General features: G+C 37.6%; 5 protein-coding genes and 1 long non-coding RNA gene across 16 annotated transcripts in view; 1 reads left to right on the top strand and 5 right to left on the bottom strand.

Annotated features, from left to right (window-relative positions):
• Positions 1 to 9,455, bottom strand: part of plaub (plasminogen activator, urokinase b) — a 10,676-nt gene extending 1,221 nt beyond the window's left edge. The window contains exons 1-10 of the mRNA XM_079851198.1: positions 9,437 to 9,455; positions 8,105 to 8,182; positions 7,953 to 7,998; positions 7,741 to 7,842; positions 6,595 to 6,703; positions 5,324 to 5,421; positions 3,174 to 3,215; positions 2,788 to 2,974; positions 1,350 to 1,501; positions 813 to 953 (exon numbers count right to left, since the gene is read on the bottom strand). Coding sequence (XP_079707324.1) covers positions 813 to 953; positions 1,350 to 1,501; positions 2,788 to 2,974; positions 3,174 to 3,215; positions 5,324 to 5,421; positions 6,595 to 6,703; positions 7,741 to 7,842; positions 7,953 to 7,998; positions 8,105 to 8,161 — 934 coding nt within the window. The 5' untranslated portion in view covers positions 8,162 to 8,182; positions 9,437 to 9,455. The remainder of the gene's footprint in view (positions 1 to 812; positions 954 to 1,349; positions 1,502 to 2,787; positions 2,975 to 3,173; positions 3,216 to 5,323; positions 5,422 to 6,594; positions 6,704 to 7,740; positions 7,843 to 7,952; positions 7,999 to 8,104; positions 8,183 to 9,436) is intronic.
• Positions 9,456 to 13,463: 4,008 nt separating this feature from the next.
• On the bottom strand, positions 13,464 to 35,456 carry exoc7 (exocyst complex component 7). 11 transcript variants are annotated; one of them, XM_079851182.1, is made up of 22 exons: positions 35,259 to 35,456; positions 34,958 to 35,023; positions 34,247 to 34,431; positions 33,212 to 33,317; positions 32,908 to 33,130; positions 32,611 to 32,775; positions 32,409 to 32,420; positions 28,127 to 28,216; positions 26,656 to 26,718; positions 25,493 to 25,638; positions 22,280 to 22,432; positions 22,097 to 22,195; positions 20,858 to 20,920; positions 20,684 to 20,750; positions 19,396 to 19,434; positions 18,453 to 18,518; positions 16,575 to 16,695; positions 15,591 to 15,686; positions 15,447 to 15,510; positions 14,721 to 14,762; positions 13,867 to 14,000; positions 13,464 to 13,772 (listed from the first exon to the last, which is right to left on the bottom strand). In XM_079851182.1, exons 1-22 carry the CDS (start codon positions 35,316 to 35,318, stop codon positions 13,670 to 13,672), a joined length of 2,163 nt encoding a protein of 720 aa, XP_079707308.1. In that variant the 5' UTR covers positions 35,319 to 35,456; the 3' UTR covers positions 13,464 to 13,669. The 11 variants fall into 11 exon arrangements, with proteins under 11 accessions (XP_079707308.1, XP_079707312.1, XP_079707313.1 ...); XM_079851186.1 differs by lacking the exon at positions 19,396 to 19,434; XM_079851187.1 differs by lacking the exon at positions 26,656 to 26,718.
• Positions 35,457 to 36,064: 608 nt separating this feature from the next.
• On the bottom strand, positions 36,065 to 43,330 carry tvp23b (trans-golgi network vesicle protein 23 homolog B). The gene is made up of 7 exons (XM_079851214.1): positions 43,251 to 43,330; positions 42,911 to 42,984; positions 42,366 to 42,510; positions 37,934 to 38,023; positions 37,005 to 37,142; positions 36,791 to 36,919; positions 36,065 to 36,410 (listed from the first exon to the last, which is right to left on the bottom strand). The coding sequence occupies exons 1-7, from the start codon at positions 43,257 to 43,259 to the stop codon at positions 36,384 to 36,386; spliced, it is 612 nt and encodes a 203-aa protein (XP_079707340.1). The 5' UTR covers positions 43,260 to 43,330; the 3' UTR covers positions 36,065 to 36,383.
• A 2,763-nt stretch (positions 43,331 to 46,093) lies between these two features.
• On the bottom strand, positions 46,094 to 58,400 carry trim16 (tripartite motif containing 16). Its single transcript, XM_079851193.1, has 6 exons — positions 57,791 to 58,400; positions 51,064 to 51,159; positions 50,221 to 50,454; positions 48,587 to 48,758; positions 48,372 to 48,467; positions 46,094 to 46,836 (listed from the first exon to the last, which is right to left on the bottom strand). Exons 1-6 carry the CDS (start codon positions 58,328 to 58,330, stop codon positions 46,256 to 46,258), a joined length of 1,719 nt encoding a protein of 572 aa, XP_079707319.1. The 5' UTR covers positions 58,331 to 58,400; the 3' UTR covers positions 46,094 to 46,255.
• A 1,638-nt stretch (positions 58,401 to 60,038) lies between these two features.
• Positions 60,039 to 61,191, top strand: LOC307146940. The gene is made up of 3 exons (XR_013819191.1): positions 60,039 to 60,649; positions 60,754 to 61,097; positions 61,131 to 61,191. It is a non-coding gene; the product is annotated as an uncharacterized lncRNA (long non-coding RNA).
• Positions 61,192 to 61,694: 503 nt separating this feature from the next.
• Positions 61,695 to 71,170, bottom strand: fads6 (fatty acid desaturase 6). The gene is made up of 6 exons (XM_079851309.1): positions 70,707 to 71,170; positions 68,747 to 68,913; positions 67,172 to 67,352; positions 66,088 to 66,272; positions 62,841 to 63,020; positions 61,695 to 61,859 (listed from the first exon to the last, which is right to left on the bottom strand). Exons 1-6 carry the CDS (start codon positions 70,912 to 70,914, stop codon positions 61,710 to 61,712), a joined length of 1,071 nt encoding a protein of 356 aa, XP_079707435.1. The 5' UTR covers positions 70,915 to 71,170; the 3' UTR covers positions 61,695 to 61,709.
• Positions 71,171 to 72,089: the final 919 nt, after the last annotated feature.

Here is a 72,089-nt window from a genome sequence, read left to right as displayed (position 1 = left end):
CCCACACACACGCACTCCCACATACACACACTCCCACACACTCCCCCCCCCCCCCACACACACACACATTATTGTACATCTATCTTTATGAGGACAATCATTGACACAATGCAATCTCTAGCCGCTTACCCTAACCTTACCCATCACAACTAAGTGCCTAACCCGACCCCTGACCCTAAACCGACCCTTAACCTCATTATAACCTTATCCCTAAAACCAAGTCTTGACCCTCAAACAGGCCTTTAAATGATGTTTTATAAACAAAGTTCGGGAGGAGCACGTTCAAATAAGCAATCCAATCTACTCGTCATCAAACAATTATGTCTACCCTAATCAGCATGACAAGAAGTATATATATATCCACACTGTCAACTCACCTAATATTCCTTGACAGTTTTTCAGCATCCCTCCACCACCCCGACTCCTCACTCTTGGCTTAATCTTTACAGCCAGGAATACGGGGGGAGTACTCTGGGTTCGGGCCGAATACCGAGCCCGGAGCCCTCTCCTCGGACAGCACGCCAAATACGCATTTATTCTATCTAACTTATTTGTAAGTGTGAACTAGTGAAAGGCTCTCAGAAACTGAGGACAGGCCAAAATGTCCTCACTCCAATGGTCTAAAACTCAAACTGGTCCTCACAAAGATAGTTGTACAAGTACACACAAACACTCACATACACTCACACTCACACTCACACACACACACACACACACACACACACACACACACACACACACACACACACACACACACACACACACACACACACACACACACACACACACACACACACACTCAGCTGTTGTACCTTCTTGCTCTTTGCCGTATCCAGTGACCTGACAGGACGTCCCGCTACGTATTGAATGATGTGGTTCTGGGATGCAGACCGTCTTCACTGAACGGGACTCTTTTGCACAGCGACCTTCAGGACTGCGAATCTTCAACAACGCTGGACACACACACACACACACGTATCAATCAGATTGTTATGATGGTCTGATATATAATGCATTTTACTGCACCAACTAAACTTGTGTAGTCTGACCTCGCTGAAAAGAAAAGGTGTTTAGTTCGGGATTCTGGATGTTTTTTTTACTAGCTTAACCAGACAGACTTTACAGGACAGCCAGTTTCACTAGAAACACTCGTTATAGACTCAGCAGCAGCAACCCTAGACTAGTGTAGTAATTCAAGCTGGTCTTAGAAGGTTGATGGTCACAAATGTTCACATTTATTAATTTAACTAAAAACTTTTATCCGCAGTGAATGATGTAGATGTGTTGTTGTTGTTGTTGTTGTTGTTGTTAGCATGTCTGGGTGTGAGTTAGTTCTCGGTCAGGATTACCGATGTCGTTTTTGAAGTTTCCGTCAGTGTTGTCGAAGTGTTCATGGATGAAGAGCTCAGAGACGTTGAACTCCTGCTCTTTCTCAATGTCCGTCTCATTGATGGCGTTTTTCCCCAGAACTACTGACAGTTTATGGACATCAGTCTGAGCGCTGAAAACATGAAGAGACCAATGTGAGTGAACATTTCTAAATCAATCCAACCATCTATCCATCTATCCATTCATCCATCCATCCATCCATCCATCCATCCATCCATCCATCCATCCATTCATCTAACCATCAATCCATCCATCCATTCATTCATTTATTCATCCACCCATCCATTTATTCATCCATCCATCCATTTATTCATCCAACCAACCATCCATCCATCCATCTATTAATTTATTCATCCATCCATCCATTCATCTAACCATCAATCCATCCATCCATTCATTCATCCACCCATCCATTTATTCATCCATCCATCAATTTATTCATCCAACCAACCATCCATCCATCCATCCATCCATCTATTAATTTATTCATCCATCAATCCATCCATCCATTCATTTATTCATCCATCCATTTATTCATCCATCCATCCATTTATTCATCCAACCATCCATCCATCCATCCATCCATCCATCCATCCATCCATCCATCCATCCATTTATTCATCCAACCATCCATCCATCAATTTATTAATCTATCCATCCATCCATTCATTTATTCATCCAACCATCCATTCATTTATTCATCCAACCATCCATTCATTTATTCATCCATCCATCCATTCAATTATTCATCTAACCATCCATCCATCCATTCATTTATTCATCTAACCATCCATCCATCCATTCAATTATTCATCTAACCATCCATCCATCCATCCATCCATCCATCCATCCATCCATCCATCCATCCATCCATCCATCCATCCATCCATCCATCCATTCAATTATTCATCTAACCATCCATCCATCCATTCATTTATTCATCTAACCATCCATCCATCCATCCATCCATTCATCCATTCATTTATTCATCCATCCATCCATCCATCCATCCATTGATTTTGGCTTCCCATTTATTCATTTCATCCATCTGTCACATCTGTTACAAAGCGCCTAAAGGGAAGATGATGTAAAAATATGAAATGAGAGGGAAAATTACATTTGAAGGCTTTTGCGTTTGCTCGTAAAAATGCAAAGTTTCTCCGGGAATGCAAATGTTTTGCATATAAATGCAAATGCACTGAAATATAACACAAAAAATATAATTTTCCCTCCCAAGAAGTTCTGCTGATGGAAAATATATGAGATGGGAAATATAATTTTTCCTCCCATCCCGTAATTTTTCCATCACAAGAATGTTGCAAAGTTTCTCAGGGGAATGCAAAAGCTTGTTCGTGTTCAGCCTCTCTGCCCATGTATCGGCTCTGCTAGTGAACTGACCCGTCTGGGAAGCAGTGAGCGGCTGTGAGGATCCAGCAGGGAGAGATGAGACTCCCACCACAGGTGAACGCTCTTCCCCGAGTCCTCATGCTGAACACAGCCGCCATCCAGGGGTGGAGCTCCACCGCACTCAAAGCCCCGCCCACAACCTTCATGCTCCGCCCCTCCCTCTGGCCACACCTCCAGCCTGGACACATGAGAGACGCTCAAACAGATTTACTGGGAAAATACACTGGGATCTCCTTCATTGTATTAACTCAGTTTTTTTATTTCAATGACCTTAACATTTTAAGCCAACCATGTTACTTACTTGTTTAAGTTAAACCAACAATATATATATTTTTTTTACATCCACACATCTCCAAACACAATGATCTCATTCTCACCTGACTGAGCATCTGTCAGACTGTCATCAGTAATACCAGAACCTGCAGAGATCAGATGCACCAAACTATTCAATGTCATACCGTGCAACATTAATACAGATCCTGAGCAGGGATGGGCAGTATTTCAGATATTATTCACATGCTATTTTGTATTTTTAAGCCTTTGAAAAAAAGAGCAAGAGGAAAAATAGCGTTAGTCAGTCAGTCAGTCTTCTTGATAGTGAAAGTCCCCCTGAAGTCAATCACTTTATTCCTTAAAACTCATCTTTAGTCACCAAAATGACACATTTAAAAAAAATTCCTTGAAAAAAGAATTCTTCATGCCTTAAACCATCTTGAATGTAACTCGACACCCTTGCCTCATTTAGTATGCGCGGTTCTACGAATATGCAAATGAGCCCCGCCTCCACTCACTCACTCACTCAGAGATCCACTGGTTGACGATCACACGTTGATCTGATTGGTTACAAGGTAGTTTGTGACGTCAGAAACACCAGCGATTTCAAAGCGTGTTTTTGAGACTGTCTTTGGTTCACTGCAGTTTTAAGGAGGAAATACTCATCAATGGTGTCGACTTATGAATTTACACGATTTGTCATTAAGCGTATTAAAAACACCACATAGACACATAAACAACATTAAAAACTTGATTTTCAACACAGGGGGACTGTAATTGGTTGTTGGTTTTATCAACTAGCTTGACAAATGTGTTTAAGCATTACTCACATTAAAGCGATAGAGAAACACGAACGACTGAGTAATAAATAGTGGGACGTGCTTGATGTTAAAAAGAGTTATTAAAAGTGCAATATGCCGCAAAAGAGAACTCATATTCAGTCTTCGCACAACTTTCTGTTTTTAAATATATTTTATGTATCTACACTCACCTAAAGGATTATTAGGAACACCATACTAATACTGTGTTTGACCCCCTTTCGCCTTCAGAACTGCCTTAATTCTACGTGGCATTGATTCAACAAGGTGCTGAAAGCATTCTTTAGAAATGTTGGCCCATATTGATAGGATAGCATCTTGCAGTTTATGGAGATTTGTGGGATGCACATCCAGGGCACGAAGCTCCCGTTCCACCACATCCCAAAGATGCTCTATTGGGTTGAGATCTGGTGACTGTGGGGGCCATTTTAGTACAGTGAACTCATTGTCATGTTCAAGAAACCAATTTGAAATGATTCAAGCTTTGTGACATGGTGCATTATCCTGCTGGAAGTAGCCATCAGAGGATGGGTACATGGTGGTCATAAAGGGATGGACATGGTCAGAAACAATGCTCAGGTAGGCCGTGGCATTTAAACGATGCCCAATTGGCACTAAGGGGCCTAAAGTGTGCCAAGAAAACATCCCCCACACCATTACACCACCACCACCAGCCTGCACAGTGGTAACAAGGCATGATGGATCCATGTTCTCATTCTGTTTACGCCAAATTCTGACTCTACCATCTGAATGTCTCAACAGAAATCGAGACTCATCAGACCAGGCAACATTTTTCCAGTCTTCAACTGTCCAATTTTGGTGAGCTCGTGCAAATTGTAGCCTCTTTTTCCTATTTGTAGTGGAGATGAGTGGTACCCGGTGGGGTCTTCTGCTGTTGTAGCCCATCCGCCTCAAGGTTGTGCGTGTTGTGGCTTCACAAATGCTTTGCTGCATACCTCGGTTGTAACGAGTGTTTATTTCAGTGAAAGTTGCTCTTCTATCAGCTTGAATCAGTCGGCCCATTCTCCTCTGACCTCTAGCATCAACAAGGCATTTTCGCCCACAGGACTGCCGCATACTGGATGTTTTTCCCTTTTCACACCATTCTTTGTAAACCCTAGAAATGGTTGTGCGTGAAAATCCCAGTAACTGAGCAGATTGTGAAATACTCAGACCGGCCCGTCTGGCACCAACAACCATGCCACGCTCAAAATTGCTTAAATCACCTTTCTTTCCCATTCTGACATTCAGTTTGGAGTTCAGGAGATTGTCTTGACCAGGACCACACCCCTAAATGCATTGAAGCAACTGCCATGTGATTGGTTGATTAGATAATTGCATTAATGAGAAATTGAACAGGTGTTCCTAATAATCATTTAGGTGAGTGTATGCCCATCTCTGATACATTAATAGAGTGAAAAGGACAGAGTCAGTACTGAGATCTTCTGTGCATCGGGGAATATCACAGTCCTCTCTGATGATCCTAGACTCCTTCTGTACGAAACACCACGGTCTGCGGCTGAAGTCTGGGTTTCTGTTGGTGTTGGAACATGTACAGTGAGTTATGATGGATGTAACTGACACGATGAAGAGAAATGAACACAATAACCACATTTACATGAGCAGGAATACTCCAAACAACACAGGAATGTCAGGCAGTGTGAGCAGCACAGGCTCGGGCAGGTGTGTGTGTGTGTGTGTGTGTGTGTGTGTGAAGGTGTGTGAGGGAATATTTCTGCAGGAGATCTTCATGTCTGGACTTGAGAATATGGGGGAATATTGCAAATATGATCAAGAACATGTGCAGGTCATATTTCACACCAAAATGAAAAGTAAAAAATGAATTGTTTTGCACTGTGACCAAATTCTCACTGTAATGTAATGTAATTTTTATTTATTTATTATTTATACATACATAAAAATAATTGTATAAAAGTACTTTATACTCTAATACAGTAAAATATAAATAAATGTTAATGTGGCAAATGTGTTTAATTATAATGAAAATAATACAAAAATCTTTATCAGTTAATATATTATTAATTGTATGACAGTATTGATTTACTTTAAAACAGTAAAATATAAATAAATGTTAATGGGGCTTGTGTGTTTCATTGTGTTTAATAATATCAAAAAAAGAAATGAATTAATTGTCCAAAAAGATTAATTTTCTTTATGCAAAACTTAAAAAATAAAATAAAATTAAATTAAATTAAATTTTAATACAATTTTCATTGTATAAAAATTGGTTCATTTTAAAACAGTAAAATTTAAATGATTAATAATGGGGCAAATGTGTTTCATTGTGTTTAATGTAAAATATAAAAAAATATATAATGTCAAAATGCAAAAAGACTTAATTTTCTATATTCAAAACTTTATCAAATTAAATAAACTTAAAATAATTATTAAATTAACCATTATTATTATATCATTATTATAATTATTAAATTAAAAGGTATTTAAAACTTTAATTTTTTTTTTTTTTTTTTAAATGGGTTCAATTTAATTATATTTAATATTTAATTTTGGGGTGAATTTTGCCCAAGACATGTCGGTTCTTGGCATGTTTTGTGAGATTTGCTTATAAATTGAGCCCCATAAACTTGTTTTCTTGTTCTATGAATATTCCAGTCTTCAGGACTAAGGCATGTTGGTATGGTTATAGTTGTCAGGTCACTCACGGATCTGTTTGAGCTCAACTCGCCTGCAGTGTTTGTGTTGACCCAATTCCACACATTCCCTCCCACTCTTTGATTTGGACACAGGACCTCTGTAGTGGAGACCGATCCCGTCAGAGCAGGACATGGACTCGTCTACCAGAAAACATCATTAGCTGAAGAACTTAAAGGGATAGTTCATCCATAAATGAAAATTAGCCCATGATTTACTCACCCTGAAGCCATCCTAGGCGAATATGACATTCTTCTTTCAGATTAATACAATCAGAGTTATGATGGATAGATGCACTTTTATGATGCATAGATGCACTTTTATGATGCATAGATGCACTTTTATGATGGATAGATGCACTTTTATGATGGATAGATGCACTTTTATGATGGATAGATGCATTTTTATGATGCATAGATGCACTTTTATGATGGATAGATGCACTTGCACTTTTATGATGGATAGATGCACTTTTATGATGGATAAATGCACTTTTATGATGAATAAATGCACTTTTATGATGGATAGATGCATTTTTATGATGGATAGATGCATGTTTATGATGCATAAATGCACTTTTATGATGGATAGATGCACTTTTATGATGAATAAATGCACTTTTATGATGGATAGATGCACTTTTATGATGCATAGATGCACTTTTATGATGGATAGATGCACTTTTATGATGAATAGATGCACTTTTATGATGCATAGATGCACTTTTATCATGGATAGATGCACTTTTATGATGAATAAATGCACTTTTATGATGGATAGATGCACTTTTATGATGCATAGATGCACTTTTATGATGGATAGATGCACTTTTATGATGGATAGATGCACTTTTATCATGGCTAGATGCACTTTTATGATGGATAGATGCACTTTTATGATGGATAGATTCACTTTTATGGACTTCAAAACAGAAACAGCAATTCACTGCCATTATAAATCTTGGAAGAGCCAGGCCATTTTTTAATATAACTCTGATTGTATTCGTCTGATAGAAGAATGTCATATACACCTAGGATGGCTTCAGGGTGAGTAAATCATGGGCTAATTTAAATTTTTGGGTGAACTATCCCTTTAACAGAGAGGATGAACATTTACAGATGCAAAGACCTGATAATAAACACACACACACACACACACACACACACACACACACACACACCTGTTTCACAGCTGGAGCCACTGAAGCCGTCAGGACAGAGACAGAGCAAGTGACGTCCCGACAGAGAGGAGAGAGACGTCCCACCATTCAGACACAAAACACCTGCAGGAACACACACACACACACACAGCAAGCGTGAGATCAAACTGCGGGACTTCTATGCGATATTAATGTGAAGTGAACATGAAAAATAAAAGATAAAGCATCTGCACCTGGTTTGTCCTGTGAAGCGCTGGGAAAGAGTCCTCGCTGAGCTCTCTGGAGGTCAAAGCAAAGAAACGAGGAGTTCAGTCTAGAAACTACACAATTAAAAGCAGTGTCTAAATGTGAGTGAGTGAAGTGTGTAGTTATGAAGCGCACTTACACAAACTGTGAGCGCTGCTAAAGCTAGCGTTAAACTCAGACTGCAGAACACAGACATTTCTCCTTCGGCCTTCAGACACTGAAACACAGATCATGCCATTAAAGCAGTCGAGAAGATTTGTTTTTAGAAATTCACAATGGAGAAATTTCCTGGAAAAATTCATTATAAAATTAATTTCCTATAACAGCCCAGGTCAGACAGAGCAGGCCTGGAGCGGAGAAGGAGATTAAAGCTCAGAGATCTGCACAGATGCATCTCAACAAGGTCTCAAGATGCCAAACGTCTGCAATCCAAAGTTAGAGATCTCAGATATAAACTCAAACATGTCTCATTAAAATGTTTCCATTCTACATAATCCAATTTATCAAAATAAAATAAAATAAAATAAAATAATAAAATAAAAGTCCTCCCATTTAACATAATCCAATTTATAAAAATAAAATAATAAAATAATAAAATAAAAGTCCTCCTATCCAACATAATCCAATTTATTAAAATAAAATAAAATACAAATCTTCCCAGAGCAAATGATCTAAAACTATCAACACATCCAAATAAAATAAAATAAAATAAAATAAAATAAATAAATAAAAACAAAATAAAAATCTTCCCAGAGCAAGTGATCTAAAACTATCAACATAATACAACATATCAAAATAAAATAAAATAATAAAATAAAAGTCCTCCCATCCAACATAATCCAATTTATTAAAATAAAATACAAATCTTCCCAGAGCAAATGATCTGAAACTATCAACATAATGGAACATATCCAAATAAAATAAAATAAATAAATAAAAACAAAATAAAAATCTTCCCAGAGCAAATGATCTAAAACTATCAACATAATACAACATATCCCAATAAAATAAAATAAAATAAAAATCTTCCCAGAGCAAATGATCTGAAACTAGCATAATACAACATGTAAAAAATAATAAAATAAAATAAAACAGTAGAATTAATTGAAAAATAATCCATCCCAGAGTAAATGATCTGAAACTATGCAACATTTCTAAATAATAAAATGAAATATTAAACTAAATAAATCCAGCAGACTGACAAGTATACATTTAGGTATAAATGTTGCTTCTCAAGGTTCATTAAAAACAGCATGTAATAATAAAATAATTTGGAAACTTGTCAAAAACAATTTTATATAAAGCACACTATGTTATATTATTGTCCTCATATCTTCTACCAGCATTTACAGAGTTAGTAATGCACAGATCATCTCGTCTCTATGAATATTGTGCATCTGGATTATTTTCAAAGCAGTTTAATGTCTCAGTCATGCATGAACTCGTGTATCAGCAGAATAACTCAACTCACCGGTTATCAGATCAGCAGGACCGGAGTGTGTGTGTGTTTCGTCTGATGGATTTACACACTCCCTATATAGAGGAGCATTAGCTCTGATTGGCTGCAGGAACAGAAGAGTTTGTGTGGGAGTTTGTCAAACACACACTGAAACTAGATCAATGATGATTCAAACTGACTTCAGTTCTCTTCATGCTTTTGCTTTCTTTATTTTCGAAAAAAAAATCACGAGTATCAAATATGATCATCAGGCTTTTGAGGAGTCATTCATTCATTCACTCAGTCATTATTGAATTGCATTGAATCAAGAAGAGCTTTAATCATAAAACTGAGCATTCAATTATCATCTTACTAAGACGTAATATTGGCAGATATTGATATTTATATGCATTTTAAGTATCTGCTGCACTGTTATTAAGAACTCATTGTTTTCATCTTACTTTTTGCCCATTAAAATGTCAGCAAATGCAACAAATTGCATATTTTTGAATAAAACTGAGCTGTTTATTCTCATATTCTCATAAGCCTGACGTATCAAATATGATACTACTCGATAGAAATGTTATTGAATAAACTGTTCCAGTTAAACTCTGACACAAAATGACAATACAAGACAATCGTGGGTGTTTTTCCCAGTAATCGGAGCAGAAAGTGGGATCACTGAGCCGTTCCGGGCATCTTCTCCAAAACCCCGACACTGACACTCATCCTCTGAGAAACAAGTGGGCAAACAGTGAAATCAGTTTCACGCTTCCACATCCAGAAACATCTGTGCGCACACACTCGCCGTGCCTCATTCGGCATGCATTCCCTGGTGCGTTCCTTTCCTCTCCTCTGGGATGAAGAATATTCAGTGAGTAATTCCTCTGGGTGTTGGTCGATAGCTCATTGTTTTGGGGGATGTACAGTTATGATTCAGTGTTTGTCTGACACACTGATTCAGCTCGTACTGTTGTGTTCACAGACTCTGAGCTGATTTTAGGTCAGTGATTAAAGCTTTTGAAAAGGTGAATGTTAAATACGGAGCTCCACACCTCGACTGACTGAGCGGATGTTCATCATCCCTGACAGACACTAATCAAACAAGATGTAGGTAGGTCAAACTACACAATGCATTTGAAGATTTTTGCATGACAAAAAATATTGTGTTTATATATATATATATATATATATATATGTGTGTGTGTGTGTGTGTGTGTGTGTGTGTAAACATATATAATAAAAAAGTAAAAAAAACAAAAACAATAATGAATATATATATATATATATATATATAAATAAATGAATGTAAAATATAATAATAAATATAGCTGCAAGCAGCGATACGGGGCCAAGCCCCTGAAGCAGCAGCAAGAGCAGTGAAGAGCAGGAAGTGTAAAAACAGCAGAACTTTAACATACATGAAAAAACAGCTGGTTCAGAAGTTCAGATGAGAATGAACACAGAATGAACAAGACATACTTCTTTCTAATCCAAGAGGAAGAAAGATTAGTACAACGCTTGAATAATAAAGGAGTCGACACAACTTTCTCCTACACTCCTCCTCCTAAAGTCGTCCTACACGGGGGACAAACCCACTATCTCTGGGTCAGATGCATGTCACTCATCTCATTGCACCACTGGGAAGTTGTGTTTTTGCCAACATGCAGAAGGTCCATAGTTCAAGTGAGAAGCAACTCAAAATGAAGATTTTTTATATAAATTCGCTGCATGTTGTATTTATTGAGTTCCTTCACATATAGACACCATGTCTGGAACAGAAGTAACTTTTCCACCACTTAAGGCCACGGCCCACGGTACCTCTTGCGGTCTGGGCATGTGCCACACAGGATTCAAACCCACAACCAGAATGGTTCAGGGCTCGTGGTTTAGCAGCATGCGCCACTCAGAGGACACTGAATTACAAAGCTGCAGAGGAGAGGCTTCAGTGTAAGAATGAGCATACAAATGTATGTTAACCAGATTAGCATGCTAAGCTAGCTTAATGCTAATGTCGCTAATGGTTAGCCTGATAGCTGATGAGCCACATTAGAAAGAATGGCATCTGATTAGCATGCTAAGCTAACTAGCATAAGGCAACAAATACAGGGAAAGTTGAATTTGGAGACGAATATCTCGGGAATGGTAGCGAATATCAAAAATCTGTCCCTTCACTTCTGTACGGCTTGGTCCAAGGATCATCTGATCAAATTTTGGGAAATATTGAGCAACATTTTGTAGGAGGAATAGCGAAAAAAATGTTTTTCATTTGCTCCAATATGACGGACAGTCACATTGTTGGAAAATAACAAATGAGATATCGTCGGAATAGGCATAAACAAAGGAACATAACGACATAAAGTCAATCAAATTTCAAACAATGTTTTCAAAAGTTATAGGTGTTTTTGCAAAAAAACGTATATCTTTGGAACACTAGGTGGCGCTCTGTCCACACTTCTCATGTACCTTCAGGACATGCTGTTGATGAACCCTACCAAAGTTTGTGAAGATGTGTCAAATAGTTTAAAAGATATTACAATTTATAACAAAATTCAAATTGCGGACACGTGGTACATCCAATCCTGGCAAAATCGGTTTCCACGGATTCGGCATGACACAAGGAATCCATAGATACCACATTTATGACAAATTGTTCAAAAGTTAGTGGCCAAAATAGCCATTTTTCATATCTCAGGACCTGTAGGTGGCGCTGTTTCCAACTTTGGCATGGACCCTCAGATCATGGCTCCGATTAAGCGTACCAATTTCCGTTTCGACCGATCAAAGTTTGGCCGAGCTACAGCCTTCTGAACTAATTTTGGGTCGACCTCGTTAACTTTTTGACACCATAACTTTTGAACAAAGATGAATAAAAAAAATCTGTTCAGTAATTTCTGTGCGGCTCAGTCCAAAGATCATCTGAGCCAATTTTCGTAAGAATTGGACAAAATTTAAAGGACTAGCGAAAAAACTGAATACTATACTTTTCAAATTGGCCACTACTGTACTGGGCGGATTCTTAATGTAAGATATTGATTATGATCACCATGATGAGAGGAATCATGTGTACTAAGTTTAATTTTTCTAGATCAAAGGGTTCAAAAGTTATAACCTTTTCAATGTTGAACTGGTGGTGGCGCTATAGAGTTGGTCCTAGAGACTACAAAATTGTTAATAAATATATAATAATGAAATTAATAAATTCCTCTTTATATAATATATATATACAGTGCAATGCATAAGTTAATACACCCATGCTAAAGTTGACTAAAAAGAGGAATAAAAAATCATATTTTGGAAATTGAACTTAATGCCTTAATTTAAAAAATTAGGAAAAATCCAACCTTTTAGGACACCAATTTTCTTTGTGAATGAATAATGTATCGTAAATAAATAAATGTTCTTCCTTAAAATACAGGGTGCATAAGTGTGTACACCCCTATGTTAAATTCCCATAGAGGCAGGCAGATTTTTATTTTTAAGTATGGTTTTATTTCAGTTAGCCTAAAAGCTAGTTTGATTTGCATTGAGAGATGATCTTATGGAAAGTACCCCATGCCAATCTCTAGGTATGGTGAAGGCTATGTGATGATGTGGGGCTATTTTAATTCCAAAGGCCAAGGGAACTTTATCAGGATGCATAGTATCCTAAAAATTAATAAAAAAAAAAATACTTAAAAATAAAAATCTGCCTGCCTCTATGGGAATTTAACATAGGGGTGTACACACTTATGCACCATGTATTTTAAGGAAGAACATTTATTTATTTACGATACATTATTCATTCACAAAGAAAATTGGTGTCCTAAAAGGTTGGATTTTTCCTAATTTTTTAAATTAAGGCATTAAGTTCAATTTCCAAAATATGATTTTTTATTCCTCTTTTCAGTCAACTTTAGCATGGGTGTATTAACTTATGCATTGCACTGTATATATTTATAAAAAATATAATAATAATAAAAAAAAAATAAAAAAAACATTTTTAAACAAATTCATATTTCATACATGCAGCACTTGAAAACAACGCAAGATAATGAACTGAAGAAACCTGAAGCAGAGGTTTCAGGAGTGAATTCTATTTATTTATTGCAGTTAAATCCCCCAAAAACATTTACATAAATACATTTATACAAAAAAAAAAAAACAAGCACAAACGAACAGTGACGTTGCAGTTGAGTAGTGTGTGATGAAGCAGAGGGGAAAGTGCATGTTCGTCTCCAGTGGAAACCAGAGACTCCGTTGCTATGGTGAAGGAGTGGGCGTGGCCTAGGCCGAAGTGTCAAAGAGCTTGTCAATCATTTCTTCCACCTGCTCCGGCGCGTATCGGTGATATTTCTCTGGATTTTTGGTGAATGAAATGTTTGCACATCTGTAAAAACAAAGATTAGCATATGAACAAACACGTGCCGAATACATCTGTATATGACACATGAGATATGAGCTGATGCATCACACACACACACCGCTGAAGGAAGGCTTTATAAGCGTCTGAAACCACTCTCTTCTGAGCCTGTCTGATGGCGTCACGCTGTTCTTTATCAGGAACCGCCCAGCCCTTCTGGATCTTACACAGCTCCTCCAGACCCTCGTTAAAACCCTGCAAACACACACAACACAAGACAGACCCTTCATCCCTGGAAACACTGACATATCAAACAATCATAGTTTTATTTACTTCAGGCAAAATATAAAAGACTGCATGTGTGTTTTTGATGAGTATCATATTTGATGCATCAGGCTTTTATGGCTCATATAGTCTGAATATGGATGAAAAAACACGTCAGTTTTAATCAGAGACTCAAACAGAGCAAAAATATGCAATTTGGTGGAGATGTTGATATTAATATTAGTAAGTAACTTAGTAAGATGATATTTAAATGCTTGATTTTATGATCAAAGCTCTGTAGTTTTAAAACATGATTCAATGCAATACAATGATGACTGAGAGATGAACTAATAAACCTTCCTCAAAAGCCTGATGATCATATTTAATTGATACTTATGATTTTACTATAAAATGATATTTGGATAATCCAGTAAAGCTGTTACAGTCCAGTAAGTGTTCATCTTGAAATATTACTCATAATATCAATGCTTATTCTCATGTTTACTTTATTAATATCAGTGCAGATTTGGCAAAAAGTCACATGAAGCAGTGACTTTTAACAGTCTAAACTATTAATCAGAGACAGAAGGACTGTGAGTAGATTGTGTGCGACAGGTTTATCAGCAAAGGTTTAATCATTCAGAGGCCTTAGAAATGAATGCATCAGATATGATACAGTAGGACTAAAGAAGATGCATGAATCTCTCTCACCTTGAACTTGTCCTTGATGATCTGTCGCTCCTTGTCTTTCAGCTGCTCATGCAAAAACATCAGTGAAGGTTAAACTGAGATCATTCAATGACAAACCAAATAAAAACACTTTTAACAGAAGCTCAAAACATAAACTGTGCAGAAGTTCCAAACTGCATATAATAAAGCATTACAGAGGCCATATTATGCCATTTTATTTAGTCTTGATTGTGTTTTTGGCTCTACTAGAACAGGTTTTCCTGCTTGAATGTTGATTATTCTCCTCATATTCTCCATTGTTGCGGCTCCTCTCTTTCCAGTCTGTCAGTAACGCTCTGTTTACTTCCTGTCTCTATGAAGCCCCTCCTTCTGAAAAGCACACTGTGCTCTGATTGGTCGGCTGGAGCAGTGTGTTGTGATAGGTCGAGTGCTTCGAGTGTGTTTGGGAAATGTCCCGCCCCTTACCATAACCGCCAGTTTAACACACTACTAAGTAACTCAACCAGGCCCCGCCCCTTTATTCTGCGTATTAATTATTATAATGAGGAATATTGTGACGTGTTCCCGGAAGAAACTCAAGACTACAATGGAGGCATTTCAGGAGTTCAGAAACACTGACACTGATATAGAGAAGAACTCCCGAAACCTTTCTCATGCTCAAACACCAACATTACACACTCAAGAAAGATGAACACGGAAAAAAGCAGAATAGGTGTGTGTGTGTGTGTGTGTGTGAGATCTTCTCACTTTGGTTCCAGGCTGGAACGCTGGGATGTTTCGCTCGGTCAGATGCTCTGTGACCTTCAGCCAGCTGTAGGAGAGTGAAGGTCAGAAGGTCATTCATTGAAATGTGACCGGACATTTTCTGGCTTGTGGACTGAGATGTTTTACCTGCGCTGATAGTTCTGGATCTCCTGCTCGATCAGTTCTCTGTATGAACTCTCCACCTTCTTATGCGTCACAGCGACCAGCTGAATCAACTCAGACCTGCGCAGCGCAGAACACCATTCACTTAACATTCTACTTCAGTAATGTGACTTATCGTAGGAACAACTAAATATTAAAGGGGTGGTATAATGCCCTTTTCACAAGATGTAAAATAAGTCTCTGATGTCCCCAGAGTGTGTGTGTGAAGTTTCAGCTCAAAATACCCCACACATATTTTTATATTGGATGTTAAAATTGTCCGTTTTTGAAGGTGAGCAAAAACGCAGCGTTTTTGTGTCTGTCCCTTTAAATGCAAATGAGCTGCTGCTCCCGGAACAGGGGGCGGAGCTTCAAGAGCTTGTGTGTGTGCGTGTGTGTTAGCAGCTTCGATTACCTCACACACATGCACAGAAAATTTCAAAAACTTTTAGCCTTTTATGTTCAAATGAGTCAGACAAAGATGGAGAGACTCAAGAAGAAGTGACAATATTTCTGAATGGTTAGTTGATGAATTTATGAAGCTGATGTGTAGTTATCTTCTAGTCATTGATTAGCATATTCTGTCTTGATAATCTATAAATCATGTTCCGGGGGCGGGGTTTATGTAAATTCTAGGGTTAGTGATGTCACTAACTCGGGAGGAAGCTCGTGTAGTCTCTACCAGCCGTTTGTTGTAGGCCTTAAAAAGCGATTTCTGTAAAAGCAAATATCTCCCTTTGCTTTGAACTTTGAGCGTTGTAACTTTGCAGATGTTGTTTATGCTCAAACAGCAACATTACACACTAACTAAAGTTAGAGAAGTCAAATCATAATCAACCACCCCTTTAAATGAGGAAGAAAACGTCCTTTTAACTGTCGCCTGATTGGCTAGTAGTGAGTGTGTTCCAGTGTCTGATTGGTCAGTGAACTGAACCTGTTCAACGGTCCTGAATCAGTCTGTATACTCACTTCTCCAGGGATTTCAGGATGTAGTTGTAGTTGTTGTGAAGGAAGACGGCTCGCAGCGCCGGATCTTCATACACTTTAGCTTTGTTTGACAGATTCAGCTGCAGGTTACCGAGGACTTTATCTACAGAGAAACACAAAAACACACAGTTATCTAATATCATTTATTCCAAACACAAACAGTGTTATTTTACTATCTTTTATATACTATTATAGGATTTATTAATATTTAAAATTAAATTTATATTGAATTAACATTTATTTAATATAAGTTCAATTTCAATTGTACTCAATTTAAAGTAATTTAATATTTTGATCTAGCTTTAATATATTTTTACTTCAGTTTTAGTAAGTCCAAGGGAACATTTCGATTTTTCATTTAATGTTGTCTAAGTTATAGGTTATCATCTAATATTTATTTTATATTTATTTAAATTAATGAAAACTCTATAATTTAGAATCAAATTTCACATGATCGTTTGATATAAAAGAGTTTGATGATTATGAAAACATCCTGTAAATTTCAGGACTCCTCTTCAAAAAAAAAAAGAGAGAGAGAAAAGAAAGAAGAAAGAAGAGCACTGAATGAAAACAGGCTGAGAATTCTGAACGTCTGAAACTCGGAGAGATCAGACTGTGGAAACTGTTCAAGAAAAACTAAAAGATCAACAAAAAACCCTTTACTGGTATTACATTCTAGGATGACCTGAGGGAAAAGCTTATCTGAAAATACATGATATGACCTTTTAAAACATCAGTTATTTGTGTGAGGGAATGTATGTGTGTGTGTGTGTGTGTGTGTGTGTGTGTGTGTGTGTGTGAGAGAGAGTGAGAGAGTGTGTGGTGTGTTTGAGTATGTGAGTGTGGTGTGTGTGCGCATGTGTGAGTGAGTGTGTGTGAGAGAGCGTGTGGCTTGTTTGAGTATGTGAGTGTGGTGTGTGTGTGCGTGATAGTGTGGTGTGTGTACTTATGTGTGTGACCTAAATTGAGGTCCCCAAGAGGAAACAAGCTTATAAATCATACAGAATGAGTTTGTTTGAAAATGTAAAAAAAAGTTTGTGAGCGTGCGTGCATGCGTGCGTTTGAGTGTGAGTGAGTGTGTGTGTGTGTGTGTGTGTGTGTGTGTGAGTGAGTGAGTGAGTGAGTGAGTGTGAGTGTGTGCATTTGAGTGTGAGTGTGTGTGTGTGTGTGTGTGTTTGTGCGTGCATGCGTGCGTTTGAGTGTGACTGAGTGTGTGTGTGTGTGTGTGTGTGTGTGTGTGTGTGTGTGTGTGTGTGTGTGTGTGAGTGAGTGAGTGAGTGAGTGAGTGAGTGTGTGTGTGTGTGTGTGTGTGTGTGTGTGTGAGTGTGAGTGTGTGCATTTGAGTGTGAGTGAGTGTGTGTGTGTGTTTGTGTGTGAGAGAGTGTGTGAGTGTGTCTGTGTGTGTTTGAGTGTGAGTGTGTGCGTTTGAGTGTGAGTGAGTGTGTGTGTGTGTGTGAGAGAGTGAGTGAGTGTGTGTGTGTGTGTGTGTGTGTGTGTGAGAGTGAGTGAGTGTGTGTGTGTGTGTGTTTGAGTGTGAGTGTGTGCATTTGAGTGTGAGTGAGTGTGTGTGTGTGTGTGTGTTTGTGTGTGTGTGTTTGTGTGTGAGAGAGTGTGTGAGTGTGTCTGTGTGTGTTTGAGTGTGAGTGAGTGTGTGTGTGTGTGTGTGTGTGTGTGAGAGAGTGTGTGTGAGTGTGTGTGTGTGTGTGTGTGTGAGAGTGAGAGTGAGAGTGTGTGTGTGTGTGTGAGAGTGAGAGTGAGTGTGTGTGTGTGTGTGTGTGTGAGAGTGAGAGTGAGAGTGAGAGTGTGTGTGTGTGTGTGAGAGTGAGAGTGAGTGAGTGTGTGTGTGTGTGTGTGTCTTACAGATATACGTGCTCAGTAGTCTCCGGCTGAACTCTGAACTGTAGCTGCTGGCGGATGAGCTGCTCTCTGGAAACAACAAGAGACACATTTCAACAGCCGTTCATTTGTTCAACATTCAGAAAATCATCACTTCCTTCTGTCGACCTCTGAATCTTAATAACTCATAAACTAGATGCTCAGATTGAAGTTAATCCTACCTTACATATAAAACATACATTACATTTAACTCTCTGAGAAGAGAAACTGGTCTCAGATCAGCTGAACTGGATTCGCCCCAGATTAAATCACAGCTCATGTACAATGCTATAATTAATAACTTCGAGAGGTTACTGTTTCATATCCTGCCGGCTGCAGGGGATAATATGAAGATCCTCAGAGCAAATACCATCAGATGAAACTTTCCATAAACCAAAGTTCCCGGAAACCGACATAAACACTGTAAATAACGCCTGTAACTCTTTCAGAAACATCTGCACGTCTAACAAAGCAAGTACAGTAAGCGATTCAGAAAGACAGTTATGGGTTTGAAGTCAACATGAAATCAAATCAGCCTCGTTTACATTCATAATAAATGTTTCTGGTCATATTGTGAATGATTCTGACGTTTCTGGTGTTTAATCAAAATCTCTGTTAATTTAATTAATGCCACATGGTGAGGGCAAAATAACATTAACCAATAATATTTACCCCCTCTATGCAATCCCAATAGACAAAATCAAGTCCCGCCGTACATTATTTACAGTTTCACATGAAATACTACTTTTTTTTACCCATCATACTTCCATGATCTGAGTGAAACATGTTTATAAGCACTGCTTTAGAATATCACGCAGTGGCGGATCATTCACCACATGTATTGAGAAAGTAAAAGCGAGTGAGTTCAGGTTTCATGTTGACTGTAAGTCAGAGGAGTCGAGCTCTACTCATCTGCACGGGCTCTTACCTCGGGGGTCTAAAGGAATATTGTAAGTGTCCCCGAGAACTACAGGGCAGAAGCAAAGCAGAACAGAGAGAGAGAGAGAGAGAGAGAACAAGAGAAAGAGGCAAAGGGCAAGAAGTTAAAATAGTTCTGTTAGTGAAGAGCTTAACCACTGACGGCCAGCCAGGGTGAGAGAGAGATCATGTGACAGAAGCAGAGGTGAGTGGGCGGAGCTTAGAAACCAGTGGGAGGAGCTACAGCCAGTGTGAGAGAGCGAGATCATGTGACAGAAGCAGAGTTGAGTGGGAGGGGCTTAGAAACCAGTGGGAGGAGCTACAGACAGGGTGAGAAAGAGATCATGTGACAGAAGCAAAGGTGAGTGTGCGGAGCTGAGAAACCAATGGGAGGAGCTACAGACAGGGTGAGAGAGCAAGATCATGTGACAGAAGCAGAGGTGAGTGGGCGGAGCTGAGAAACCAGTGGGAGGAGCAACAGCCAGTGTGAGAGAGCGAGATCATGTGACAGAAGCAGAGGTGAGTGGGCGGAGCTGAAAATCCAGTGGGAGGAGCTACAGACAGTGTGAGAGAGCGAGATCATGTGACAGAAACAGAGGTGAGTGGGCGGAGCTGAGAAACCAGTGGGAGGAGCAACAGCCAGTGTGAGAGAGCGAGATCATGTGACAGAAGCAGAGGTGAGTGGGCGGAGCTACAGACAGGGTGAGAGAGCGAGATCATGTGACAGAAGCAGAGGTGAGTGGGCGGAGCTGAAAATCCAGTGGGAGGAGCTACAGAGTGGCATGCATTGCTGTGAACATGAGCGGTCATATCAGGACATATATTTAATTTCTGACCATTTTCACTGACCATTTGTTAATAAGGCAAGACTGTTTAGCAGATTCGACTCTAATAAATAGTAGCTGATAGCTAAAATATATAATAATATTATAAATATAATAATATTGCAATTTAGAGGCTAAATCATTATTAGTGCAGGGCGGAGAAAGATGGTTCAGGGAAAAACATGGGCAGAGAAGCTGAAAATGTTTGAATTTGCTTTCCAAATATGGTCTCAGAATGAATGAGTTCAGGAAAACCAAAGGAAAAGGAAATGCAGAGCACAGGTAAGATGACAAACAAGGAGACAGGAGGACTGTGTGTTATGAACATTAATGTGATAAAAACAGACATGTCAGCTGTCCAATATAGAGCTCACATCTTCAGCTCATTGAAGAACGGCAGATTTATAATCCAGGAATATCTACTGGATCTAATATGTCTGTTTTTGTATGTGTACGTCAGTGTTTCTGCTTTACCCTGAGAGGCCAACATCGCTCCTGCGGTTTCCTGGAAATCCAGCAGTTGCTGCAGGAACAGGATGGCCTGAGGAGAAACAAGGAGAGAGAAAGAGCATCTTCGTCTGCTTTTATAACACCACCGCTGTGTTAGCAGTGTTTTACTGTACAGAACGGAGGATGAGGAGATCTTACATTGCTCGTGAGCTCATGTACGGTCCCGTCTTTCGGCATGTTGTACTCCTTATCTGGATCGTTCTGTTGGAGAAGAGAACATCACATGATCAGAACATAATAATCACTTTTAATCACAAATTATAATCAATTAAAAATAATTATAATTAATAGTGTAATATATATACATTATAATTAAAATTAAACAATAAATATTTTCTAATTATTAATACAATGTAGAATTATTAATTACGTTTAACAAAAAATGTAATATTTTAATAACTAATAGAATTTCTAATTAATTATTAATCACTTCTATTATGATAGAAGTCTTAAAATAAAATAAATGTATAAACGTATATATATATTTAAATAATTGATTTTTTAAAATTACCTTCATATTTTTAAATAATTAATAATATTCATAACTATTAATTACATCTAATAATAACTATATATATATATATATATATATTAGGGCTGTCAAACGATTAATCGCGATTAATCGCATCCAAAATAAAAGTTTGTTTTTACATAACATATGTGTGTGTATGGAGTATAATTATTTTCTATATATAAATACACACACATGCATATATATTTAAGAAAAATGTGTTATTTATATATAAAATATTTATATATAATATACATTTTTATAATATAAATATATATACACAGTATATACATGCAAATATTTCTTAAATATATACATGCGTGTGTGTATTTATATATAGAAAATAATTATACACCGTATACACACATATATTATGTAAACAAAAACTTTTATTTTGGATGCGATTAATCGCGATTAATCGTTTGACAGCCCTAATATATATATATATATATATATATATATATATATATATATATATATATATATATATATATATATATATATTTATATATAATTTAAAAAATAATGTAATAATTTTATATTAAATAAAATGATAAATATTTTAAATAAATTTTAATAAAACATATAATTATTTATTACATTTTATAATACTAATAATAAAGCTTTAAAATGAAATAATGAATGAAATAATATTCATTATAATACAATGACATAAATGAATACATCAAAACAGGAGGTGGTCACGTGACCCGAAGCAAGACTGGCCACTCCAGGCCAGGGTTTATTCTCTTATTTTCTCCAAGTAAACATAATATTATCCGTTGATTATTGCCACAATAAACTAAAACATTCTGTCCGGACACTGGCCAGCCTTTCAGTGACTGAGCTCTGATCATTACGCTTACCTTAATGCTGTCAGCAAACTCCTCGAGAGCTTTAGCGCCGATGGTCTCCATGGAGGTGATGAGAGCCGGGAGCTTGTTCTTGGTGCTGGCAGCCGTTCCCTGCACCACAACACAGGATATGACATCATCAGCCAACAAAACAACATTTCTTTTCATACGCATGTCTCTCTTTCTCCCTCTTACCTGTAGTGTGGCGTCAAAGTCGGGTTTGGTCTGCTTGAGGTGCCGCAGGATGGGGAAGATGGTCAACACGGCGGAGTAATCGTGTCTCATAATGGCTCTGCGTGCCGCTGACACGATGTTATCACCTTCCAACATCAAATTATCCAGCGCCTCCTGCAACGGCATCAAGTTAAAGGGTTAGTTCACCCAAAAATGAAAACTCTGTCAGTGATTACTCTCCCTCATGTTGTTCCAACCCCGCAAGACTTTCGTTCATCTTCAGAACACAAATTAAGATATTTTTGATGAAATCTGAGAGCTGAGAGCATAGGCTTCTGGGTAATTTCATTCTGCCGGCCCAGAAAGTTACATTTAGTCATTTAGCAGACGCTTTTGTCCAAAGTGACTTACAAATTAGGACTAAATTAAGCGAGTTATCATGAAGAGGCAAAAAACAACGCAAGAAGTGCTCAAAATAAGAAGTTCAGGCATTGGTCAGAGTAGAATAAGCCCGATAAGCGAGGATTTAAAGGAAAAGGAAATAATTTTTTGTTTGTTTGTTTTTATGAGGTTAAGTGCTCACGGAAGAGATGTCTTTTGAATGTTGTCAGGGATTCTGCGCTCCGGATGAGGGTGAGGAGATCATTCCTCCAGCATGGCACTGTGAATGAGAATGTTCTGGAAAGTGATTTTGTGGCTCTCTGTGATGGAACCACGAGACGTCGTATGTTGACCGATCGTAGGCTTCTGGTAGGGATGTAGACTCGTAGGAGTGAGTGAAAGTAGGAGGGAGCTGAGCCTGTGATAGATCTGTAAGCAAGCGTCAATGCCTTGAACTTGATGCGAGCGGCGAGAGGCAGCCAGTGCAGAGAGATGAACAGAGGAGTGACGTGGGCCCTTTTGGGCTCGTTGAAGACGAGAGTTAGTAAAGACAATATTTAAAATAGTCCAAGTGACTACAGTGGCTCAACCTTAAGTTTATCAAGCGACGAGAATACTTTTTGTGTGCAAAAAAAAACAAAAATAACGACTTTATTCAACTCTTCATTTTCTTCCGTGTGGGCCTGAGTGAGTTCACGAGAGTGACACGATCCATGCGCGAGAACTGAGAAGATGAGCCTTAAGAAAACTTAAAGCTACACTGTGAGATATTTTCCCCCATCTAGCGGTGAAATTGTATATGACTACCCAGTGAATATTAGTTTCTGTTCCTTTCAATTCCGAGGGCGTTTTAACTCCTACGGTGGCTAGGCCTGTCGCGATAGTCAATAAATCAATTAATCGCGCGATAAAAAAAAATTAGCTCGATAATTTTTCCGGCCGCGATAATTCCATTTGCATGCTTGTTTGTTTTCCTCGTCTCTCTCTCGCTCTACCAAATAGACTGGATGACCACTCTCGGTTCCTTAGCGAACCCTCTTGTCAGTTGCATGGTCTTTGTGTGGGGAGGCGGCGCTTGTCAGTCACATGGTCTTTGTATTGGAAAGCGCCGGCGGGATTGCTTGTGGCGACTGCCGGGAGAGAGAGAAGACACTAGTTGTGAGTTGGAGGAAGAAAAAAAAAGAAAAAGATGGAATTGGTTTCAAAGCCAAACGCAATAAAGCGCGTCTCCGTCTTCCCGACAGTAAGTTACACAATCACTCGGGCGTTTGTTTAGTCGACAAAGTAACAGGAGGACAGTGCAAAATGGTGTGATATGGCCTGTTGAGTTTTTTTTTTTAATTTGTTTACAAAGGTCCTAACCGGCAGTTTTGCCTGTTATGGAATGTATCACTATTTATGTCTGAGCCTAATGTTTAATATTTTTTGAAGTGCAATTTTGTTTACATCCATTTTATTTATTGTTTTTGGTATTTATTCAAGTGAATTTTTTTGTTAACAGACACCGAGAGTCCATTGCTTTTATAGTTTTTGGTTGTTTTGTTAATTTTTTGTGGATATTTAAAATGTTTTCCGTTTTCAATGTTTAATATTCTTAAGAAATAAAAGTTTATAGGTCGTTAAAAAGGTGTAGGCCTACCTGCATTATTATGCCATTATCATTATATTAGATGAAAATGGTCTCGAACGACAATATTATCGTTTATCGCAATAATTTCTTGGACAATTTATCGTCCAGCAAAATTTGTTATCGTGACAGGCCTACGGTGGCCGTATTATTCCAAGATTAACATGGCTTCCGGTTCGACTTCGTCCATGAGTGTTCCTTCAAGTGATGAGGTTAGAACTATTCATCACCTGTGACCTGTCACAGCACAGATTTATGTTACAAGGTAAACAATACTTTTTCACCATTGACGCGAGGAAAAGTAACGCAAGTTATACTAGAGGTCGTTCTGGCGTTATGCACAACCATGCTATGGTGAGACAAGCAACTATAAAACTTTGAATTTACACAAATGAATTACAACAGGCTGAATTACCTGTCGAGAAGAAAGCAGGTAACCTCGGCGTCCGTTTTAAAATCTTTGCTCCTCATGAGCTCTTTCCATCTGGGAAAAGTTACTCCAGTATTGACTTTGGTCTTGCTGATTTGCCTGTCGCGTTGACGTTTTAATTCTCTCTTTCGCTTCCTTGGCGACTCTGCTACATGTCCTCGAAGATAGGCGTGATCCTCCATCAGCAATCTTTCAAACCTGCCGGCAGTCGCGAGTAATCTCCCCCTCGCATTCGTCACGGTGTCACTGAGTGTAAAACGCGAAAGGCGAAGCTTGAATTTCCAGGTATGTCCCTCTTTGGCAAATGTATTTTCAAGATGGAGGCACAACATGGCTGCCGCCATTCGAGCGACTCGCTCGTATGTATTATAAATGGCAGATTTTACGCTTACGAGAATACTTTATTAGTTGGTGGAAGTAATTACACATGAATGAGCACATGTACTTTTGATAGAACAAAGTGTTTTTTGCTAAGAATCAACTTAAAAAGTTACACAGTGTAGCTTTAAGGCTGAGCCACTGTAGTCACTTGGACTATTTTAAACATTGTCTTTACTAACTTTCTGGGCCGGCAAGTTTCAATTACAGAGAAGCCTATGGAGGAGTGAGACAGCTCTGAGATTTCATCAAAAATATCTTAATTTGTGTTCCGAAGATGAACGAAGGTCTTACGAGGTTGGCACAACATGAGGGAGAGTAATTACTGACAGAGTTTTCATTTTTTGGGTGAACTAACCCTTTAAACACACACATGCAGGAACCACACAAACACACAGCAGTGGTGATCTGAGCGGACCTGTATGAGCGAGTCGAAGGTCTTTTTCTGGTGATGTTCCGGAATGATCTCGGTCAGTAAAGCGTACTCGCTCTGAGCCAGCTTCACAAACGCGCTGATGCAGTGGATGTACGAATCAATCTCAATGTCCAACACGTCATCCTTCCCTGAGACAAACACACACACACACACACAATTACAAATACACTCATTTTGAAATGATGATATAATGAAAATAATAACTAGGAAATATTAAATACTGGCTCAACCAATGGCATGAGCTCAAACAGTAGATCAGGTCATGGGTTCGATTCCCAGGGAAATGCATTAACTGATCAAATGTATTTGTTAAAAGCAATGCAAGTCACTGTGAATAAAAGCGTCTGCCAGATGCATAGACATAAATGTAATAAAGTTTAGGGCGGCACTATTGATTAGTTTGAACAATAGCAGACTTTATATCTGATAACCGATACGAGCAATTATATTTGTACTTCTGTTTGGTGCAACTAGAGCTTTAATTAAAATGTATCAATATGAGACCAAAAACCTGCAAATAAAGAGTAAATTTCCATAATTTCAATAGGTAGATTTCAATGCTTTCACTGAATATGGTTTCTGAAATCATGTTGTGATACTGCAGGAAACCATATTTACAACATGTGCTAAACGATGATTAAAAAATAAATCCCGCTAATGTTTCCTCATATCTAATCACTCAATTACAAGTCTCTTTGATGCATATCAATTATGCATATCATTACTGATCATATATATTGAAACATTGCATATCAGTGAGATTCGATTCGAATCATTGAAACCTAATTGAAAATGTAACCATAAGTCTTGAATTGTTAAGGGCCGATATCAGTGTTAAATGACTCTGCTTTAACAAATATTTAAAGGTTCAGAGCTTTAAAACCCGAAGCTCTTACAACAGAATCTTTGATATACTGTTGAACATGACCGAAAATAATCTAGACTCGGCCCTCGGTTTGCAGAAACACTAACACCCACCTGGATAAACGTTAAAATACACATTATTTTGAACATAGTTTTAGTGTTCACATGAGACTACTGTAATAAAATCACATCATTTCAGTCATTTTTTCTGCTGCGTGTTTTGAACACAAAACTATTTTTAATCAGAGTAAGTGGTATTGAATCTTTGAGGTCAGACTCACCTGTGGCCGCCCCATGCTTGTCGTCAGACAGGAGCTTAACCCCACGCAGCTCATGTTCGAAACCTGATTGGTTAGGATATAGTCACATGACGGGGTCACTCACCCCAGGCCATAAAGGGAGCGTTGAACAAGCTCAACCCGTCCCACAAAGCAAAGGCCACTTGTTTTAGGATGTTAGTGGGGTTTCTAAGTGCACCGATGGACCCAGCAAAGCACAGAGACTTATGGGAAACAGTGATGGCGCACCAGTTCGAGAGAAAACCTTGAGCACACTCTTCCTGACGCCACTCGGAAAATAAACTTCCTACTTGGAAAAGTGCAACAGAACATTTGAAGTTGGACTTACAGATTGGAAAAATTCAGATTTCGAAGAGATGCAGTGCTATTTTAGTATTTTTAATATACTATTATAGTATTTATTAATCAATAAACTAATACATTAATAATTAAATAATTCATAATTAAACTTAATTTTAGAATTTGCTTAGTTAAACATTAGATTTTAATTTTAGCTTAAGTTTTAGTCATTTTATTTAATTTAAAAAATATATATATGTATGTAGCTTTCATTTATATATTTCTGTTTTAGTTTTAGTAATTTCAGTACTTGAAAATAAATTATTTTTCAGTAAGCTGCCAACACAACATTTCTAATTTGTTTAATTTTCTTTTATTTATTTAAATTTTGTCTAATATTTATATTTTATTCTATTTGTGATTTATTTCAATTAACATAAACTATTTGTAATAGTTTTAGCTAACAACAGCAACACTAATGATATCAGACATGGCGGCAGTTCATGATCAACTTTTTTTAAAGAAAAAAAGTGCATCAATAATGCAAGTTCATGCAGCATATTTTACATGTTCTGCAAAATATTGTGGTAATGTATGTGGCAAAATATTTAGTAACTGCTGCCATGTTTTCAACTCACTTATGTTTATGTAAATTAGAATGTTTTTAAGTTTAACAATGACACCTTTATTTAAATCCACATTGTTTTTGTGCCACATAAACATTTTTCTGATTGTAAATATAAATTACAAAGTCTGATATCAATATTAAAAGAATCCGGACAAACAGTGGCGTACAGGAAATTGTCTCTCTCTCTCTGTGTGTGTGTGTGTCTCTCTCCCTCTCTCTCTCTCTGTGTGTCTCTCTATCTCTCTCTCTCTCTGTGTGTGTTTCTCTCTTCTCTCTCTCTCTGTCTCTCTCTCTGTCTCTCTCTCTGTCTCTCTCTCTGTCTCTCTCTCTGTCTCTCTCTCTGTCTCTCTCTCTGTCTCTCTCTCTGTCTCTCTCTCTGTCTCTCTCTCTCTCTTCATCCTAAGGCCGATTTACCGCTGTGACCCATAAGTTTCTGTTTTCTCCGACTGTTGTTTTCCGAAACGCAGGAACAACAGTTCAAAAACACAGCAAGAGTGAGAGAAACCATGGAGACGGAAGGGAAACCAGAAAGACAGCGTGCTTTACCTTCCAGAGGAGTGAGGTTAGAGCCCTTTTTTCCATCCAGGCCATGCTGAGAGTACTGTTTGAGCAGATTCTGAGCCTTACGGATCGTGCCTGCTCCCATCAACACCGAAACAGAGAGAAAGAGACAGAGAAGGGGGGATAGCAGCAGTGTTTCAGGAGGAGAACAGAGGAAGACACCGTGAGGAAGAGGAAGAGGAAGGGCTCCTGAAACCCTGTTCACCGACACCAGAGAACAACTGAGAGGAATCCAGACCCCTCCGAGACTGAAGCACACCACAGATATCACACACACACACACACACACACACACACACGGTCCAATGTTAACCTCTGACAGGCGGCAAATGAGAGTTGCAGAAATAAATGTTTGTTGGTAACTGAACTGCAACATTATTACACAGTCAAACTGCTAGAAGGAAATATCTGAAAACTCACTGTCTGCCCATTTTCCACAAGTTGGTATGATTCTTTAGTTGGTAAAGTTTGTAACATACTTTGGATAAAATACTCAATGGTTGTGTAAAACAACACGCTTCTTACCTCCTCAAAAACAGCTCTGTTCACAGCGACCCGTTTCGGTGCATGTCTCTTTAAATGCTAATGAGCAACTGCTCACCCCTCCCCCTTGTGTAGCCCCGCCCCTTTTATACCTATTAACAATTAGACTGTTATTATTTTGATGAAGTGTAATATTGTAATATTTATTGTAACAAAAAAAGATTGATTACGTTTGAAAGATTGATTATTGATTATGACAAAAATAACTATGTAACGAAATACTCATTAAAGCACAAAAATAAAAATATAAGACAAAAATCCTGATGTAATGAAAAAGACTTGATACCGATAATGATACTGATAATGATACCACAAATTACTTATATTAATATAAGGGGAAAAAATATTATGACATAATGAAAAAGAAATATTTTTTATAAAAATAATGCAAAAGTTTAACGGTGTGTTAAAATATTTAATACTTATTTATAGCTGGTAGACTTTCTCAATTCACTCGTCATTAGCAGGAGTGGCAAAAAGTTAAATTTGGACCTTGCACACACACCCACCCACACACACACACACGCTAAAGTACGTTTGCAGTGCACACAAACATCACATCACATATTATCACAAATGTCTACAGCAGAACAGAAAGAACACGTCAAACACACTGAGGAGGAAATACAACCGGTTAATCAATCACAGCGATTAAACTACAGCATTGTGTCATGAACAGTGATGTTAATACAGTCATTAATATTAGCGCTGCTCAAAAGCATCAGCCTCTGCCAAACATCACAACAACCTAAAACCTATTAACATCATAAACTTACACATGTGAGAGTCAGAGTGAGGCTAAAACAAGGCATGAGTCTTAAAGGGGTCATATCATCATTTTATATCATATTAGTTTTCATTAGGATGTTAACGTTACCTATCATTTTCTAATTTTTCAGGAGAATTTTCACTCCTCTTCTAACCTTTGGAATTAAACAGGCTGTTATTAAAGACTTGTGTATAGAAATGAGCTCTATTATGACAGGCTAAACACTAAATATGAGTGTTGATATGAATCAGTCATGAAGATTTCCAGAGCCGGACAGTAACGGAGTACATTTACTTGAGTACAGTACTTAAGTACAATTTTGAGGGATCTGTACTTTACTCGAGTATCATTTTTGGGGAGTACTCATGACTTTACTCAAGTACATTTGAGAGGCAAATATTGTACTCTTTACTCCACTACATTTCTATCCATAACTGTGAGTACCCGTTACTTCTTCTAAAAAAAAAAAAAAAAAAAAAGAAACATCTCGGAAACCCTCTCAAATGTGATTGGATTGTGCAGGCGCCACTGATTGGGACAGCCTATCAGCAATCACCTTCAGCTTTCCGCCAAAGTCAACTCCATGGTCAGATTTAGATAAGAGACGAAACCATGGACGAAACAATGGATGAAGCAGGTCCATCCCGGGAGCGATATTTTTTTTCCCAGGATGGTATGGGAAGACTCATGAATATTCATTAGGGAAGTCATCCCTGATTGGTCTTAACCCCAGTGACGGGTAGGTTTAGGGGTGGGGTTATGGAGGTCATAAGAACCCCAGTGACAGGTAGGTTTAGGGGTGGGGTTAGGGGTAGGTCATCAGACCAATCAGGGATGACTTCCCTAATGAATATTCATGAGTCTTCCCCTACCATCCTGGGAAAAAAAATATTGCATCCCGGGAATGTGCCAAGCCGTGGCCCACCTCGCCAGACTATTTCAATTTTCTGAACAAGTTAATGATAGTTTTCGCTTCAAGTGTTTGCTGTGTTTACCAATGTAAGCTCTGTGGCAGTAGTAATGCTATATTTAGAAAATGTACTCTTGATACTCAAGTACTTTTAAAAACAAGTACTTTAGTACTTTTACTTAAGTAGACATCTGACTTGTACTTGAGTAAAATTTCGCAAGGGGTATCTGTACTTTTACTCAAGTAATGTAGCTGTGTACTCTGTCCGCCTCTGAAGATTTCTGAAAGAGCCGTTGTTGCAGATTAGTTTGCATCAACTATTTAGTGTTAGAATATGTAAATCATACAAATAATACAAAGAACTAAATATTAAGGAAAATGTGATTAACCCCTTTAATAAGCAGTTAATGTGCAGTAGATGTTTGTGTTAAGTGTCAAGCATGACAAGGACATTCTGTTAGTGAGGGTCGAGTGGTCACAGCGCCACCGTGTGGCGGACACGTGCGCATGCAGAGTGTGTTAGTGGAAAACACAGAACAAACTTTCTCACTGTTGAGAAGCTTCATATGCAATACAGTGCTGTTAGCCAACACAATGTGCCCTCCACACAGAGAAAATACAGTAACACCACCCTGAACAACACAGTTTCAACAGACAGGAAGGAAAACGCCTGCTCTGCTGCTAAAAACACCAGCGCAATGTACTAGTTAACCTGATTGATAACAATACGATGAAAATTAATCAGCCTGGCTGATATATCAATCTATCGCTACTGTGTGTGTGTGTGTGTGTGTGTGTGTGAAGACCTTTTCACAATGGGCCTCATTTAAAGGTGCGGTAACCAATTTCTGAGAAACGCAGTTGAAAGAGGATCGGACTGAGCATCAAGACACACTTGTAGCCAATAAGCTGTAAGGGGCGTGTCCACTTATTAGAGGAGGTTCCTGTTTCTCATGGGGGCGGGGCTATCAAGATAGGGGTGTGTCCTTTTGTGTAGAGGCGTGTTTGTTTTGGCGAACTACAGCGTTTCTCAGAAATTGCTTACTGCACCTTTAAGAAACATGAATAGAATGATTTCTGTCTAAATGGTTTATAAAACCATTCTTAAATATATTTCCACTTGATTTGCATGACAATTTATGCAAGAATTGTATCATAAACAATTTACATACTGAACTGAAAGCAGCAAAGACAAAAATGGCTGCATAAAGATTTTAGAAAGATGTTCTGCTTGTATTTAATGAATGAGGCCCATTGAGTGCAAATATTCGCCATAACGAGCTATTACACTGCATTTGACTCCATCAAACCAGATTAGAAAAAAATTTAAATAAAAAGTCACCCTACTCGCACCACTGTCCAAAAGTTTGGGGTCAGTAAGAATTATTTTTAACTAAATCAATACTTTTATTCGACAAGGATGCATTAAATGCATCAATAATAACCATAAAGACTGAAAATATTACGAAAGATTTCTATTTCAGATAAATTATGTTCTTTTGAACTTTCTATTCAAAGAATCCTGAAAAATGTACGAGTTTCCACAAAAATATGAAGCAGCAACATTGTTTTCAACATTGATAATAATCATAAATGTTTCTTGAGCATCAAAACTATATATTCACATAGAAAACAGATATTTTTAATTGTAATAATATTTTAACATTTTTACTGCATTTTTGATCAAATAAATGTAGCCCTGGTGAGCAGAAAATGCTCTATTTAATAATTTAAATTAAAAAAATATTAAAAATCAATTATGTACAGTATTTTTAAAACATTTTAAAAATCTTACTGACCCCAAACTTTTGAAAGGAAGTATAATTTTTTTTTTTGGTTCACCATTTTCTTCATCAAACTAAACGTGTGTCACAATTTTGGAAGTATTTGGCCAGCAAATTTTACAAGTGAAAAACGGTTGCGTTGCATGTGAACAGGCCTTTCGTTTCGTGTGTGTGTGTGTGTGTGTGTGTATATAATGTAAAGCTCTGACTGCAAACAGAAGCAAGCGATGGACACGTCACACAATACAGCTGCAACTTTACCTGGGATGTAGACTGACATCATCAGACATGAGTGAGAAATGAGCAGAGGAGAGGAGAGGTTAGTAAGAACACACACTGGGAATAGGAAAAGAGGAGAACTCTCGACAGGAAGTGATGTCATGAAAGACAGATACACCTGATTGATGCACCAGGAACCCAAAGAGACCCGATCTGATGAAGTCAAGGGTTAAAGGTCACTGACCTGGTCTTTTCGGAGCCTTCTTGGTGGGCGTCTCCTTGCGTTTGGTCTGTACGGCGGGCGAGTGGATGGCAGAGCTGGCGCTGTTCTTACGGAAATGCTCCTTCAAACCCTTAATGGACCGATCCAGCTGACTGGATCGGACCTGGAAATACACGTTCATGAAGTCTGCGGATAAACAAACACACACAACATGAGATTACAGATATTGGTGGATTTTTTTTTAAACCGAGGAAAAAACCCAGATGGGATAGGGAAAGCTCCCGGGCCTGAGATGAGAGCGCTGGCGTGTGTGTTCACCTTGGTTGCGCCCGTACTCCACCAGCCAGGCAGAGATGCAGATGATGTCCTGCAGAACGGCTTCGGGGAGATGCTCCAGCGTGACGTCCTCCTGCACCTCCATGTCCTCGTCTCCTCCGATGGCGTCCAGGATGAGGACGGGCGGCACTGGTTTACTGTAGCGCGTCAACAGGCTGCGAAACTCCGCCTCCAGAAGCTCCTTTCCCTTCTCGAAACGAGCTTTCTGCAACACCACACCGCTTCGGTGAACGCTTTATTCAAACTGAAGGAGAGCGAGAGGATTGGGAGAGGATGAGGGACGTACCACTGTGTTGAGCTCAGGACTGTCGGGATTGTTGTCCTGGAAATACTCCACGGCTTTCTGGATCTTTGCAATGCAGGCCAGATACTCGTCCAGACGACCAGCGGGGCTGCAAGAGCAGCGATGACCAAAATGAGTACATATTTAATATATATATATATATAAACCAAAACGGTACGGGCGTCACGGTTCGGTGCATAAATTTACACAGAGAATACACGGTATAAAAATAAATAAAACTCGCGTGATTAAAGTCGCAAAGTGTTTACTTATAATTGTGTGCGTGTGTGTGTGTGTGTGTGAGGCGCGGGCGCGATCGAACAGTGGAAACATAAAAACATACTCCGTCATTTTGTTTATACAGGACATCACTCAAACTGCAAAGTGTTTAAGTTACTGTTAATTAAAATTTTAAGGAAAACAAATATATTAATCTGAAATGTTAATTTTTTTTTTTTTTTTAAAGCAAATTAATTTTCAATTCATTCAGGTACAATTACCAAACATATCTCAAGGTCTTTTTATTAATTTAATTAATAAACTAATTATATAAAACTATTGTCAGTGCACTACAAATAAACTGGTTCTATGCCTTTACTTTATTAATAAAACTTATTTAAAAAATACAAGGCTTAAGTAATTTATTTTCCTTTGGTGGTCCAGCCTGAGACACGCACAAGCCTTCTGCATTTTTGTTTTGCTTTTCCCTCCATAGTACCGAACCGTGATGTATGAACCGAACCATGACTTCTGTGTACCGTTCCACCCCTAATATATATATATATACAGTAGCCAACATTTGAAGTGGATCAAAAAAGTTCATCAAAGTTGTCCTAAGACAAGAACGGGTATTGTTCAAAATTCATGTAGAACTTTGATAAAAGATTTTGATCCACTTCAAATGTTGACTACTGTGTATATATATATATATGTGCAATTAAGTTGTATTATATAATACAGTATATATATTCTTGATCCATAAATCAATATGTAAAAGTCGAACCAATGTATTTTCTAGCACCACTCAGTCACACTCACCCTTCCCGGATGATCTTGTCGGTGTCTTTGGCCACATGATAGTAGCTGATGACGTGATCCATGCAGGAGAGAGTTTTGTCCACGTTCTCCTGCAGTCGCTGCAGATTCTCCGTCTGCTTGTGAACCGGGATTATGGAGTTCTCCAGCTGCATCAGACGGCTCTCGAACGACGACAGGATGGACACCTCGAACAATCACAACACACTTCAGTCATTAAAATTTACTACGATGTGTACAGCAAGTATCCTTAATTCAGTTTGATCATCTTATATCTTAAAAAACAGGATGGCATGACACACACACACACACACACACACACACACACACACACACACACACACACACACACACACCCACACACACACACACACACACACTCACTCTCTCTCTCTCTCTCTCTCACACACTATCTTTGTGGGGACTCTCCATAGACGTAATGGTTTTTATATTGTACAAACGGTATATTCTCTCCCTTACAAAACCTAAACCCCTAAACCTACCCATCACACACACCTTTCTACATTCTACTATTTCAAAAAAACTCATTCTGTATGATTTATAAGCTTGTTTACCTCAATTTAGGCCCACAGTGACACGAGTCCCCATGAGTGTGTGTGCATTCAGGTTTAAGACCCCACCGGGATAGACAAACATGTACACAACACAAACACACACACACTTTCACCAATATATAAACTGATCATCTCTCACCATTCCTTTAGTGAGCTGATCACTCTTCTCCAGGCTTTCACGAATAAAAGACAGAGTTTCTTGTTCCTGAGATTATAAGTAAAACATACATGTCAAGATCTAGGCATAGGTACTGTAAAATAGTTCTCTCAGGTGAATACACACACCATCAAAATGGCATCATTCTAAAATGCTTTGTGACGTTATTTTTATGACAATCGTGCATGTTTTCATTCTAGTTTATCGCAAATGACATTAATAACGTCCGCTCCCTGATCACGGGATTCTCATGTTATTCTTCATTCTTCCTGTTTTAACGGACCTGTTTGAGTTTGTCCTCGATCACTCGCTTCCGAGCGGACGCGTCTTCGGTCGGGATCATCCTGACAGCCAGAAATGTGTTGGAAATGACAGCTGAATCCGTCAAGATCAAGGGAAAATGCAGAATAATATTGTAACATTAACGTGAAGAAGACAGCGGAAACAAGAAACACAAACGGAAGTGAATCACAACATATACAAAATAAAAGTCCCCAAACCGTTATACAATTCCAAGAAGTCCAAAAAGCAGCAATATGAATAACGAATGAATAAAGATAATGAAATAAATAAAAACAGACGACAGAGGAAGGGTTAATCATTAAAATACACTTCCAAAAGAGTTTTGTGAAGAACTGGTGATCTTCAAAAAAGCCCTTGTTCAAATTCCTTGTGAAAATGCAGTATCAGAGGATTATTATTACTATTTTTTTTTAAAGCTTTACTTAGGTATAAGTATGAAAAGGTCTATGCCTTTAAAATTGCGAATACTAGTGAATAATGAAATATTATGCACAACAAAATCATGGAAACACTATTGGTATAACTGATAAATATACTTTAATTGTAGTGCAGCTTCAGATCCATTCTCAAATACATGCTTTATTTAATTAAAAACAGCTTTAGATAAGCATAAATGGGCGGGTTTTTTTGACGATGATGTGGTGATTGTGGGTGACTTCATCAAGCCAGAGAAACAGGGTGGCTCCAGTTTTACCCAAAACGTATTTATTTCTTGAATTCAATGAACATGAGATAATCACTCAATCATCAACTTTCATAAGATTAACTAGAGAAAGTATACAAATAATTTACAGCAGTATATAAATATGTACATCTGTTTTATTTTTCTGTAGCTGTCAGCAAAAAAAGAAGGATACTGCATGATGTCATGCAATATTTTATAACAAAACACAAACTCTGTATTCTTTAAGTTAGTTAATTATTTAAAAGAAAAACTATTAAGAAGTTAAATACATTTTTAAATGTCAAACGCATTATTTAACAGGTTGTGGTTGACAAATTGTAGAAAACAAATAACACAAATCCGCTAACCAAGTAACCATTTCGCTCAACTTCATGTTAAAAGTTCATCGGCGTGTGAACTCTGAAGGTCAGACGTTCCTTCCTAAGATTCCTCCTGTTTTGTGAAAGCCTGGAAATAAAAAAAAGCAGTCACATACTATATCATCATAAAGTGTAAAATTAAATTAGAATACTATTAAATTGACAGATCACCCAAAAATCAAAGTTCTGTCTTCATTTTCTAACCCTCATGACCTTCGCTCATCTTCAAACCACAATTAAAGACATTTTTAATGAACCAATGAGGTTCATTCTCACGTGTCACACGGCACGAACATGTGTTGAATGAATAGACATTCAATGGAGGGACAGAAATCGCTCATATTTAATTACAAATTTAATTTGTGTTGAAGATGAATGAAAGTCTTACAGGTTTTGGAATGACATGAAAGTGAGTAATTGATGATTGGATGAACTAACCCTTTGAGATGACATGTATAAATGACAAACCTGCTTTAGAAACTGCCTTCCGAAGTAATTTGTTGCCAAGCTCTTCAGGTTTGTTCTGGCTCCTACTTTACAGCGCACGTATCCGTAGAGGTTCGCTCCCTGTAACACCACCCCCATAATCACCACCGCCTGCCCGAGGAAACAGCATTACTCAAACATGTCTCAGCGTCCACCTCATATAAACACAGACAGACAGATGAAGCCGAGAACTCACCAGCCATTTTATCTTGAAGGAGATGAGTGTAGAGAAAGCAAAAATGACCCAGATGACGGGGCAGATGATCAGACCCAGCCAGAAGATACGAGACTCTGCGTTTGAGGTTCGTGATGCTGAAGACTGAGTCCCACTGGCCTGTAAACACACACACACACATGAAAATAGGCTGGACGTCAGTGGAACACACAACATCACACGGATGATTTACGCCAGCCAAATAATGTTCAAAAGTTGGTTTTCAGCGTTCAATTCATCAAAAGTGACATTTATAATGTTACAAAAGACTGAAAAGCTTCGTGAGCAGCAGATCATCATATTATACTGATTTCTGAAGGATCATGTGACACTGAAGACTGGAGTAATGATGCTGAACATTCAGCTTTGATCACAGGAATAAGTTATAGTTTACTATATATATTAACAGCTATTTTTAATTGTAAGAATATTTCACTTTTTTTTTTTACTGTATTTTTGATCAAATGAATGAAGCCTTGGTGAGCAGAAGAAACAATCTTACCAACTTTACAACAATAGTGTTAATCAAATATGTTTTTCTATAAATAATAAAGCAGTTAATGTCCATGCAAATACATCTATTGCAGTATAAATGGTATAGCAATAAAAAAAGGTTAACACTTTACAATAAGGTTCATTAGTTAATGTATTAACTAACATGAACTAACCATGAGTAGTACATTTGTTACTGTATTTGTTCATCTTTGTTAACGTTAGTTAATAAAAATATAGTCATTCATTGTTTGTTCATGTTAGTTCACAGTGCATTAACTAATGCTAACAAGATTTTAGTAAATGTTGAAATTAACATTAACAAAGATTAATAAATGTAGTTAACTAATGAACCTTATTGTAAAGTGTTTCCAAAAAACCCCACCCAACCCTGCTAAGGACTGTGTTTGTAATCGTACCTTTCTGGACTCAAACACCCAATGGCTTTTTCCATCGTCATCCACTTGGTTCCACCAGCGCAGACCCACCATCAGACGCCCTGTGATATTCTAGAATAAGACAAGCACATATGCAGGTTACATGCTGAAGATTAATATTAAAGGTTAGAGGTTTGATAGTGATGCTTGACTTAGAGGAACACTCCACCGTTTTTTCATATTAAAGGTGCCCTAGAATTTGAAATTGAATTGTTCTTGGCATAGTTAAATAACAAGAGTTCAGTATGTAAGACTGAAAATACTGGTTGAGGCCTGCATGAGGCAAAAGGCCCTGATGGCTAATTAACATTCAACCTCCCCCACACGGCCTGACTTCCTCTCACAAACTACTAAGAACAACTCATACAAGAACATGGTTTAATGTGAATGTTTATCATTGACTGTTATGTTTTTGGTGTCATTTGAAATGTCTCAAAGTGAGTGGTACAGATATCTCATATCCAGATAGATCAAATAAAAGGAAATAAGGTTTATAGAAGTTTAGCGAAAACTGGTCCAGATAATGCCACCCCCCTTTTGTTGAATAATAAGCCATTTTGAGGGTGGCCTCCCCATCCCCCATGTTACCTGGTCAAGGAGATAAAGGAAGGTGTGCTCCGGGTCTCTGGGCTCTTCTTTGCTGGACACAAATGGAATAGGGTCTCTGTCTCTCTGTCTCTCTGTCTCTCTCTCTCTCTCTCTCTCTCTCTCTCTCCCTCTCTCTCTCCCTCTCTCTCTCCCTCTCTCTCTCTCCCTCTCTCTCTCTCCCTCTTTCTCTTTCTTTCCCTTTCTCTCTCTCTATCTCAGGTACAAGCTGGGTAAGATTCTTTGGTGTAACCAATGTATAATCATGTTCTAGATATTTGAATTGATTGTGGAATTGATCTCTGAAATATTAAATTGTTACATGGGATTATTCTAACTGATTTTGACATTGTTCATTTAATGGTTAAAAGGAATAGTCAAACATTCGCTCACTTTTAGTGAGGCACAGATATTATTAAAACCTTTCATTTATGGAGTCAGATGAAATTACGAGAGAATACATGATTAATGTATTGCATTTAACCAACCAATACTTTGCATGAGAAAAGGACAGTAACACGTGATACCTTCCCCGTGTATTGGCGAACCGGCAATTGGACCAATATAGCGGGCCTTACAAGTACATGAACATGACACAGTGAGTCTCAAACACCATTGCTTTCTCCTTCTTATTTAAATCTCGTTTTTGAAAAACACCCCTGAAAAATAGGCGAATCTCCACATAACACCGACTGTGACGCAACAGTCGGGATCATTAATATGTACGCCTCCAAAAATTTGCATATGCCAGCCCATGTTCAAGGCCAGGCGGAACTGCGTAGCCGAATCATCATCGTCCGAATCATTTTTCTTCGAGAGACATCATGGCTTGCAAACGAGCGAAGCATGGCAGTTGCTCAGTGTTTGGATGCACAAATGAACACAAAGGTATTGTTTTAGTTCCTTCATCCGAGCCTCTGAAGAACCAGTGGGTTATGTGAATGTCTGATGCGTAATTGTTCAAGTTCAGACAGATCATCTTTCTCTCAAAGTCGTTCAATACTGTTTATGCATCAGTAAATCAAGCCAGTGACTAAACGATCAACTTCACGTCGTTTCTCTAAGTAGGATGAAAATAATCTTTCTTAAACTGTGATTAATTTACAGATAGCGATCAAAGAACAATCCCTTTACAGTCGCCCAAGCTGTCAATCACACAGCGCGAGTTTATCAGGACACTTGCCAAAACTCGTTATGAAACAATGACGCTGTTACACTGCACAACGAAGCTCTTACTGTACGTACATCATGTTTGCATTGGTGAAATCATTAGTGAGAGTACAGAAACTGCGTTGCAATGATAAGATCTTCATTCACGTGATCAACAGCGTTACACTGAAGTCTCATAGCAGCCAATCACAGCAGTGGCCGTTTACACTGGAGTCTCACAGCAGCCAATCACAGCAGTGGGCGTTTACACTGAAGTCTCACAGCAGCCAATCACAGCAGTGGGCGTTTACACTGAAGTCTCACAGCAGCCAATCACAGCAGTGGGCGTTTACACTGAAGTCTCACAGCAGCCAATCACAGCAGTGGGCGTTTACACTGGAGTCTCACAGCAGCCAATCACAGCAGTGGGCGTTTACACTGGAGTCTCACAGCAGTGGGCGTTTACACTGAAGTCTCACAGCAGCCAATCACAGCAGTGGCCGTTTACACTGGAGTCTCACAGCAGCCAATCACAGCAGTGGGCGTTTACACTGGAGTCTCACAGCAGCCAATCACAGCAGTGGGCGTTTACACTGGAGTCTCACAGCAGCCAATCACAGCAGTGGGCGTTTACACTGGAGTCTCACAGCAGCCAATTACAGCAGTGGGCGTTTACACTGGAGTCTCACAGCAGCCAATCACAGCAGTGGGAGTTTACACTGGAGTCTCACAGCCAATCACAGCAGTGGGAGTTTACACTGAAGTCTCACAGCAGCCAATCACAGCAGTGGGAGTTTACACTGGAGTCTCACAGCAGCCAATCACAGCAGTGGGCGTTTACACTGGAGTCTCACAGCAGCCAATCACAGCAGTGGGCGTTTACACTGGAGTCTCACAGCCAATCACAGCAGTGGGAGTTTACACTGGAGTCTCACAGCCAATCACAGCAGTGGGCGTTTACACTGAAGTCTCACAGCCAATCACAGCAGTGGGCGTTTACACTGGAGTCTCACAGCAGCCAATCACAGCAGTGGGCGTTTACACTGGAGTCTCACAGCCAATCACAGCAGTGGGCGTTTACACTGGAGTCTCACAGCAGCCAATCACAGCAGTGGGCGTTTACACTGGAGTCTCACAGCCAATCACAGCAGTGGGAGTTTACACTGGAGTCTCACAGCCAATCACAGCAGTGGGCGTTTACACTGAAGTCTCACAGCCAATCACAGCAGTGGGCGTTTACACTGGAGTCTCACAGCAGCCAATCACAGCAGTGGGAGTTTACACTGGAGTCTCACAGCCAATCACAGCAGTGGGCGTTTACACTGGAGTCTCACACAGACACGCCCCTTCAAACAGAGCGTTCAAATCAGAGGCTGAAATCAGGCTAGGAAAAATGCCTTTTATTTCTAAATTATAACAAATTTTGATCTAAAAAACATACTAACATTATAAGGGCACCCCAGGAAACATTCTAAAATAATAAAATAATCCATGCAATGGCACCTTTAAACTATGTTATTCCCTTAACTAAGACGAGTTGATACATACCTCTCTCGTCTCAGTGCGTGCACTCAATCGCTCTGGCGCGCGGCGGATATTACTATTACCTTTTTACCCGCTTAGAAAAGCGCCACGTTTTATTTTGTGTCACCATACTTGGTCGTGTAACTACTCGTGTAACTGTTTTTAAATAGGGAAAACGTGGAGGTGTTTGGTCGCTTCTAGCTTCATCTCTGTTTGGTCCCTAATGAATGAACTGGGCTAAGCTAAGTGCTATCAAAGTGTCGCCGCGCGCCAGAGCGATTGAGTGCAAGCACTGAGACGAGAGAGGTATGTATCAACCCGTCTTAGTTAAGGGAATAACATAGTTTAATATGAAAAAACGGTGGAGTGTTCCTTTAACAAACAAACACCACTAACTACAGTAACTGATTAGCCTGGGAAAACCCAAACAACTTCCGGCAAATTCAGATTTGCTCGAGAAGTAGTCTGGCAAAGAGCTCATTCAAGCCCATTTCCATGGCCTAGAAATCGCGGCACCAATCAGAAACATTGAGGCGGGCTTTACACGATAACGATCTCTCTGATTGGTTTTAGGTCTATCCAATTGCGCCCAGAGGCATTTGAGCGACGTCCGTTCAACTTTTAAATGCATTATTATATTCAAATTGCAAACACATGAGGACAGTCTCCATGAAAGACCCACTGGCAGATGAACATGCTACTACATTTCTCTCCGAAACGGTAGGAAATTAAATTAGATTTAATAGAGGATTTTAACTGTGACATGATGATTGACAGGGCAGTTTACGTGACAGGATGCACGCGACAGATCCGTCCGATAAAGATGACGAGTATGTCCCAAAGCTTGCCTACTTTTTTGCTACACATTCAAAAGTAAATACCTTTTCTTCACAAAAAGAGTACATACTTTTATGGCGTAGTGTAACTACGGCAGAATTGGGACGCAGCATATGGCTTTACACGATGACGATCGCTCTGATTGGTTTTAGGTCTGTCCAATTGCGCCCAGAGGCATTTGAGCGACGTCCGTTGGTGACGCCCCTTTGGAAATGGGTTATTAATGAAGCTTTGCCAGACCATAACTCAGTTACTACTGAGAATGGTCTGGTTTTAACCAGGCTAGTAACTGATGATTTTGTTATTCAGAAACACAGACCTTCACAGTCCAGAAGTCACATGACAGGAGGAGGATGATGGTGACCATACAGGCGATGAAGCTTCCGCCAACTAAACCACACAACAGGTACACCAGAATCGCACTGACCCGGAAGAACAGGTGGAAGAAGGAGGCCAGCGGATGCCTGGGAAAACACAAACATTTATCTATCCATATCTATATCAATAAACACATAACATTAGCCTCTACTGCAATAATGACTATAAACTAAACATAAAAGAAAACATTTAGCGTTTTCAGAATGAAAAATACTGTATTAGGAATACATTTAATTAATGATAATAATTAAAGCATTTTATCAATAATACACTTAATTATTAATAAGGTACTAAAATACTTCATAACAATAAAATACATTAGCTTTTTGTTTTTGTTTTAAATGAGGACGTCCCGTCCCTGAATGTCCTCAAAATGTATTTTACGTACAGTATTAAATACTATAAACCTGAGTCATCAAATACATGGAAAAGGAAATGTTTTGTACGATTTAACAGATTAAATGATGCTTATTTATGATGGCACACTTGATTTTGTTCTTTCTTGTGGCTGAATCTTCCTCAGCATCAAATAGAGACACATCGTCATCCTCGTTTGGGTCCTGGAAACGACACGAGAAGATGATGACAGCTGTCAGTTTCATAAACGAGACTTATGAACAATAATAATTAAACACCGATGAATCTCAACAGTGAGATGTTTTCTGTGAGGATTGGCTAAGCTAAACCCGATTTATTCGTAGTTTAGAGAAGCCTTTCTTATCTGAACATTCATATTGGAGGAACGCAAGCATGTTGTACACACAAACTATGTTTACAATGTTTCAAAAGTATTTATAATACCAAAAAAAGACATTTTCCCACTCACCAGCCTCATTATTGTGACTGCCTTGGAATGTTGCTGCTGGTGCTGCTGACGTTACACGACACGTCACTTCCGGATCCGTAAGGACTGACTACATCGCGCCTGAACAGAAAACGTTTATTTTTGTGTGCTTGTTTTACAGCAGTAACAGAAAACCAGAAACAATATACAGAATATGATTTTGTAATTATTTAGTAAATAATATACAGTACCAGTCAAAAGTTTGGAAACATTACTATTTTTAATGTTTTTGAAAGAAGTCTCTTATGCTCATCAAGCCTGCAGTTTAAAAAAAAAAAAAAAAACAGTAATATTATGAAATATTATTACATTTTAAAATAATGGTTCTCTTTTTTAATATACTTTAAAATGTAATTTATTTTTGTGATGCAAAGCTGAATTTTCATCAGCAAGTACTCCAGTCTTTGGTGTCTTATGATCCTTCAGAAATCATTCTAATATGATGATTTGATACTCAGTTATTATCAATGATGGAAACAGTTGTGCTGTTTAATATATATTTTTGGAATACTTTTTTCAGGATTCATTGATGAGTAAAACGTTAACAGCATTTATTCATAAAAACAGCATTTATTCAAAATAAAAACATTTCTAACAATATAAATCGTTACCATCACCTTTTATCAATTTAACGCATCCTTGTTGAATTAAAGTACTAATTTCTTAAAAAAAAATAGTTATTGTTCTCAAACTTTTGAACGGTAGTGTATATTGTTACAAAAGATTTCTATTCTAAATAAATACAGTTCTTTTTAACTTTTTATTCATCAAATAATCCTGAAAAAAGTATCTCAGGTTATAAAAAAAATATTAAGCAGCACAACTGTTTCCAACATTGATCATAAATCAGCATATTAGAATGATTTCTGAAGGATCATGTGACACTGAAAACCAGAAAAATGCTGCTGAAAATTCAGCTCTGCATCACAAAAATAAATGATATTTTAAAGTATATTAAAATAGATAACCATTATTTTAAATTGCAATACTATTTCACAATATAACTTGTTTTTCTGTATTTTTAATCAAATAAATGCAGGCTTGATGAACATAAGAGATTTCTTTTAAAAACGTTAAAAATAGTAATGTTTCCAAACTTTTGACTGGTACTGTATATTGTTTTTATCACGTGGTGTAATACCCAATTCACAATTATATTTAACAATACACTACTTTATTATAATTATAATCATTATAATTCTTGATTAAACTACACACACACACACACACACACACACACACACACACACACACACACACACACACACACACACAGTTTAAAATGTTAAATATATATTATTCTTTTTATTTTAATTTTCGAATCCCCAATTTTATATTACTTTAACATTACGCTACCTCTTCATGTCCTATTGCTTTGCATATTGCACATTTCTCTATATATTACATCATTTTATTTGTGTGTGTGTGTGTGTGTATATATATATATATATATATATATATATACATATGAAATTATGAAATACATGAAATGATTAATAATTAATATAATTATAATAATTAAATAATTAACAATTATTTCCTTTATTTTTATTATCTATATCTTGTTTCTCAGCATCTTCTGTTAGGCAAATTCCTTGTGTGTGTGAACATACTTGGTAATAAATCAAATTCTGATTTTTATGCATTGGTTCATTGTGATTTATTAAAGTAACACTCTGATGTGTGAATTATTTAATAGAAATATCTTTAAAATTTAGAAAGAATAAATACACATCATTTAACAGTACCTGTACCTGTAGGCTTTAGCGTTCTGTCAGTGGACACCAGTGGAACCAGTTATGGCAACAGAACACATGATAAATACCAGCATTTCCCTGAAGTCGTTTTTTATTTGCAGAGACAGGTTTATTTTGTTGGTAAAATAACTGTCAGAGCTCATAGAGGAGCAAAACACAACATTCGCTGGAAACAGCAGCACAGAGACAGTGATCAGAGTCATTATAGAGTCATATATCTGTCCTGTTAACTCCCCGTGACCAACCCTAGTGAAATGTGCCGCAATATTTAACTACGACAAATGGGCTTGGTCACTTGTGTAACATTACTGTAAACCAGAAACTTTTGTCTTTCATATTTCATACTTTAACACATATAACAATACAACAATACATATAGGTGTGTGTGTGTGTGTGTGTATACAGTACCGGTCAAAAGTTGGGAAACATTACCATTTTTAAAGTTTTTGAAAAAACTTTTTTCTGCTCATCAAGGCTGCATTCATTTGATCAAAAACACATAAAATCAGTAATATTATGAAATATTATGAAATATTATTACAATTTAAAATAAAGGTACATTATTATACATATTAGAATGATTTCTGAAGGATCATGTGACATTGAAGGCTGGAGTAATGATGCTAAAAATGCAGCTTTGCATCACATAAATAAATTACATTTTGAAGTATTTTAAAATAGAAAACCCTTATTTTAATAATATTACTGTTTTTTTGTGTGTTTTTGATCCAATAAATGGAGGTTTGATGAGCTTAAGACTAGTGGATTATATATATATATATATATATATATGAAGAGTTCAGATGCAAAAGCCTCTAAGTTCAGTAATTTCACTTAAATGACAATTAATAGGTAATTTGCATTGCCATTTAAGTGAAATTACTGAACTTAAATATATGAGCTTGATAAAAATGATCATTCTAGAAGAAAATTTCAGATGGCACTTTGCATCTGAACTCTTCATAAATATATATATACAGTATATATAGCCTATATATATATATATATAAACAAAACATATTAATAGGTATTTTAATAGGCATTTCTATGTATTTTTTATACTGTAGCAGTCATAAAACTTCAATATCAGTCAGTTTAGGTCCCCCAGTTTCCACAGTTAACATCTGTCTCAGGTTATCCAGATCCCCTGAGATGAATGTTAACGCGAGGTGCAAACGGCACATTATAGGCTAATAAGGAAATGCAGCGGATCCGAGGAGCGAAAGCAGTTTATTGTGGCGAGGGAACAGGAGACGGGGCCGGGAGAGACGACGATGCTCCTGCGGGCTCCAGAAGAACCACGTTCTCCTTCTTGGGAAGCCAGAACGCAGGGTAAAGCGGCTCCAGAAACTGAGCCTGGTACTTGTGCATGAGCGTCATGCCGTTCTCCACGTCGTAGAAAGCGAGCTCGCCGGCGGAGTAATCCACGTACACGCCGATGCGCGAGGCTTTGGGGCTGTTGAGCGGCGTCTCCACGTCACTGTTCCACGCGGAGAACCCTCGGCCGTTCCACTGGAGACACCAGGAGAAGCTGTTCCCATTGATGCAGCTGTTGCTCTCCAAACCCTTGCGGTCGATGCTCTTGTACGTCAGGCCGACGTGAGTGCCCTCTCCTCTCATGTCCACCTCGAAATAGTGGCGTCCCAGGTAGAAGCTCTCGACCGTCAGCACCTGCTTGAAGTGCCCGAAGCGCTCGGGAAGGTCTGGATAGCCGTGCTGCCACGGGGTCGTGTTCGTGACCTTCTTACGCTCTTCTGTCAGACGCAGGAACTGATGAGCCGTGTCAGCGTCCAGGTGCAGAGGAGTGGCGTCTGTGAGGAAGAAACCAGTTGAGAACTGCATTTATTGCATACCTGTCAACATTTGCTTTTCAAAAATTTGTGAGATTTGTGCGGGGACCGGGGGTGGATGTCTATCGCTTAAACTTAAACTTTCCTGGGTTATAGGTTGCCAGGTTGAGGTGACAAACGGGTTGAAATTGTATATGGTGTGTGTGGATTGTGTGAATATAATGCATTTAATACAAGATCTGGCAACTGGTCAACATTAGACAAACATATTGGTCTGATTATTCATAAAGGAGTTTGGGCCATGCAAATTACGGGAGTTTCCAGGGAGAAATAACAAACCGGGAGGGGTCCGGGAGATAGGGCTACAAAACGGGAGAAACCCGGGAAAAACAGGAGTGTTGACAGGTATGATTTATTGTGGAGAGGATTTGGGATAAGGTTCATTAGTTAACATTAGTTAATGTATTAACTAACATGAACTAACCATGAGCAATACATTTGTTACAGTATTAATTAATAAAGCTGTTCATTGGTAATTACTAATGCATTACTAATGTTAACAAGATTTTAATAAAGTATTTTTAAATGTTGAAATTAATATTAACAAAGATTAATAAATGCTGTTTAAGTGCAGGTCATTATTAGTTCATGCTAACTAATGTTAACTAATGAACCTTATTGTAAAGTGTTACCCATATTTTTATATTTTTTGTTTTCATATAAGGCAAGGCACTAGTATTTTCACACACTGGACAATTTTGAGATCTTGAGCTATTTGGCTTCCATAATGTGTTCAAAATACACATATAATAAGTGTTTATTTTACTGCACTTCTATGTATATTCCAAATAAAATGTAAATCTTTAAAGGCTGTTTTCTCCTATTTGTTTCTCTGCAGTCTCCACTTCAGCAGCGTTTACTCAAACCTTTCTATCTATACTGATTGCTTTGTTCATATATCGTTCGCCTGATTTATAGAACATTTTATTCTTAAAAACATGGTGTTTTTTTGGGCTGTTTAAAGTATGTTTATGGAATGATAAAAAGAGATGTCCAATTCGTGTTCTGTGGAAATGTATGCAAAAATTAGTACGTTTACAATGCCTTGTTTGCATATTAAAACACTACATTTGAGAAAACTGGTAATACAATTTTTCAGCAATTCTCAATGTAATCAATCAACTGAGGAAAAATAATGATATCAATTAGTTACATTTTTTTATTTCCCATGGTGTTTTTCCCTAACTTTAATTTTACTTTAAACCTGTGGCAATTTTTAGTCATTTTTATTATTTTATAAATATGTCTCTCTATAATTGTATTTTAGTTATTACAGAAATTTTAAAGGATGTAGAATATAGTCATGCAGAATCAGGCATTAATATGTACTTTAAGGACTAATAAACAGCCAATATCCTAGTAATATGCATGATAATAAGCAACTAGTTTAAAGTGAGAATTGGACCCTAAACTAAAGTGTTACCAAAAGTTATTTTATAGTTAAGGTTTATTTTATTTCAAGTGAGTTATGGCTAATAACCCTGGTGAACACTCACATGTGAGGAAGTCGTCTCTGGTCTTCGGGTTGGGGATTGACAAGTTCTGTCTCGCAGCGATCATGGCGTAAACCGTCGTCTTTATGCCCATGTTATCTGTGATTTGACAAGATATTTGGGTAAATTAGTAACATTTAAGCTGCTTTATGAAACACGAATGATGTTTCTGAAATGCTAAAGCAAAAAAAGAAAGATATTTCATTTTGCACACTGACTGTTTTTACAGGTTTCTTTGAGTTTGTTGGTGTAAGAGATCATCAGGCTGGCGCACATCTCTTTGGTGGACTGTGTGATGACACGACTGAACAACTGCAGTCGATCCATGAGGCCGATATAAACTCCAGGTAAAGACACATCAACTGCTTCCTTTTTCCACTCGGAATACTCCTGGAAAAAAACACAATATTGATATTAAAGTATTAAAGTCCCCCAGCAGTCACTATATTGATCCCTTAAAACTCATCTTTGATCAACAAAACAACAAATTTCAGTGTTTTTTCCTTAAAATAGCTTGAATGTACCTCTTCATCCTCATTTTACACATGACTTTTAACCCACAACACATGGCGTCTAATGGGGAAACTTTGGTCCTGCGCCCAAACTAAATCTCACTGAAAGCTCATGTTTTGAGAAATCAACCTCAAATTAGGAACACAACTCAGATTTATGGCTTTGATTTTCTAACAGTTTTAGGGCCCTATCTTGCACCCAGCGCAATTGACTTTGTACACCGACGTATCATTCCTATTTTGCACAGCGGACTTTTCCCTCCACAGACGCACGCCGATAAACTAGGGAATGAACTTGCGCTCCCGGGGGCGGTTCAGCGAAAAGAGGAGGCGTGTTCCGGCGCAAACGTTCCCTGGTGCTATTTAGCAGTTTCAGAAAACAATTCCGCCACTGACCAGGAGAAACCTCGTCTAAAGTCAGTGGCGCATGTTATTCAGATGCTATTTTAAGGGCGCATGCTTGGCCATAATGTAGCGTGTGCACAACGCGCATGCACTTTGCTTCTCTCATCTACACAGACGCAGCAGTTTTCACTTTTAGAAAACCATACATTATTAAAAGGAAAAATATTACCACACGAGGGAAATCATTGTGGTGTCCATGAAGATGTGAAAACCACTCCTCGGCTGTGAACCACTCCTGGCAAATCCGCCGTTATAATAGCAATCCGCCATGGAACAAGCGCGCCTGCTCTTAAAGGGAATGTGAGATGTCGCTCTGATTGGTTTATTTCACGTTACGCCCAAACCACACCTATGAGTAATGAAGCTACTTCAGACCGACACATTTTAGATTTGCGTCGGGCGCAAGAGTCATTTATCCCGAGATCCACCCACAAAGTTACTTGCGTTTCGCGCTTGATACTTGCGTTTCAGATCGTTAAAATAGGGCCCTTAGTGTTCAACATGTTTCATAAAATATATATTTTATAATAAAATATTGTTCATTTTCATAAACTTAAACCTCTATCACTTTTTTTGGTTTCACTTTTAAACTTTTTTTTCCTTCAAGAATAATCTGCTAAAGGGTCTTCTTTAAAATGACACCAAACTTAAGTCTGTGCTTCACATTTTTATGAGAGTGTTTTGACTTTTTTGTCCTCTATGGACCTATGTGTCCATATGGACCTTTTTTTAATTGATGCACAAGGGGAAAGTCCCCCTGCAGTCAATAATTTGATCCCTTAAAACTCATCTTTGATATATTTAAGTTTTTCCCTGTAAAAATCATGCCTTAAAATAGCTTAAAAGTAACTCTTCACCCTTGCCTCATTCACACATCACCTTGAACCCACAACACATGCTCGAAGTACTTTAAGCTGAAGAATGGAAGTCCGCACCTGCAGGAAGTCGATGTCGTTTTTGTTTTTGGTGATTTTCTCGACCCGACCCTGAGTCTTCTTCAGCTCAGTGCAGCGCTGCTCGAGATGAACTCGTATTCCCTCGGCCTGCTTCAGCGCCTGTCGTTCCTCGGCCTCCAGAACCTCGTTCACCTCCTTCTTCACCTGCTCCACGGCCAGCATCAGTGTGTCGAACTGCTCCTCGATCACCCCTCGCACCTCCTTCACAGACGCCTGCGGGCACACACAGTCAGTACAAGCCACTGAAACACCAGAGCAAAAGAGCTGTCTTTGCACAACATACATCATCTGTTGAATGAGACGTATTTGAAGCTCCAGAACATAAGGATGTCAAATGTCATCTTATATTAAGTACGTAAAGCATAATGCACAGGAAAACTGGCATTAATAAACCTCTGTAACGTGTAGACTAACATGCACGAAATCCAAATTAATTAAAGAGACTTTTAATAAACAATGTGAACAGAGAAGTCAGAATAGCAACTACACTTAACATTAACAATACAGAACAAAGAACTGAGGAAACACAGGGCTTATAAACAAGAGGAAACATAATCAGGATGAAACGGACAGAACAGGAATAATTAACAAATGAGGAAACTAACTAGGAAATCAAACACAAATAAATGTCAAAATAAACATAGCAAGGTTGATCAGATCCCAGTCACCTGAATCTGAATTCAGAGAACGATTGAATTCCCAGTGTACTTTATAGTACAGTTAATATGTAATCTATTAACACTAGTCTAGCATTGCGGTCTTGTACAGTAAAACCAAAATGACTGACTATACATTTACTGGTGTGTTTTATTGGTGTTTTACCTCTATAGACACCGTGTTGACCTGCAACTTGTTAATGGCGTTTTCCGCAGCTGTGACCGTCTTCATCATGTCTGTCTGTTTGTCCTGAAGCTCTTTCTGGAAACACACACACAATATTGTGTTGACAAATAAAAATCCAGTTCTTTGTCACTTTAAAATAGCAAATTAATTAACATTAATCATATTAATTCTTACACTAATATATTTTTTTTAAATAAATCAGTCACTGGTAAAATATTCCTTAATGTAATGAAATATTGACAATTTTTACTGTATGTTTCCTAAAACATTTATATACATATACAAATACATACATATATATATATATATATATATATATATATATATATATATATATATATATATATATATATATATATATATATATATATATATATATAGAGAGAGAGAGAGAGAGAGAGAGAGAGAGAGAGAGAGAGAGATAAAGAGATTTTTCAAGCAAACAATATATATATATACACATTGACAATATATATGTGCAAATGCATGACATGTAATTTGACATGACTTTTTCACAATTCTGAGTTTATATATAGCACTTCTGAGAAACAAGTAATAAAAACTCATTGAGTGTTTTAGCGCAATTTTCTGACGTCATGGGATCACAACACTAAGAGATAGTAAATCTTTTTATGTTTTTTTTTTTTTTTTTTTTTGTGCGTTCCCGAGATTAGACCTTCCTTAACATAATGCCGAAAACCCGAAGTCTCTAGGTGGTCTGGTTGAGGAGGAGATAGAAGTGCAAGATTGGTGCGCACAGACAGAACAGAAATCATGAGTTAATAATCGCAATTTTGTCCGTAGGAAAATTGCGCTAAAAAATCTTCTGAGAATTAATATTCCATGGCCAAAAACATTTTTGAGATGTAAACTCCAAATTCTGAGGGAAAAAGTCTGAACTGTGAGATATAAACTCACAATTGCGAGAATTTTTTTTTTGACCAAAGTGAGCATCCCTCTGAATTATGAGTAATATGAGTAATAGGCATCGGTATCTTCACTCAGCTTTGTCTCTGCATTCCACAGGCAGGTTCAGACACAAACGTCCTCTACTGTTACTCCTGTCCTGTGTGCAGGTTTGCTGAAGGGAACATCTCACACAATAGAGGTTTCCCTCCACCCTGACCATCCAAAATCACAGTATAGGGCGAAACCCATTACAAGTAACAAGAGACTCATTTTTCAAGTAACTAGTAAAGTAACACATTACTTGTAAATTTTACTTTTAAGAGTTACTTTTTAAAATATATACTTTTTTATTTTGTTTTACTATTTATTGACTGACAGCACTTGTGTCGAGAGGAATCAGGAGTAATTTACTCACACATTTACTCGCATCTCACTGGCACAAAAACAGATTCAGTATTCCACAATATGAATAAAAACAGTGAAATGCAAACTCTGAATATTACGCAAACCTGCAATAATTAAATGTTAAATAACATAAATATACTTTATGCATTTAATCTCACTTTATTATCCAATCTTTGCTGATGACCTTTGATGATCCAATTCAACCATACAAATAAGCAAGCCGTGAATTTGCATTTCCTTCAGCCGGAGGCTTATTTACATTCGGCAGAAATAGAGCTTTTGGCAGTTTTTGATATTAAAAAACAAACAAGCAAGCCCAGCACAGGTAAAAAAATTTAAAATTAAAATTACGCAAAAGTAACAAAACATTACTTTCAATGCAATACTTTTTAGGGAGTAATGCAATATTGTATGCATTACTTTTAAAGGTAACACTGCATATGACAGTCTTTCACTGCACTAGTGTCGATGAACCTCTCCCCAGTTAAAACATGCTTCGATACGCTCTCTGACACACACACACACACACACACACACACACACACACACACACACACACACACACACACACACACACACACACACACACACACACACACACACACACACACACACACACACACACACACACACATGGGTGTTCCTTCACTGATCCTGCAGGTAAGACCCATATTTCACATAAAAGCCTGTATAGTTCTCATAAACATGTCCTGAGGTTGTTATGAATGCTATGGTTGCCCTAGGGACAACATTTCAATAGAAAACTGAACAAGGAAACTTTGCTTTGTTTTGTGGGACAAATGATGTGGCAAAGTTGAATATTTTGGTAATAATAAGGAACCACCCATAGACACTCACTAAAATCCACCATAAAAACGCGTTTAGCAACAACACACAACAGTCTATCATGGTTTTGCACAGGTAATCGCATATTCTTCAGATAGCTAGTAATGTATTATAGTTACGTCTTGCGAGATGTATGTCAAACATTGACGCTGTAACGTAAAGTGTTTGGTGATTATCATCACTGAGAATGAAATGACTGATGAGGACGCAGTCAGTAATGTCGTGACGTCATGCTGTGGTTAAACTAGGTGTACAACAGAGTGTCATAGTTTCTCTGTTCATCAGCTGAGAGGAAGCTTCTGGAAAGCTAACAGGGCTGACTGAGCCTGTTAGTTCTGTGATCCTGTCGGGCAGGATTGCTGAACATGTTATTTATGTTGCGCAACACTGTAACCTAATGATAATGTCAAACATCCCTAAGAATGCCTCGACTCAGATCCATGAAGAGTCCGGGACACACACACACACACACACACCCTGCTCTGCATGCGAGAACAATACATCAAACACATTCACCCTGCACTTGTGTGAACTTGACAGGGAACTCCCTAACAAGCACACACACACACACACACACACACACACACACACACACACACACACACACACACACTGGGCTCGATTGCTCGGCTGCATTTACAGCAAAAGATTTCCTAACGGATGACTAATGTCAAGGACAACCGATAATTCAATAATAGAAATTATGTAATTATTTATTAGGGGTGTGACAATATATTGTGTCACAATATATCGCAATTCAAAAACGCAACAATATGTATTGTGTTTAGTTCACCCAAAATAAAAATTACTGTGTGAGAAAAACTTCAAGTTTACAGAGTTTCAGTGTCAGTACTACATTATACTATACATAATGCTGAATATAATGTATAATAATGCAATGGGAGAATATTTGTGGGTTCTGATAATGCCAAATGTCTGATGTTACCAGTAAAAATGTTCGTCTACAATAATTCTGTATTTTAAGCTTCAGAATCATGAATATTGTTATTCTGGTGTCTCTATTCTCCTGTGCTTTGGGTTTCCAGCACTAAGTACAAGCTTGTACTTGTACACCCACAATGTAATATCAAATTTAGCATTTTAATCAACAGTAAAAAAAAATTGTTAACCTTTTATATGTCTTGGAGTATTGCAATAACATCGTATCGTGAGTTCAGTATCGTAACACGAGGCTATCGTTACACCCATAATATTTACACACCCTCATGTTGTTTCAAACCTTTTAAACAAGTTCCTAAAAAGCACTTTACTTTTACACGTTAAAAGCACCTTGAAAGTATCTTAATAATGGTCCATGTACATGCATAAGGTCTTCTGAAATCCTACGATAGTTTTATGCAAGGAAATGCAAGTTAATATACACTAAAAAAAAAAATCTTCAGTGAATGACAAAATAATTAGTCTGTTTCTCACATAATGAATCGCATGGCTTCAGAAGACAGGTTATGATAGGTCTATGGCCCTTTTTTCTCATATCTGGAGAAGTTTAATAGAGCTTATTATGTTATAAAAGATTTCCATTTCAAATAAATGCTGTTCTTTTGAACTTTCCATTCGTCACAAAATCCTGAAAAAAAGTATCCTGGTTTACACAACGATATGAAGCAGCAGAACTGTTTTCAGCGTTGATCATAATAAGAGCTGCTTTCAAACTCAGCCGGATAAAAGCTTCTTTGTTTGTTTATCATGCAAATATGCCAGATAATTTGACTGTAAATAACCAACAGCGTTCATATGCAGCCACAGCAAAAAACATGTTAAAGCTGTTGCATTATAATGAAAACATGTCACATGTTACGCAAAGAGTGTTTACATTCTGATACATTGAGTATCCAGTCTTTAAAATTCGGTAACACTTTATTTTATAGTGTCTTTGTTACATATTTTACATGCACTTACCATATAATAACAATAAATTATGCATAATTACATGCAACTAACCCTCAACCAAATCCTAATCCTACCCTAATCCTATAAGTACATGTAGTTGCTTAATATTACTCAGTACTTAAATATATAATTGCACTGTAACAATGACACCTTAAAATAAAGTGTAACCAAAAATATCTATATTTGCAGCTTCCTTATGTTTGTGTTTTTTGGTTTATCTATTATTATGTGTGTCTTTATTATCACAGAAGCATCTGAGATGTTTTGCATTCTTGAGGAGATGATTTCACACAGACGTCATGAACTGACACACACACCTCGATGCAGAATCACGAAACCAGTTTTAGATCAAACAGCATCAGAAACGCATTAAATGATGACACACACATGCGTCAATGAGGTGTCAAAAGGAAAGAGAAATCTTTCAGTTGTTACAGCAATGACACCGAATGGAGAGCAAATGGGTCAAACTCACACAGACATGAGCCTGAACTACAGCCGAAACACGAAACAGCCGAAACAAGTCCAGAACAACCAGATACTAACCTAAAGATTAATCAACAGTGTAATAAAAAAAATGATTCACTAATGTTGTTCAGATAACATTACTATTGATTAAATCTCTTTATTTGTATTAACTCAATTTTTTTGTTTCAATAAACTAAATTTTAATGCAACAAGGTTACTTTGTTTTTTTAAGTTAAACCAACTATATAGGTTATATAGGTTTTTCCATTACTTTAAATCATCAAAATAATTTAACCAATTTCAGCTTCATTCGAACCCCTCACCCGTATGTATTTTCAATGGCAGATTATAAACTTAAGAGAATACTTTATTACTTGAAAGAAGTAAATATACATTAATGAGCACATATATTTTTGAAAGAACTAAGTGTTTTTTGCTAAGAATCAACTAAAAAAGTTACACAGTGTAGCTTTAAGTTACAGGATTCAACTCAATTTTTTAAGTCAGTTTAATATGGTTTAAGTTGAAATGATTCGATTACACTTAAAAAGGCAGCAACTGAACAGCAACTGAACTTAAGTTTTTAAGTAGAAGTGGTGGAAATTTTCTACTTTCTCGTTACATTGTAGCATTGGTGAACAATTCCCCATACCACGCTGTTTGAGTGGTTAATAACAGCACAGCATGATTTGAGGAATCATTCACACCTAAAGCACTGAGTACTAAACATCATTGTGTGAGCTTGATCACATCACTAACCTTCAGTATGAGCATCAGTAACAACCTTATTAACACTAATCAGGCCTCTCATGAGCACACAGTCCCATTGTCAGGCCTTTGAAACAGTATAAGCACATGTGACCTGAAATCAGAGAGACAGACACGATGACTGATGCCTGTTACACATGATCTGAGAGATGATGTTCTTACCATCCGATATGATCTGATTCAATCAGAGTGAGAGAGAGGAAAGATAAAGTCCTCTGTTCCTCACTTCACTGACTCGATTCATTGGATACAAGGAACAGTTTGTGTTTTATTTTAGCAGGCAATTGGGCTAAATTACCCTTAAAGGTGAAGTTTTTGCTTTTTATTTTAAGATACTTTCTCTCATTTTAGCTAGCATGATGAGCGTAAACCCTGTGGCTGAATTCAAAAGAACATACTACCCTCTAACTATAATATATATATATTTAAATATATGAAAGTATGCAATTCTGAATTCAGCCTTAAAAGAAGAAAATGCTATCAAAACGTTGCTCATTTAGTTTGAGCACATTCTGTTTGGGAATATTTTTTTGTGGTTCTAGTGGCTCAAAAAAATAATTAAAATAAAATAAAATAAAATCACCTATGAATAACCTATAATGTGATATTTTTTTTCTGATTCCAGAATACGGTATGACCCCAACACATTTATGTGACAGTTACAGGAACTGTTGAATTTTAATCACCCAAAGTCTAAAGTTTGGGGTCAGCAGTAATGTGTTTTTTTTCCCCTAAAGAAATTAACTTCTTTTTTTTTTCCAGCAAGGATGCATTACATTGACAAAAAATGAAAAGGGACTGTAAAGACATTTATAATGTTACAAATGTTTTCTATTTCAAATTTGAACTGTTTCGTGAAAGAAATGTTTCGTGAGCAGCAAACATATTTTTATGATTTATCACAACTTTTTTTATTTAGTCAAATGTGTTCAGATAACATAACATTTTGAGTTTCGGTTGATTGATCTCCATCATTGTATTAACTCAAATTCAGTTTCAGTTAAGACAACCAGGTAACTTACTTTTTTAAGTTAAACCAACAATCTTTTTTTTTTTTTTTTTTTTTTTTTACAGTGAAGAATGATTTCTGAAGGATCATGTGACACTGAAGACTAGTGCAATGATGCTGAACATTCAGCTTTGATCACAGGAATAAATTACACTTTACTATATATTCACATAGAAAACAGCTATTTTGAATTGTAAAAATATGTCACAATTTTATGTATTTTTGATCAAATAAATGCAGCCTTGGTGAGCAGAAGACACTCTAACCGACCCCAAACTGTTGAACAGATTCTCATTATAGCTAAACTTTAACATTATTAAGCGATAATTATACATTATTTTGATTTCAACATTATTAGAAAGATGAAAGGGCCCTTCAGCCGTGTGGTACCTCTATGTTCCTGCGCGCCTCCGTGATTGGCACGGCGTTGTGCCCGCGGTGTTCCTCGGCCACGCACTCCGGGCACACGCAGCGCGCGTCGGCCAGGCAGTAGAGCTCCAGCGGCGCGCGGTGCGACTCACACGTGCGTCTCTCGATGTCCCGCAGCGGCTCCACGAGTTTGTGGCTCTGAAACTTCACGTTCTCCAGGTGTGGTCTCAGGTGATCCTCACAGTAGGACACCAGGCAGGTCAAGCACGACTTTTTGGCCCGGCACGGTCGGTCGATGCAGGAGTCACACGTGACGTCATCTGGCCCCGGCGCGCGCTCTTCATCTTGGGGCTTCTGGGGGTCCTCCAATTCCTGGAGGTCCACTTGAATCTTGCTTTCCTCGGTGATCTTGTTGTCCTTTTCTCCCTCTGTCTCTGGAGATCCATTCACCTGGATCGTCTTCTCCTCTTCTGTAGACTTCAGATTGTCCTCCTTCTGCTTGAGTTTATCTGAACTTATGCTGCTTGTTGGCAGATCTGCTGTGCGCACCTCGTCACCCATGACTTCTTTCCTTCTGTCTGTCTTGTCTTAAAGTGTCTCTTGAGCTTTGACTTCAGTTTAAAGTTACAGCCAAGCCCAAAGTTTTGACAGGTGAGTTGAATCCAAGCCACTCCCCCTGAAGCTCAACTATTTCCTCATATTCTCCTACCAGCCAGAGGCGGTGGGCGTGGCTAAACTGTGATGTGGGCGTGGTTATACGGTGATGTGGGCGGAGTCAGTATGCAGATCATGAGGGCATGTGGTTGCTGTTATGGTGTTTTTAAGTTGATAGGCTACCTTAATTTGTTTTCTCAAGTTACAGGCTGATATAATTGTTTCCATGGCTTAGTGGTAAGAGTTAATTTACTCACCCACAAACCCTTCTGTCGAACACAAAAGGAGATGTTAGGCAGAATGTTCATGCTGCTCTTTTCCATACATTAGAAGTGAATGATAAAATGGTTGTGAAAATGTAACAATAACAGCACTCACACAGGATGCATTCCACTTTCACAGGCCGTTCATGTTGTTAATAAATACAATCAATTGGTTGCACTTTATTTTACATTATGTGTATTTACATGTACTTACCTAAGAAAATACTGGGTAGTATAACTATAGGGGTTAAGGTTAGGTTTAGGTGTAGGTTCAGGGTTAGTACCTATTTATTGTAATTGTAATAAGTAACATGGGGAACAGGACTGTAAAATAAAGTGGGTTACACTTTGTTACACTGTAATTATATATTTAAGTACTGCGTAATATTACATGTAAACTTACTATAGGGTTTAGATCAGGGTTCACCAATCTCGGTCCTGGAGGGCCGCTGTCCTGCAGAGTTTAGCTCCAACCCCAATTAAACACCTGAACCAGCTAATCAAGGTCTCACTAGGCATACTAGAAACTTTCAAACAGGTGTGTTGGAGCTGGTTGGAGCTAAACTCTGCAGGACAGCGGCCCTCCAGGACCGAGATTGGTGAACCCTGGTTTAGATTAAGGTTTGATTTGGTTAGGGTTATAGTTGCATGTAATTATGCATAATTCATAGTTATATAGTAACCACATGTAACAATGAAACTGTAAAATAAAGCGCTACCGGATGTTTAATGTTGTGCTCTTCAGTCTTAACAGGAGAATCTTCAGATATAGAAACATTGACTCGTTTGAGATAGAGGTCAGTGCTGCCTCCTGCTGGACAAGGGGAACTGCGACATGATCCACACCTGGAGATCTTTCTTCTGTGAAAAAAAAAAAAAAGACACTTAAATTTATTTATTATACACTAGCAGTAAAAGTAAATATTTTTAATAAGATTTGATAAGATCTATTTTATAGTTTAAATTATTATAATATATCTAATACAAAATTCAAATGTAATTAAAATAAATAATAGTTCCATTTGTATTTTTAAATGTTAAAACATATAAACATATAATATAATAGTTTACTTAATATAATACAATATAATATTAATACAAAATTAAACATACAATATTTCAAAAATACAAATCTGCCATATTTATTTATTTATTATCATTATTTTGTACTCACCCTGATGGTCTTCCAATCCCATCTGACTTTCTATATCAGGAAACCTTTGTTCTATTTGTGTATACAATGCATGTTAAAAGGGGACACACAATGAAACACCATAAAAGCAACATGAAAGTCATCAGTGTGAGTTGTGTGCTTCGTTCCGAGTCTCACACGAAAACAGTCGAATGTTCACTTCAGTTTATTTGGTCAGTAAATTCAGTGCAGCGCATCTTAAATGTTCATTTTAACATCCTCTCACACGCACATCTCAGTATCAGCATACACACTTACATTCATGTGCATTCACTAAAAGCATGTCAAAAGTGAATGATTTTGGTTAAAATTACTCAATCATAAACACCCCCCCCCAAAAAAAAAATTTAAAAAATAAATCAGTGCATAATTACTACTGTAATACTGTGAATATGATTATGTGTTTAGATCATTTTAATGCCACATATTTAATACAGCTACATGTACTCAACTCTACTGTGGGCTTTGTTAATATTGTACTCAGATTATAGGATTGTTGTTAGAGAATTAGCAAAATATACCTTTGTTTGCCCAAAATTTTAAAAGCAGCATCACATTTAATATATAATGCATAATGCATTGCAAACTCTATTAGAATCAATTGTTTCCTCTGTGTATGACGTACAGAGTCACGGCTTATTTGTGTGTCCTGTGTAGAGAGGGTCAAGTCTGATCCATCATTTAAGTGTTAATGGAGTTGTGTGTTGAAGCTGAGAGCTGTTGGGGTCAGAGGTCGTGTGTGGTGAGAGCTGTTGGGGTCAGAGGTCGTGTGTGGTGAGAGCTGTTGGGGTCAGAGGTTGTGTGTGCTGAGAGCTATTGGGTCAGAGGTCGTGTGTGGTGAGAGCTGTTGGGGGTCAGAGGTCGTGTGTGCTGAGAGCTATTGGGTCAGAGGTCGTGTGTGGTGAGAGCTGTTGGGGGTCAGAGGTCGTGTGTGCTGAGAGCTGTTGGGGTCAGAGGTCGTGTGTGGTGAGAGCTGTTGGGGTCAAAGGTCATGTGTGCTGAGAGCTGTTGGGGGTCAGAGGTCGTGTGTGCTGAGAGCTGTTGGGGGTCAAAGGTCATGTGTGCTGAGAGCTGTTGGGGGTCAGAGGTCGTGTGTGGTGAGAGCTGTTGGGGGTCAGAGGTCGTGTGTGGTGAGAGCTGTTGGGGGTCAGAGGTCGTGTGTGGTGAGAGCTGTTGGGGGTCAAAGGTCGTGTCTGGTGAGAGCTGTTGGGGGTCAGAGGTCGTGTTTACAGAGAGCTGTTGGGGGTCAGAGGTCGTGTGTGCTGAGAGCTGTTGGGGGTCAAAGGTCGTGTGTGCTGAGAGACAGTATAATCACTGATCTGATGTCAGTGCATAATGCAGTGATCTCTACATTCAGTAATGTCATTAAGCGAAGCGTTGTCTTGAGGGAAATCCTGCTTTCTTAATATGTTTATACTAAAGCATCATTTTTAACCGATGCTGCGAGTGACATGGAATCAAAACTGATCCCATTTTTCTTCCTTATTGCACATTCCTGATGTTTCCATGATTCACCAGTGCATTATTCTAAACCTACACACGTTTGTCTTCATAATGCTGTTTGATGCATATCTAAAATTACTTTCCATTTCTGCATTCAAGTCTCATCCAAATTTTTTTCTTCTTCTTGAATACCCTGTTTAACTTTATTAAATACGTCACATTATGGAAGTAAAATGGGTTGTGATTCGTTGACTTCAGCTCTAATGCCTTCATGCACCAGTTAAATGTGGATATGATTTGGAAGCATTTGGAAACGCATGACGCTTGTCCATCATGTCCATGTTCTCTTTCCTCCTCGTCTTCATCCAGTCTTCCTCGTCTCCCTCGGTCACTGCACTCCCACGAGATCAGTGATGGGTGGAGCGAACACCATCAGCTCCTGATACTTGTGGAAGAAGAGACGCAGACGGGACACGTAACCGTCCTCCTGATACGGCAGCTTCTTCTCCTTCAGGAACTGAGACACGATGGGCTTCACCTGAGGCAGAACACACACACACACACACACACACACACACACACACACACACACACACACACACACACACACACACACACACACACACACACACACACACACACACACACACACACACACACACACACACACAAGATTTATTTATCATCATATTTATCTGGCAGAGTTTTTTATTTGTTACTTGTTTGTCTTGTTTCTGTGTGTCTCCTTTGAGTAATTGTACTTATTAATTTAATCCGTTTTGGGAAATGTTTTCATTTGTTTATGCTGCATTTTAATTTTAAAAATGATAAATTAAATTACATGAAAGTAAATAGTTAACTATATATATATATATATATATATAGTATATGTCATTAACATGTTAATGTTATATGTGTTGTTATCTAAATTATTAATGAAATTATTCTAATTTTGTGAATTGTATTGTTACTTTGTGCCGCATTTTATTTTAATGTCAATATTAAATTAAATTATTAAATAAATCAGTACATTAAATTGTTTACTTATTATATATATTTATTTGGCATATTCATATCCATTAGTTTTTCCTTTTTAATTAATATTGTTTGATTACTGTTACATTATTAATTTATTCCTTTTTGTGAATTGTACTGTTACAGTATTTGTTTATGCTACATCTTAATTTAACTTAATAATTGAATCTAATTAAAATATGACATTAAAAGAAAATATATAATTTAATTATATTAATATATTAATAATTACATCTTTACATATTGTATTAAATTAAAATGCAGCATAAAATAAAAACAGTAATAATTCAATAATATAAGCAATAATTAAAATAATTTAATTTATTCATTTAAGTATTATTTTAAATGACAATTATTTACATTATACATTTTTTATTACTTTTTTGGGGGGTCTGCAATTTTGGGAAACACTGGTATTTTTGGTAGAACACAGTATATAGGTTGAGGCATGCATGTGTGTGTTTGTGTCAGTGTGAACACACACCTTCAGGCACATGTTGTCGGACAGGAATGGGAAGAGGTGATGCTCGACGTGGCAGCTGATGAGGGAATGGCCAAAGGTCCAGTCCAGCACTGGGTTTCGGGGAAGGTTCAGGACACCGTGGGTCATCTGGTAGATCCGCTTGGGACGGCTAGTGGCAGAAAACATTGGCAGACCGATGTGCTGCAAAAGTAGAGACACGGAGAGCAACTTAAAGGGTAACTCTCGCCAAAATTTAACCTATAGGCTCTATTTGTTAAAGGAGAACTCCGGTCAATTTTAACATTGAGCTCATTTTTTTGTACATTTGGAGTGCTGTCAGTACAGAGAACAACTACAAAAATCGGTGTTGCCTACACCGTGTTATCCTCTTTTTAAAATTTGCACCCTGTTGACTTCAATGGGGCAAGTTTTAAACCTGCTTTTAGCCTCTTAACATCCTTGATGTGTCATTACAAGTGCACAGGTCATGTGAGTGATTCCTTCGGAGTGAACACGGTGAATCTGACTGCAGTAGATGTGAAAGATATGAATAAAAATTATATTTATTTAGCCAGCGCTCATACCTGTATTTACATCCTGTTTTCGGTCGAAGTCCATAGTAATCGATTGTCGAGTTCACGCGCATTGGCAGCACTGACAGCACTCCAAATTTACAAAAAAATGAGCTCAATGTTAAAATTGACCGGAGTTCTCCTTTAATCTACCCGAGTCAAACTTGGTGTAAAAGCTTAATTAGAATGGAAACGCCACTTTTAAGATTGACCATATTTTTGTTTTAGGCCAAAATGCCTTTTGAATGGGAGTGCATGGGGCACGACTATGATAGCATCAAAATCGCTATTTTTAAAACACTAAGAAGGCTCGACACAACATGAAACTGTGCTTGAAGTATCACCAGTGTCTCTACACGTGAACTCCAGCATTGACTACATTGCTTGTGAACACAGAGTTTACTATAAAGAAAGGTTTTGTACGACTCACTTTATCAGTTAGTGTTTCCGGTGGCTGGAATTTTGTCAGTCAAAAATAGTCGATCTCCGAATGCAACGTAACATGAGGAGAGTAAAGATGGAAAGCTCCTAAAGCTTGTTTCCATATAAATTCATGGATAATTTTTTATCTAAATTGTCATGCTTTTCATTGAAATTACAAGTTCATGACATTTCCTCTTATGGAGTCAGTTCATTACGTTGCATTCGGAGATCGACTACTTTTGACTGAAACACTAACTGATAAAGTGAGTCGTACAAAACCTTTCTTTTTAGTAAACTTTGTGTACACAAGCAATGTTCTCAATGCTGGAGTTCATGTGTAGAGCCCCTGGTGATACTTCCAGCACAGTTTCATGTTGTGTCGAGCCTTCTTAGTGTTTTAAAGATAGCGATGTTGATGCTAACACTGTAGTGCCCCATGCACTCCCATTCAAAAGGCATTTTGACCTAAAATGAAAATACGGTCAATCTTAAAAGGGGCGTTTCCATTCTAATTATGCTTTTACACGAAAGTTTGACTCGGGTAGATTAACAAAAAGAGCCTAGGTTCAATTTTGGCGAGAGTTACCCTTTAATGAGGTCATATCATGGAAAACTGCAACTACAACATTATAACAATAACACGACCCTTTTAGCGATTCAGTGTTTAGCTTTAGTGTGTGTGTGATGTTTGAAGGGGTCACAGGCGCCACTGACGCCACAGGGGCCCAAACTAGACAAAACGGACACCAGAACACAAGACAATAGCACACGAAGGTATTTATCACACACACACTCACACACTGTAACACACAGCATGCTGCACCACTACGAACCAGCAACAACGATCTCACACACATCGAGGTCTCAGATCTGACGGCAGCACTTTAGAAAATACCTCAGCGGATCAGCGTAACACAGAAGTACATTCTCCCTTTGCCCTGCCTGGGAAAATCAAGCGTGAATGTACAAATGAACCCTGTGAACCGTGCAAGCATGCAGGAGAGGAGAACAAAGCTGCATTGAGCGGGTCTCGGGGGAAAGGATGGAGAGACACACAAAGAGAGGGATGGACAGATGCAGACTTTAGCTGAATAGCTCTGAGCATTCACACTCAGATTGCTCTTGTGAGAGAGAGAGACGACAGAGTAATGTAGTGCTGGAGTGTTACTGTACCGAGAGAGACTTCTGCTGTTAGTGGGTCATGTGACGCTGGTTACAACTCACGATCACAGCCATACTAGATTAGATACACAACTTAAGCATGCAGTGTGTAATTTCTGTACCACTAGTATGCATAAACAATATATATTCTCTAAAAATGAGTGGTGACAATATATTTTCTGAAGATAAGTAGTATAAATTTAATTAATATTTTCTGAGCATGCACAGACAACTAGCATGCAAAAAACAACTATATTTTTTATATTTTCTGAAGACAATTAGTGTAAAAAATATAATTTAATTTATATTTTCTGAGCATGCAAAAACAACCTTTTTTTAATATATTTTTCTGAAGATAAGTAGCGTAAATAATGTCATTTATATTTTCTGAGCATGCATAAACAACTATAGCATGCAAATATATAATTTATATTTTCTGAGTATGCATAACAACTATATTTCTGAAGATAAGTGGAATAAATTTAATTTATATTTTCTAAACATGCAAAAACAACTATTTTTATATTTTCTTAAGGTAAGTGGTGTAAATAATTTAATTTATATTTTCTGAGCATGTATAAACAACTATAGCATGCAAATATATAATTTATATTTTCTGAGCATGCATACATCTACAGCATGCAAAATCTACTATATGTTTATATTTACTGAAGGTAATTAATTATAAAAATTAATAAGTGGTATAATTTAATTTATATTTTCTAAACATGAAAAACAATTCTATTTTTATATTTATATTCTATATTCTATTATATTCTATTTTATACATAAGTAATGAATATTTAATTGATATTTTCTGATCATGCAAAACCAACTATAGCATGCAAAAAGAGCTTTTCTGAAAATAAGTGGAACAAATCATTTAATTAAAATATTGAAGATAAGCGGTGCTCGTCTGTTTAGAGTCATGATGCTGGGATGCTGTGGGTGGTTGTTAGGGTGTTGCTATAGGGCTGTTTTATTGTCAGTCAGATAAAACTAAAAAGTCAGATCATTTAAAAAAGTAACAGCACTCCTGCATGTGAGCAGTCATGCAGGTCAAGGTTTAACACTTTAACACTTAGCGTTAGTTTTCTGCACGTATATCTCACCTGAAATATGTTGACGTGTATGTACGGCAGGGAGAACATGGCTCGACACAGAAGCATGACCAGCAGAGCAGAGCTGCACGACAGCCCTGACACACACCTGAGCAGGTAATACTGAGAGAAAAACCCCACACACACACACACCACGGTGCGCATGATCTGCAGCGGAGACTGACCCTTCAGCTGACCTGAAACACAAACACATGCACTCACTCACAGAAGGACAGAACAGCTCAAATGGAGACGTATGTAAATGTAAAGCAGCTCAGAGTTGTCCTACACTCTCAGAATAAAGCTACAAAAGCTGTCACTGGGGTAAACCCTTTCAAAAGCTTCCAGTTTAGGTACTTATATGTGACCCTGGATCACGTCACCAGTCTCGAGTCGCACGGGTTTATCTGTGGCAATAGCCAACAATACATTGTATGGGTCAAAATTATCGATTTTTCTTTTATGCCAAAAATCATTAGGATATTAAGTAAAGATCATGTTCCATGAAGATATTTAGTAAATTTCCTACCGTAAATATATAAAACATGTATTTCTGTGAGTGAATGCAGCACAATCGCCAACATAAATGTAGAACTTTAAAGGAGATTTTCTCAATGTTTCGATTTTTTTGCATCCCTCAGATTCCAGATTTACAATAGTTGCATCTCGACCAAATATTGTCCTATCCTAACAAACCATACATCAATGGAAAGCTTATTTATTCAGCTTTCAGATGATGTATACATCTCAATATCAAAAAATTGACCCATGTGACTTGTTTTGTGGTCCAGGGTCACATATGTGCACTTGGTACCAATAGGTTCCTTTGTGTTACTGATATGCACTCTTTAGGTACTAAGATGAAAGGGTATGGCCCAGTGACAGCTTTTGTACCTTTATTCTGAGAGTATGTAGCAAAAAAGTAATTTTTTGTCCTCACTGAGAGTAAAAATACAACAAAATCACTGCCAGTCAGAACATTTCTGATGTTTAAAGGAGGAGTTCTCCACAAAATGAAAAGTCAGACATCATTTAGGAGCACAAATGATTGATCTCTCCTCATCACAACTGATGGAAAAGCTGAGACTGTCCTCACCGGCGGCGACGACAGGTGTGATGATGGGGACGGCCAGCGGAGCGATGAACAGGTAGACGGATCGAGGAAGGAAAGGCATTTTCCACGTGCTGGAGTCTCCCAGGCCGATCACATTAGTGTGAGCGTGATGCATCTTCACATGAGCCTGAACCCCAGCCCGCGCCGAGAACGAGCCGCACACCTGAGACACCATCAGGGACAAATCTCACAGTTAGAAGCATTTAAAAAAAACACTGTGCACCATTTCTAGGAGACTTATCACATGTAGATGAGTGCCATTGATCAGGCTGAAGCTCTCCGGAGCATCTCCAATCATGCTGGATTTTAATTTTTATAATTCAATTATTCAGAAAGAAGTTCATACAAGGTTTGGAACAAGTTCCCAATGAACTATCCCTTCAAATATTACATTAAAATACTGAATAAAAAAAAAAAAGTACATTATTAAATTTTAAATTTAGCATTTATTTTGGCATATTATCTACAATTTTATCTTTATTTTAAACTTGTTTGACATTATTCCATTTTGTGAATTGTACAGTTACTTTATTTGTTTAGGCTGCATTTTAATTTAATAATTTAATTAAAATATTAAATTATTTACATGTTATATATTGTAATAATTTAATTTAATATTATTATTTATATTTAATTAAATTATTAAATCAAATAATTATATAATGATGTTTAATATTTATATTAAATATTGATTTCACTCAAAAGAAAAAATAAATAAAATGTATTATTTTCACTAGTTGTCTTTGACTTTTGGGCCACAGTGTGTACAGTCTGTTAGCATGATCAGCATTATGACTATTTTACATTCTTGAGAGGATGAAAACTGTAAGTTAATCTAAATCCTGTTAATCTCAAAGTTAATTCATGAAGAATTAATCAGTTAAATTCTTTCCATTCTTATGCAGTTTTCATGTTGCAGAGAATGAGCTGCACAAGAACATTCTGAACACCAATGGAAATGAAACAGTACTGTGGGAGTATCATGATTCAGTGATAATAAATGGTAAATTTCAGATAATATACCGTATCATGGTGCTAGTTTGCAAGGATATATGTTGATTGATTTCATTTCTCCAGCAAACTCAATGTAAAAATGTCATAATCATCAGTATTTATTACTTCAACGAGCTCATTGTTTCTGCCTTAAATTATTAAATTGTTTAAATTAATATATTTTTAGCTAACTGATTTTGTATATGTACATTTCTGAAATACATAATTTAGACAGTCACCTCTGATAAAAAAAATGAGCTGGGTTGTTTTAACCCAATTTTGGGTCAAATATGGACTAACCCAAACGTTGGGTTAAAAATGCTATTTAAAAATGTAACCCAATGGCTGGGTTTGTCCATTTTTAAATTGCATTTTTAACCCAACGTTTGGGTTAGTCCATATTTGACCCAAAATTGGGTTAAAACAACCCAGCATTTTTTAGTGTGATAAATTAAACTGTAACGTGGACTCATGCACATTGCCACAAGCTGCTTTGAAACGATGTAAAGCGCTATACAAATAAATGGGAGCTGAACTGAATCTATAGTGTGTGTTGGATCTCACCTCGATGAAGAAGACGGCCCAGAAGCGAGCCCAGGCCGGAGACTCGCTGAGAGCCCCGTGACTGGCCAGGTGTGTCCCTTTAACAGTGATGACGGCGTGAGCAACACCCATCATCAGCAAACCCAACAGGAAATACATCATCTGAGACGAACCCAACAACAGGAACCCTGCGAACACAAGAGCAGTGTCAGCGGAGTCGACTCATGCCAAAGATATGACTTCATATGCTTCATAATCACAGCTATGACACAGAAATCATGAGTCATTTATAGGTTAAATGCATGTCAATCCTATTCATCAACAAGCAACTATTATGTATAATAAACATATACTGATATTAACACGTTTTTGGCAACACTTTATAATAGCGATCCATTTACACTCTAAAAAATGCTGGGTTGTTTCAACCCATGTGTGGGTCAAATATGGATTGGGTTTGTTCATATTTGACCCATACATGGGTTGAAACAGCCCAGCATTTTTTTAGAGTGCATATTGATATTAACATGTAATGATCCATTTACTAGTTTATCATCAATAACATGATAGTTTAATCATTAACATGATTACTAAATGCTATAGTTTTAAGGTAATTTCAACATTCACTAATTTTAGTTTGTTCAAAGTTTCTGTTTACAATAGTTGATGCACTTTGAACTAACATGAACAAACCAACTTTTATTAACTAACAGTATCAAAGATTAACAAACGCTGTGAGAAATATATTGATCTTAGATAATGCATTAACAAATGAGAGCTTATTGGAAAGTGTTACATTTTTTTAATAAGTGTCGTGTAGTTTAGGCCTTGTTAAAATATTGTTTATAAAATATAAAATATTGTATTTATATTTTATTATAAATACATATTTAAAAAATCATTATAAAATATTTCATTTTTGTTTTGCTTTGTTTGTTATGTAAATTATTTTCTCCATCCAGATCATTTTGTTCAGACGCTGCTGTTGAATATCAAAGGATCATGAAATGATTCAGTTTCATCTTTTTATCTCATAATGAAGCAGTTTGACAGGAGCAGTGCCATCGGTTTCTCCCTGAAAGACGAGTCACTGTGAGGGAAACTGGATCTTCCCTATGGGAGAGGAGGACACAAACCCAACTGGTCGCCATGACAACGACCCCACAGGAGTGTAAACCATAGCCAATGTCTGAAAGGTTATAAAGCTTTATGGATCCAAAGTGAATGAACCTTTGGCACAAAACTGAAGCATTTTAAACGTCTGCTGAGTTTCTGTGTCATTTCTAAAGCGAAGATAACCCAATAACCATCTGACACACTGTCACACCCCGAGACTGCAGACTAAACAATTCATTTCAATCGCACATTATCCAAAACACTCCCTATTAATAACATTACACACCTTCATACCCTCAAACAGGCTTTTTATACACACAGTTAAATGTTATGATACAAGTGTACACCCACACTTTAATGGGTGAATGACAAAAACAATAACAACAACAAAAAAACATTTACCAAACAAAACAAAAATATTTTAAAATACTTAGAATACAATTATATTTGTAATACATAAACAAATAAATATTTTGCATTCAAATAATAAAATAATAAATAAATTATATTTTGCTTATTTTTACACTGTAAAAAATGACATGATCAATAAGTTATGACAAACAAATTGTACCAAAAAAATCATTGCATTGTGACATTTTTATTCACTTACATCATTCTTATTTCTCACTAAATAATTATAAATTAAAATCGCCAAATAAACAATACAAATAGGTTACTACTTTACTATTTAAACAATATATCATTTCGGTTCTGTTTTGTTGCATCACAGCATGAGCATTTAAATGGGGAATGTGGTTAATTGTCATTGACTGACACAATGCACTTCAAAATAACGTTAGTTTGTTAGTTTGACGAGATCCAGGTCCAGAAGTGTCTCTCATAGGTTGGTTGTGTTTATCATTACCTGCAGGTAAACTGATGAAGGCTGCGGTGAGGATGGTGCAGTCGACCCCCCTCCTCTCCCACCAGCTGCTCGCGCGCACACTCTCCTGCACGAGCCGCGCGAGCTCCATCATCAGCGTCTCGCGCTCCGCGTCCGCGCACTCATCATCCCGGGCCGCGGGGCCGCGCAGGCCGCCGCTCTCGCTCCTCTTCTCGGGAATGTTCTTCATGATCGCGCTAGTGCTCAGACTCAGAGACGCATGGCTCGCGTACCCGCTTACCGTCCCGTCCCGTCCCGTCCCGTCCGCGAAACAAGGTAGTGAGGGACTTTACTGCTGACTGCGCTAGAAACAGACCCTCTCTCTCTCTCTCTCTCTCTCTCTCTCTCTCTCTCTCTCTCTCTCTCTCTCTCTCTCTCTCTCTCTCTCTCTCTCTCTCTCTCTCTCTCTCTCTCTCTCTCGTTCCCACGGCGATGCCTTTGGCAGGAGTGTCCTCAAAAGGGCTGCAAGAAAACAAGAACAACACACTAAAGCACTGCGCGCGCGCACACACACACACATACACACAACCCTACCCATCACAGAACACTTTATGCATTTTTACATTTTTATTCTGTAATTCTGTATGATTTATAATCTGTTTCCCTCATGAGGATATATATATATATACATATATATATATATATATATATATATATATATATATATATATATATATATATATATATATATATATATATATAAAGTACATATAATGTCTAAATTTACTGGTAGGTAAATTACTTTCCTTATGGGGACATAAAGTATGGAAACCAGTTTGTACTGTATATACTGTGTGTGTGTGTGTGTATATATATATATATATATATATATATAGCCTACACACACACACACACACACACACACACACACACACACACACACACACACACACACACACACACACACGTTAGGTTTCCATGTTTTATAGGACATCATCATTTTTATACTGTACAAACTGTATATATTATTTCCCCTAAACCTACCCATCACAGATTTACATTTTCAAACATAATTTAGTTTGATTTATAAACTGTTTTCCTCATAGGGACTAAAAATGTTCCCACAAGGACACAAATTTCTGGTATTATAGGGGACGTTGTGTCCTGAACACACAGATAACACAGCTATAGAATAAACTGGCTCTCTTATCTGTGGACTCGCTCATGTATTCACAAACCCTGTTCTCCCTCCTCTCTCTCTTTTACTTTACTTGGCAGAAGACAAAAGAAAGGTTGAAGCAAAATAATAGAGGGTCAGAGCAAAAAAGGAGAAAGAAAGAAAGAAAAGCAGGAAGGATGTGAGCGATTCTATACAAACAAACATCAAATGACTCAAACACAGGTCAGTTCATGGTAATAATGACA

Source organism: Squalius cephalus (genome assembly GCF_949319135.1).
Source record: "Squalius cephalus genome assembly, chromosome: 19".
Taxonomy (NCBI): Eukaryota; Metazoa; Chordata; class Actinopteri; order Cypriniformes; family Leuciscidae; genus Squalius; species Squalius cephalus.
The sequence above is the reverse complement of the archived record's forward strand: the minus strand, read 5'-3'. Positions and strand labels throughout refer to the sequence as shown.

Excerpts from the sequence above, each read along its gene's own strand:
- exoc7 (XM_079851182.1), bottom strand. The coding sequence starts at position 35,318 with ATGATCCCGACCGAAGACGCGTCCGCTCGGAAGCGAGTGATCGAGGAC. Across the intron at positions 32,776-32,907 it reads GGAGTACGGGCGCAACCAAG|ACTTCATGAACGTGTATTTC; the intron begins GTGAACACACAC and ends GTTTATCCGCAG. Across the intron at positions 16,696-18,452 it reads ACTACTGAGCACGTATATCT|ATAAAGTCCTCGGTAACCTG; the intron begins GTAAGACACACA and ends GTTTCTCTGTAG.
- tvp23b (XM_079851214.1), bottom strand. Across the intron at positions 38,024-42,365 it reads GTGACTTCTGGACTGTGAAG|AATATCACAGGGCGTCTGAT; the intron begins GTCTGTGTTTCT and ends GTCTTATTCTAG. Across the intron at positions 37,143-37,933 it reads GGGTGTTTGAGTCCAGAAAG|GCCAGTGGGACTCAGTCTTC; the intron begins GTACGATTACAA and ends GTGTGTTTACAG.
- trim16 (XM_079851193.1), bottom strand. The coding sequence starts at position 58,330 with ATGGGTGACGAGGTGCGCACAGCAGATCTGCCAACAAGCAGCATAAGT. Across the intron at positions 51,160-57,790 it reads AGGCGCGCAGGAACATAGAG|AAAGAGCTTCAGGACAAACA; the intron begins GTACCACACGGC and ends GTGTGTTTCCAG. Across the intron at positions 48,468-48,586 it reads CAAAGAAACCTGTAAAAACA|ATAACATGGGCATAAAGACG; the intron begins GTCAGTGTGCAA and ends GTCAAATCACAG.
- fads6 (XM_079851309.1), bottom strand. The coding sequence starts at position 70,914 with ATGAAGAACATTCCCGAGAAGAGGAGCGAGAGCGGCGGCCTGCGCGGC. Across the intron at positions 68,914-70,706 it reads CTTCATCAGTTTACCTGCAG|GGTTCCTGTTGTTGGGTTCG; the intron begins GTAATGATAAAC and ends TTGTGTTCGCAG. Across the intron at positions 67,353-68,746 it reads GGGCCGTCTTCTTCATCGAG|GTGTGCGGCTCGTTCTCGGC; the intron begins GTGAGATCCAAC and ends ATGGTGTCTCAG.